At 37.9% G+C, this 72,089-nt stretch overlaps 1 protein-coding gene and 2 long non-coding RNA genes across 3 annotated transcripts; 2 read left to right on the top strand and 1 right to left on the bottom strand.

The window, feature by feature from the left end:
• Positions 1-17,740: 17,740 nt before the first annotated feature.
• P2RY1 (purinergic receptor P2Y1) lies at positions 17,741-23,461 on the top strand. Its single transcript, XM_045812301.2, has 2 exons — positions 17,741-19,095; positions 21,182-23,461. Exon 1 carries the CDS (start codon positions 17,933-17,935, stop codon positions 19,055-19,057), a length of 1,125 nt encoding a protein of 374 aa, XP_045668257.1. The 5' UTR covers positions 17,741-17,932; the 3' UTR covers positions 19,058-19,095; positions 21,182-23,461.
• LOC123801986 (uncharacterized) lies at positions 19,423-28,676 on the bottom strand. Its single transcript, XR_006782391.2, has 5 exons — positions 28,541-28,676; positions 25,965-26,097; positions 23,862-23,953; positions 20,907-20,989; positions 19,423-20,784 (listed from the first exon to the last, which is right to left on the bottom strand). It is a non-coding gene; the product is annotated as an uncharacterized LOC123801986 (long non-coding RNA).
• LOC123801984 (uncharacterized) lies at positions 26,074-59,777 on the top strand. The gene is made up of 3 exons (XR_006782387.2): positions 26,074-26,773; positions 40,548-40,753; positions 58,631-59,777. It is a non-coding gene; the product is annotated as an uncharacterized LOC123801984 (long non-coding RNA).
• The last annotated feature ends 12,312 nt before the right edge of the window (positions 59,778-72,089 follow it).

Raw genomic sequence — 72,089 nt, forward strand, 5'->3', positions numbered from 1 at the left:
TCCTGTGCAGGTTTTCAACCTATCCCCTGTTCTTACCTTCTTTTTCGGTACCTGGTATTTCCAAATCATGACCTTTTAAGTGATAAATTCACTCCTTTCCTGTGGAAGTTCCTCACTTCAATACAGCTTTCTTTTCTCTGCTAAATCAACACCACTGCCAAAAACTTATTTAAATCTTTCATCTTTTAATGTTTCATGCCTCATCCTTTTCACCTTTTCTGTGTTAATATTTTTTTTACCCCTTAAAACTATTTTAGCAACATATTGGAAAGGAAGGAAGTATCTACAATATTTAAAGAAAATCCTCAAAAATAATTTTAAGGTGAACAGTTGTATATTTTTTGTCATACTCTTCTGAATACATTGTCACTCTTATTATTTTTAATTCCAGTGTAGTTAACAGTGTTGAATTACTTTCAGGTGTACAATACAGTGATTCAGCAGTTTCATATATTACCCAGTGCTCATCAAGATAAATGTCCTAATTCCCTTCACCTATTTCACCCATCCCCCCTATCCCCCTCCCCTCTGGTAACCATCAGTTTGTTCCCTATAGTTCAGAGACTGTTTCTTGGTTTCTCTTTCTCCTTTGCTCGTTTCTTTTTTCCTTAAATACCACATGTGAGTGAAATCATATGGTATTTGTCTTTCTCTGACTTATTTCACTTAGCATTATACTCTAGTTTCGTCCATGCTATTGCGAATAGCAAGATTCCATTCTTTTTTGGCTGAATAATTTTCTATTGTCTATATATACCACTTCTTTGTTATCCATTCATCTATCAATGGATACTTAGCCTGCTTCCATAATTTGACTATTGTAAATAATGCTGCAATGAACATAGGGTTGCATATATCCCTTTGAATTAGTGTTTTTATCTTCTTTGGGTAAATACCCAGTAGTGGTATTACTGGATTATAGGATAGTTCTATTTTTAATTTTTTTGAGAAACTCCATACTGTTTTCCACAGTAGCTGTACCAGTTTGCATTCCCACCAGCAGTACACGAGGGCTCTTTTTCTCCACATCCTCGCCAATACTTGTTTCTTGTGTTTTTGGTTTTAGCCATTCTGACAGGTGTGAAGTGCTCTCTCTTTGTGGTTTTGATTTATGTCTCCCTGATAAGTGATATTGAGCATCTTTTCATGTGTCTTTTAGCCATCTGTATGTCTTCTTTGGAGAAATGTCTGTTCATATCTTTCCATTTTTTAAATGGATTATTGGGTTTTTGGTGTTGTACAAGTCTTTGTATATTTTAAATACTAACCCTGTATTGGATATGTCATTTGCAAATATCTTCTCCTATTCAGTACGTTGTCTTTTAGTTTTGTTGGTTGTTTCCTTTGCTGTGCAGAAGCTGTTTATTTTGATATAGTCCCAATAGTTTATTTTAGCTTTTGTTTCCCTTGCCTCAAGAGACCTATCTAGAAAGATGTTATGGCCAATATCAGAGAAATCACTACATGTGCTCTCTTCGAGGATTTTTATGGTTTTGGGTCTCACATTTAGGTCCTTAATCTATTTTGAGTTTATTTTTGTGTATGATATAAGAAATTGGTCCAGTTTCATTCTTTTGCATGTAGCTGTCCAGTTTTCCCAACACCATTTGTTGAAGAGACTTTTCCCCCATTGCATATTTTTTCTCTCTTGGCAAAGATTAATTGCCCATATAATTATGGGATTGTTTCTGGACTTTCTATTCTCTTCCATTGATCTATGTGTCCATTTTTGTGCCAATATCATACTATTTTGATTACTACAGCTTTGTAGTATAACTTGAAATATAGAAGAGTGATACTTCCAGCTTTGTTTTTCTTTTTCAAGATTGCTTTGGCTATTCAGGGTTTTAGGGGTTCCAGAAAAATTTAGGATTTATTCTAGTTCTGTGAAAAATGCTGTTGGTATTTTGATAGAGATTGCATTAAATCTGTAGATTCCTTTGGGTAGTATAGATATTTTAACAATATTCTCCCAATCCATGAGCATGGAATATCTTTCTACTTGTTTGTGTCATCTTCAGTTTCTTTCAACATTGTTTTATATTTTTCAGAGTTTAGGTCTTACCTCTTTGGTTAAGTTTATTCTGAGGTATTTTATTGTTTTTGGTGCAATTATAAATGGGACTGTTTTCTTAATTTCTCTTTCTGCTGCTTCATTATTAATGTATAGAAATGCAGTGGATTTCTGTACATTGATTTTTTTTTTTATGAGTCTGAATAATGGTATGTCAGTTTTATCTTTCTTTTCAAAGAACCAGCTTCTGGTTTCATTGATCTCTTCTATTGTGTCTTTGTTTTGTTTTCTCTATCACTTCTTTCTGCTCTAATCTTATTTCCTTCCTTCTGCTGGTACTGAGTTTTGTTTCTTTAGCTCCTTTAGGTTTAAGATTAAGTTATTTGAAATTTTTCTTCTTGAAGTAGACCTGTATTGCTATAAACTTCCCTCTTAGAACTGCTTAGGCTGCATCCCACGGATTTTGGACCGTTGTGTTTTCATTTGCCTTTATGTATTTTTTTTTTATTTCCTCTTTGTTTTCTTGGTTGACCGATTCATTGCTTAGTAGCATGTTATTTAACTTCCATGTATTTGTGCTCTTCCCAGATTTTTTTCTTGTGGTTGATTTCTGGTTTCATTGCATTGTGGTCAGAAATGATGGATGGTATGACTTCAGTCTTACTGAATTTGTTGAGTCTTGTTTCGTGGCCTAATATGTGATCTAATCTGGGGAATGTTCCATGTGCACTTGAAAAGCATGTGTATTCTGCTTTAGGATGGAATGTTGTCAGTGTATCTATTAAATTCATTTAGTCCAGTGTGTCCTTCAAAGCCATTGTTTCCTTGGTGATTTTATATTTAGATTATCTGTCCATTAACATAAGTGGGGTGTTAAAGTCTCCTACAATTGTATTACTATTGATTATTTCCTTTATTTTTATTATTAACTGTTTTATGTATTTGGATTCTCCCATGTTGGGGGCATATATATTTAAAATTGTTGTCTTCTTGTTGGATTGTCATCTTAATTATATGGTACTCTTCTTTGTCTTTTGTTACACTCTTTGTTTTAAAGTCTATTTTGTCTGCTATAAGTAATGCTGGCCCCTGTTTTCTTTGTACGTCCATTTGCATGATAAATGTTTCTCCATTCCCTCAATTTCAATCCACATGTGTCTTTAGGTCTGAAATGAATCTTTTTTAGGCAACATTTAGATGGATCTTGTTTTATCCATTCAGTCATCCTATGTCTTTTGATTGGAATGTTTAGTCCGTTTACTTTCAAAGTAATTATTGATAGGTATGTATTTACTACCTTTCCGTTATTTGAGGTTGTTTTTGTAGAATTTCTGTTTCTTCTTGTCCTCTTCTCTCACCATAAGTTGGCTTTCTTTAGTGATATACTAGGATTCCTTTCCCTTTACTTTTTGCATATATATTACTGGCTTTTGATTTGTGGTTTCCATTAGGTGTGCATGTAACATTTCTTAGTATATATATACTATATATATTACATATAACATATGTATTTACATATATATTACATATATATTTACATACATATATAAATTGATGGTGCTTAAGATCAAACCCAATCTTTGTCCTCTTCTCCCCACATTTTAGGTATATGGTTGTAATACTGTACATCCGTTTATTTTGTGAGTCCCTTGATTGATTTTACAGTAAATGTCATCAAAGAAGCTTGAGAGGCCAGAATTATCACAGAATGCACAGGGAATAGAATAATATTGCTTGACAGAAGGGTAGGGTTTGGAAGGGAAGACTTAGGCTGTTATAGTCTTTAAAAATCTTAACCTAATGAAATGGGGAATAAATCTAAGTCCTTTGAACACAGAAAACATGAGGAAAGTCCAATTTGGGGAAAAAGAATGAAGAATATTTTTGATGCATACAGATTCATATTATCTACTTCCTTGTTGTATTTCAAAAAAAAGTAGCTTGTAAAAGAATAGTCCAGAATAGTAAAATCAAATTTTTAGGGAACACTTTTATGGTAGTCAATTACATAGTCTTTTTTTTTTTTTTTTTTTTTTTTTTTTACAGAGAGAGACAGTGAGTGAGGGAACACAAGCAAGGGGAGTGGGAGAGGGAGAAGCAGGCTTCCGGTGAGCAGGGAGCCTGATGCGGGGCTTGATCCCAGGACCGACGCTTAACAACTGAGCCACCCAGGCACCCCTCAATTACATAGTCTTTCTATAGCATCTGAGTATAGCATCTCAAATACGTCAATGGTTTTGTGTCATAGAGCAAGGTTTTAAAACAACCTTTAAATTTACAAGCATTGGTTTTTCCAAACAGCTCAAAGTACAAGTCTGTTATCTAATTCTCAATATCCCAAGAGATGGGTGGACGTAGAAATTAATACTCCCAATTTACAGACAAAGAAACTGTGCACAGGGCGGCTAAGTGCCCTTAACAGACAGTGGGAGAGCTGAGGTCAGAATCCAGGATTGATTTTACTTCTTTTTTTTTTTTTTTTTTTTTTTAAAGATTTTATTTTTATTTATTCGACAGAGATAGAGACAGCCAGCGAGAGAGGGAACACAAGCAGGGGGAGTGGGAGAGGAAGAAGCAGGCTCACTGCAGAGGAGCCTGATGTGGGGCTCGATCCCATAACGCCGGGATCACGCCCTGAACCGAAGGCAGACGCTTAACCGCTGTGCCACCCAGGCGCCCCTGATTTTACTTCTTATAAGGTAGGTGATACTTGTGTACCAAGGGTTCTGAGTTCTAACTAATAGTCATTTTTATCATTGCTGCAAAGTCATCCAAATTTATATCAAAAATGCCTTGCTAGTTGTCCCTAAAAAATTTTACAGGAAAGAAAGGTAAAGAGTTATATTGGAAGTTCAAATTGCTGAGATTGGAGAAGCAAAATTTAAGGGTTACTGGGATAATGGAGAATTATTAGAGAATTATTGTCACACTCTCTGCATTGAGGATAAAAAGGATACTTCAGTCATTTTCACAGGGTTTACATTAACTATGAAACTTCAATGTTTTTAATGGCTGTGAAGCAGAGAAATACATAATATTGAGATTCTGTTCTTGAGAAAGAACAAACATCACATTGAGAGTGCTGAATTGTTTATGCTAACTGGAATCGAAGGTAGTCATTCAGTTTTAGGTGCTTTTATGCCCCATGAGGAATAAACCAGAGAGAACCAATTTGTGAGTCTCCTTTTAGCCTTCTTAATTATCATGATGGGGAAGCTATTGGAATTACCCTCATATCTTCAATATCTTGAGCCTATTGGATCCCATTTACTCATATTCCAGAACCTAGCATATGAAGCAGTATGTGTTTTGATGCTTATTTTCTATGGGTAATATTTTATCTTTATATATTCACTATGATAGATGACATTTACAAGTATTACTTACATAAATGCATTTATTACCCTTCCCCGACTAACAAATTGCATGGCTTTGAAAATCAGTTTTTTACATTTTCTTTTCCCTTCAACTTTCTCTCTCCTCTTTTCTATGATGTGGCTTACCCATCTTTTCTATAATGTGGTTTTTCCCACTTGGCACGTCTTCCTGTCTCCTTCACTCGTTTATAGCTTCTGCATTTCTGCTCTACCAGAAGGACTTTATCCCCATAATTAGGACTTTCGGATCCTTTCTTTTCCTTCTAATAATACCCGATGAATTTTTATTTAAACCTCCATCTCCTATGCTTCTCCCAGCTCTATGGCTGTGACTTCTCCAGTTAGTAATCTCAACCATCTGGTTCCCAAATCTTTTCCTATAATGCATTCCCTTATTAGGAGGGACTTGATCCTTACATGCTTCTTTTGGAGAACTGCCATGTTTTCCTATATTGGTTTTAATTAGGGGTTTGGGGATTTTTACAAAAAGGTTCTGCATGGTAGCTCTGCTTTGCTCTAGTTTTATTTCCTGTAGCTTTTTGATGATTTTTTTTTATACCCTCATCATCAAACTCGGCAGCTCCTATCTTGTGGGTATTGATGTACTTGGACACTTTCCTGATTTAACTTGCCTTATATTCCTTTTTAAATGTAGGGTTTTGCCTTTGTCTCAATGACTTTATCTCCCCTATCTCTTCTACTCTTTTATCTCTTCTCCATTTCTATAAAGGCCTGACCAGTTGGCAGAAAACTACCTTTGTATTATTTCCAAAGATCAAATTAGCAAAAATGTAAAATGCTGTGGACTTGCCACTGTAAGTGCTCACTAAATATCTGCTATTTTTATAATCATTTTGGTGATGGCTCTGAATAACCACTACACTGGGAGTCCCTTGGCTTAGCTCACTGTATTTTTAAAAACAACAATTTATAAATTCTCATTATGTTCACTTTCCAGTTTCCAATTTCCCATTTATCCTGGATCCTCCTTATATTTTCCATATAAATAATTTTTCTTTTTGGTTTAATGGTTATTACGATTTCTTCTATAAGTTATTAATGTTTTTTAAAAATTCTTCCTTGTGTTGTCTTTATCATTTCATCTTTGTCCTTTTAATAAATTTAGAATAAATATTCATTTCATTATTGTACCTAAAAATTTTTAATTTTTTTTTTAACATTTCATTCAGAACTATGCTAAATACCATATATCCGTGACATCTGCCATCTTGGCGTTTTTCTGTCTGAAAACTTCGAAGCAGGGAATGTTGGGAAGTAAAGTTTTTTCAATAACCTAAAAGACAAGAGTTTTATCTTTTCTGTTCTTGGAAAGAAAATTATGGTTTACCTGATTCAAAGTCTTTATCTAAACTTAATTGCTGCACCTTGATACCTCTTAAGGAAATTGGGCTCCTCATGTCCCCTTAGAGTGCATCTCTATATCTTACATGCTATCGTGTCAATCTTTCCTGCTTAGTAATGCCAGTGGCCCTAGTTTTTTCCTTTGCCCTTTCAATGGTACTAATGGTATCCTGCTACCATCAAGAAAATGGTAAGATACATGTGTATATATACTGGCAGGAAGGCAGGATACAACCATATAGCGCCCCAATTTTAAATGTACATATAGGAGCGCCTCTGTGGCTCAGTCACTTAAGCATCCAGCTCTTGATTTTTTTTTTTTTTAAAGATTTTATTTATTTATGTGACAGAGAGACAGCCAGCGAGAGAGGGAACACAGCAGGGGGAGTGGGAGAGGAAGAAGCAGGCTCATAGCGGAAGAGCCTGATGTGGGACTCGATCCCGGATCGCCAGGATCACGCCCTGAGCCGAAGGCAGACGCTTTAACGACTGCGCTACCCAGGCGCCCCTCAGCTCTTGATTTTTGACTCCAGTGATGATCTCGGGGTCATGAGATTGAGCCCCACTCCGAGCGCTCAGCCCAGAGTCTGCTTGAGATTCGCTTTCTGCCCCTCCCCCCCCCGTTCACACTCTCCAAATGAATAAATAAAATCTTTTTTAAAAAGTGCATATAGATATATATATTCAAACAAATGGAAGGCGAAAATCTCTGTATAAGTAGATGTTAACACTGGTTACCACAGAGTATGAAATCTTGCAACCTTTGTGTACGTGCTCGTGTGGGTGACTTATTTGCAGTATCTACTTTCTTCCCACGATAATGCTGTTCTTTGGGAATTAGTTGAGTCATTTTTATTAGAAATGAAACACATTTTATAAATTATTTGAGTTTCTTTATTTCATCATTCTCGTCATTCTGATAGTCTCCTATAAGCCAACAATATGAGACAAAGTCAGTTTAGGCAATCTACAGAAGGAATTCAGATGAAGCCATTGAACCAGGAAGTTTCCTCTCTAAAAATGCCATCACATCATGTAATTCTGGAATGTCAAGTCTGATAATAATTAAATTCTCTCATTCTTTAGTGCTGTCACTATGGCAGGAAGCCACATCTTTCCCAATCACATTTCCAATTATTTCCATGGTAATCAATAATCCTTCTACAACTTCCTTTTTTAGTCCTGCTTTCTTCCCCTTCCCCAAGTTTTTATCTAAATTCCAGCTAATTAAAATGCAGTATAATATTAGTTGCAGGTGTACAATTTAGTGATTCCACACTTACATACAATACCCAGTGCTTATCACAAGTGCCCTCCTTAATACCTATCACCCATTTAACCCATCTCACCACCCACCTCCCCTCCAATAACCATCAGTTCTCTTAAGAGTCTGTTTCTTGGTTTGCCTCCCCCCGCCCCATGTTCATTTGTTTTGTTTCTTATATTCCACATATGAGTAAAATCATATGGTATTTGTCTTTCTCTGATTTATTTCACTTAGCATAATACATTCTAGCTCAGCCCACGACGTTACAAATGGCAAGATTTCATTCTTTCTGATGGCTGAGTAGTAGTCTATTATATACCACATCTTCTTTATGCATTCATTCATTGATGGACATTTGGGCTCTTTCCATAGTTTGGCTATTGTAGGTAATGCTGCTATAAACATCGGTGTGCATGTATCTCTTCAAATCAGTATTTTGGTATCCGTTGGGTAAATACGTAGTAGTGCAATTGCTGGACCACAGAGTAGTTCTATTTCAACTTTTTGAGGACCCTCCATACTGTTTTCTAGAGGGGCTGCACCAGTTTGCATTCCTACCAACAGTGAAAGAGGGTTCTTCTCCACATCCTCACCGACATCTCTTGTTTCCTGTGTTAACTTTAGCCATTCAGACAGGTATGAGGTGTTATCTCCTTGTAGTTTTGACTTGTATGTCCCTGATGATGAGTGATGTTGAACATTTTTTTCATGTGTCTGTTAGCCATCTGTATGTTTTCTTTGGAAAAATGTTCATGGCTTCTGCCCATTTTTTAATTGGATTTTGACATATCTGATAAAGGGCTAGTATCCAAAATATATAAAGAACTCATAAAACTTTTTATAGTACATATGCACACACATACATACATGCTCTTCATTTCCGAGTGCTCCATAATCCATCTTCTGAGGCTTTGCGTTATTTTCATTACAAATTGTAACTTTAGGTTCTAATTTATCCAAACTTGTAGGACGTTTATCAATCCTTAAAAGTTTCTTTGGCAAACTTTTACCATTAACTCCTTTCTCCTCTGCAAAACCTCTTCCTTCTCCTCTCTTCTCCTCCTCCTCCTATCTCTCCTCATTGCCCAAAGGTTTTCAGATCATTTCCTGGTATCTCCTTATATCACCGTATACCATATTCCTCATAATCTAATTTTCTCTTATAATGTTTTTACAATATTAATACATTGAACATTGTACATTACCATCTTTGGGATGTTATATTCATTTTCTTCAGTTTTTCCCTCCATGAGGAAAAAAAAATAAATGGGTTCACTTCTCTTCCTCAGATCTTACCTCTAAGAACTTTTTTTTTTTTTTAAGATTTATTTATTTTAGAGCACGGAGGGACAAAGGGAGAGGGAGACAGAGACTCTTAAGCAGGCTCCATGCCCCAGCATGAAGCCCAATGCAGGGCTCAATCTCATGACCCTGAGATCATGACCTGAGCAGAAATCAGGAGTCCTAACTGAGCCACCAAGGCACCCCATGTTACCTCTAAGAACGTCTAACCAAAATGGTATTTTGTGAGGTAAGGAGAGTTTGTCTCTTCTCCTCATATACCAGCTGATTTATAGACCTCTCTCTTGTTTATCACACCTACTCTGTTTCACTTTGCCTTTTCTGTGGCCAGAGTGGCAACTGTGTTACTTCCTCCATCTGCCTATGCCCATCCCATGCCCTTTCCCTCTCTTAGAGCCCCACATCTTGTTCATGCGTTTATTCGGAGCAGATGTTCCCAGCTTAGTTCTTTCATCTCTCCTTTTGTCGATTATAAAATAGCATATAACATTATAACATATAGTACGCTCTTGGGTGAATCCTATAAAAATGATTTCCTTCCCCAGCATGACTATATACAATTTTTCTTCTGTTCATTCTTTTTTTTTTTAAATAAGGGCATTAAACTTATTCTACATCCCTAAGCCACTTTTCCTTAGTGACTGAACATTAATTTCATGACTTTCTATGTTTTCTAAGTCTGTGTTTGGCACATCCCTCAGTGTCCCCATGCTGGTAATAATCTTTGCTTAGAGATAATCTCTCAATGAAAAGTACTTGGTCACTAGTTAAGCTTCACTTTCCCTTTCCACAGCCATCTTTCACACATACATTTTCCAATCCAAACCCTTCCTCGTCTGCCACTTTCATTGGAGATGCTAATCTTTCATGGTATCTTGCTAAAGTAAATCATAACATATCCCACAGCCAAAATTTCATGCCTATGGAGAATGAACAGAGCTTTTAGCCATGACTGGTTAATGCAATCACCACAAAGTTTTTCCAGCCTTGCCTCCCGCTTTCTCCCGAGGCACTCATTCTCTAGACTAAATTCAATTTCTCTGTTGCTCATGTCAAACTTATTTCTGGGGACTCAAATTACTGCAAATATGTCCCTTGGGCTCCTCCCAACTGAATTAATAATTAGGGTCCCAGTAGTAATTACCATGCCTTGGGACTGATTTCCATGATGGAAGCAGAACCTTATAATTTATCTTTGATTGAAAGAAGACTTCCATTTTCCTAGCAGGAACACAAAGACTTTCTTCCTTTCTCTTGTACTTTTCACATGTTTGGCAAACACAAAAATAAATGGGACAGCCATGTTTTTCTGCCTTGTGCCACCTCACTTCATTCTACTCCATTCCTCCATTTGCTCTGTAGATCTCCACTTGGGTGCTCTCATTGGTAGTTAGCTCTCTTCATCTCTGGCAAAACAGGAGGCACCCAGGACCATCTTTCACCAGTCTTGGAGCATAGTTTTCTCCATCAGGCTCTTCAAGGCCATAGGCACAATCCTCCAGCCTTAAAACTGGAGTTCGCTGGTCACAACTGCACTTCCTGAAACCCTTCTTTTCTTCCTCTCCCTCGCTACCCACCAATCACATGCATGGTCCTATTGCCTTCTACACCGGAGATGATAATTTCATTAGTTGATCATATCCTCTTTGCCCCCATATTCCTTCCTTAAGAGAAGTGGCCCATCCTTCTCTTTTCCAGGGGTCTGTCACTTAGCCCTAGAGAGGGGCTCTGGTTCCTTGACCTATCCCTTCTTCAGGCCAAAGTGAACTGGACTATGATAGTCCAGATTCTTCCCCCAGGAATTTATCATTGGAAATAATCTAGGCTTTGAGTGGACATTTTGACTTATGTCTATGTAAAAAAAAAGAGGAAACTTAGCAGAGAAAGGAAAAAGAGGAAGAAGAAAGGGAAGTAAAGGAGGAGGGAAGGATAAGAAAAGCAAGTTGTTGGGGCGCCTGGGTGGCACAGCGGTTAAGCGTCTGCCTTCGGCTCAGGGCGTGATCCCGGCGTTATGGGATCGAGCCCCACATCAGGCTCCTCTGGTATGAGGCTGCTTCTTCCTCTCCCACTCCCCCTGCTTGTGTTCCCTCTCTCGCTGGCTGTCTCTATCTCTGTCTAATAAATAAATAAAATCTTAAAAAAAAAAAAAAAAAAGAAAAGCAAGTTGTTGAATAGAGAAAGGCAAAGAACGAAGACCCCATGGCTTTGTATAAGTAGAGAACAGGCAAAATCCCTGATTTTTACATTCCTGTGCCCACTTCCATGTGACGCTCATACTCCTATACCCTGGCCAGGGAGTCACTGTATTTGCTAAAGCAGGTTTTAGTGGATTTGGTTTCTTACATTCAAATGCTCTTATTAAGATATATCCATTAAGGTAAAATTAATAAGAATATTATAACTAATGATAATAGCCATAATAATAGTTACCATTTATTGTGCGTTCACTATGTCCTAGGCATAGTCCTCAACACTTTACGTACATGATCATATTCTCCTAGATAGCGGAGATCGCGAGTTATTTGATAAGTGCGTTGACATAAGATAGGTTTAGGCATGTGTCTGGTTGCTCAGCTGTTAAGTGGCCTTAACTGACCTTTGAACTTAGTTCTTATTCTCCAAAACCATGTGCTATGAGCTACTACATAAAAAGCATTCCCAACAGCGCATGGTACGTGTATGCCACAGTTCAAGATTGCTAACCCCTTAACGTGTTTTAGTCACTAGATAGGAGCAGCTACAGTGGGAAATCAGCATAGCAAAGAAATGTCAGGCAGGTTCATATAAAATATAGTCTGCTAGTCCCACAGCAGTTGGATCAAGAGCTTAGACATCAAAGGAAACTGGTCAGAAAGGCAGTCCTGGGCTCCACCCCATCTCTAAACTGTATTTTAGCAAGATCCCCCAAGTGATCTGTATGCACACTCAAGTTTGAGAAACTGTGCTCAGAGACTCAACAGTCAATGTTGCCCGTGAGCTAAGATAGTATTTTACTCATCTGGTTATTATAACTATGATGCAGTCTCTATAATAAATAGTAAGTGTAGTATCAGGTGTCTAGAACTAAAGCAGAAAGATGAAAATCAGAACTAATGTAAGATTCTGAGGTTCTGCTAAACCATGTCATTGAAAACAAGGATTTATCAAGGAACTACTGATTATTTCTCCACCTGAAGCATTCGATAGTCTATTTTGGTTCGTTGTCAGCTACAAATAACTGCTTCTCTATTGGTTTTTATTTTATTTCATTTTATTGTTTATAGACAAGGGATGGGTCTTTGTACCTCACTATGTTGACTCATTGGATGCTTTTTTGGCCACCCAGATATCTTTTCAGAAGAGTGTCCAGAGTTTGGCTTGTTACAAGAAAATTCTCTGGGCTTAGCTCTGCCTGTCAGCCTTTCCACAAGAATCTAAAAGATTATAAAAATGGGCACAGTGCACATCTACTTAACGTTGGTTCATGCTTTTGACTGCGACTGGTGAAAACTTAGACTTTTCAAAATTCCAAATTCCAAAATCTGGAATATGACTAACAATGCTATTAACTTTAATCTCGGGAAATCGTGTAACACCCAGGACATAACTGAGATCAACATCCCAAGAGTGAGCTGATGGAAGATGTGATTTCACATGAGGGAAAAAATGGGTATTTCTTGCTTTCTACACATGAGTTTCATTTACCTATTTGGAATTTAGCTTATCTACTCAAAGTATGGATGCACCAGAAGTCAAAAATTTAGGGTGGTTAAAATAATGACAATTAACTCTCAAATAATGTGATATTCTTGACCTTTGTGCTACCATGGAAACCCTCCATGGGTCCATTATTGTGGTGTAACATGTTAGATAGGAGTAACTGGCTTTAAAAGATATTTGTGCACCCACAGACTTTATGGACAAGCCCTAGTGAAAACAAAGAGATCAGAGACAAAAAGAACAAAGGGAATATTTGCCAGAGAAAGACGATTAGAGAAAGACTGAGGCTATAAGCCCAGACTGGCGTCTTTTATTCTGGATTTAATGAAAATCCTTTTAAAAACATTACATAGTGCCTGGGACTAGGGACTAGAGCTTCATATGGATGGAGATAAGGGAAGTAAACATTAAAGAAGTAAATACAGGAAAGTAGTTACCTAGAATACTCTTAACTTCAAGGAGTAAGAAATTTTCTGAAGGATGGAAGACTTAGGTGGCTTGTGATCTTACAGGTTCTTGCAAGGGGTAGGGCACAGGTGGAAAACCTGGCTCAATGTCATCCACCAAGGGGCAGACACTCAACAGAGTCAGTACTCTGACCACAAGACCAGACCCCTCCCCCCACACTTACCCAGATTTAAGCCTAAGTAATTGAAAAGCAATGCTCCATGAGATTTTTCAGAAGTCTCCACCCAGTTCAATGCAAGTGCCTTGCTTTCTGTTCTTTCCCCCTAATACCTCGTGTTTCCCCTCCTCTATACCCCCCTTCTGCCTCTCTCCCCCTTCTCTTTCCTCTGATGTCCCTGGTCTCTTGTTTTCTCCTCTTCTCATTCCAACCTTGGAGCAACCGGGCTGTCCTCTGTTCTGTGTCCTATATCCCTACTGTGATTTTTAATGAAATGTATTTCAGGAAGCCTATTGATTGACTCCATGACAAGCACATAATTTATAGGCGCAGCTGGGCCCTCCCCAGCACGGGACAATCCTTTCACTCTTAGTGTGCCCTTTTCCCACTCCACCATCGCCCTCTCTCCCTCTCCTCCCTTAGCTGTGAATTCCTTAGATTTTTGTCCTTCTATTTCTTTGTCCTGTCTTCTTGGGGAATAGAAGGGTCTTTCCTAAGGTGTTATCTTAGAAATGATCACATCTTAATTATTATACTTAAGGGAATCCTCTAAGAAATTCCTCTCTCTCCTACATCAGGCTCTCATTGTCTCTTACCTGCAAAATCTGAACATTGTCCTGCCCCCCAAGTTAGGTTTAGCATTTGTAGTATTGTTTAATCAAATCTTATGTTTCTTGGTCTCAACTTTAAAGTTGGGGGATTTTATATTTTGTGCTTATAAGTTTCTTGTAGCCTTCAATTCAAACCTTTTCAATGATATTTCCATCCTCAAAGATTGTTACATTTTCTATGACTTTAAGAAAGAGATTCCCTAACAATGTCTATGAGAATAGTTGTAAACACAGGAAAGGCAGCCTTTTTATTTGAGTCTGAGGCTCAACTGATCTGACTTCTCCATAAACGTGTCCTCAGATCATCTTTATATTGTTGGCTATTTTTTAAAAGCCTAGTGAAATAGAACACTTGGGAAGCTTCTGAAGTACTCTTTGACTATTATTAGTACCTTCAAGACCCGGCTCCAAATTTTCTCTTAGTAGAAGGCTTCTGGGACTCACCCTTTCTATGCTCCAACTGCAATGGCCACGAAAAGTTAATTTTCCTATCACTGTCCTGTACTTGTGTGTATTTCATCACAGAATAGTGGTAAAATATATGGGCTGTGGGGAAAGATGGCTGAAATTTAAACCTCAGTTTCTACTGTGTGACAATGGATGAGTTACTTAACCTCTCTGACTTTGTTTCACCCTTTAAAAAATAGGGATATAATTATCAGAAAATTTTTAAGGATTAAAGCTCAAGATCTTATAAAGTGTGCATAGTGCTGACTAGATAGATACAGATATAAAGAAAGGCTTATTGTACTTTCTTTGCATTTCCGACTAAATTATGAATCCCTTGATTTATAATTAAATACAAAGCAAATTTATATAAAATTTTGAGGCAAGTCACTTAAACATATGGAGCCTATTCTGCATATTCTTTTCATATCTTTAAGGCATTTATAATTGGTATTAAAAATTAATGAATATGAACATGTTCTTGGGTGTTAGTATTTTGTTTTTTCCTTCATTAAACCTAGTTCAGTGCATTACAAATAGTCAACAAACAATAATTTGAATACATGCAAATTATTCCCAAAAGACACAAGTTTTGATTTAAAATATAAACAAACATATTGTAAATATGAAGTTCGATAAGCTGAATGTAAAAGCAGTATTTACAATATATACGTCACTGTGGTGCACTTAGGACCGCTATCTACTCCAAATTCCTAGTCCAGTGTCAAGTGTTCTGAAAGTACTTAATGGTATTTGGACTAACTTTTAAAACACACTGAGTTAACGCATTTGGAACAGACTTTAAGTGAGGTTACATATTGCTTATGTTGCAAATGAAAAATGCAAAGGAGTGCCTTAGGACCTATTGAGTACCAAGGAATTCTTAATGGTTTTCGTTGCTCCTCTCTTAATGGAATATCCTCCCAGTTATGACCATCCTAATCCAACCAGATGAAAATGTTTCATGTTAAGCCTCAGAATTATAGAATCATATACTTTGGAGATTGGAGTAAAAAAATAAAATAATAAAATCCACCTCCCTCATTTTATGGATGAGAAAAACATTCCTTTCAATTGAGACTGTTTTCAAAACAACATTCCTGCCCTTTTATTTACTCTAGTTTTATCATTTGTTTTCATGCTGTTCAGTTGACCACAACTCAAAATACCAGTGTGCTCATGGTGTAATGCATTTGAGTAGGGTCCTTTCTGTATGTGTTCCTCTAAAGGACTCTCGGAGTCTTGTGGGGAATTTTCCCTGTGGTATCAAAGTCAGGAGCTAGTGGTTTTCTTTGGGTATCTTTTAAGAGAACACTATCGTGTAACATCTGGGACCAGAAAGAAATCTTTATGGTATATATTTTACAGATCTTTTCTTTTTGGATTTTCTTTTTCCTCTAAGAGAAAAGCCTTTAACATTTCACATAAAATATGTTGTTAATTAGTAAACTGTCAAGAAATCTAGGTTCTACTCCTGTGTGAGTCCATTTAAACATGTGCCTGAAAAGTTAATAATTCATTTATTTTCCAATTATAATTTTGAAGTGCACTGTTTAAAATTCTGATACATTCAAGCCATGAGAATGAGTTTTTTCATTAAGTGTGGTGTTTAAGGAATTCCCAACCTACATGGCTAAGGAACTTACTAGAGCTAACTGTGACTAATCCCTTTAACCTAAAGAAATAGAATTGGTAATAAAACCCCCAAATCATAGCTTAATCACTTTGGAGTTGCAATCACCCTTTATATCTATCTATATAAAGCTGTATTTACTATTTATTTCTAAAACCATATAATGCAGCCTCTGATCTTGAAATGTACTGGACAGGAGGATTTGGGGACCTTGTGTTTCCCATAGGTATCAAGATAAATTGTCCTAAGCCATGTGAAATACTAATATGCTTACAAGGCCCTTTTAGAAAATAAGTTACCAATAACCTCAGTTGACTAAAATTTGGTTAAGAAAAAATAGTGAAATAAAACGTAAAAAGCAGACTAGAAGGGCAGGAAGACATTCTTCCCACCCTCCCTCCTTCAAAAGCTCTTGCTCTCTGGAAGTAGCAGGTTCCAGCAAGTGCTTGGAATCCGGTCTGCGTGAAGCTAGGAGCACTGCAATAGCAGGGCGTTCCCAGCTGGGGACTCTGGCTGCTTGGAACCTGCAGCCACCTGGCGTGGTTCTTAAGGGCCCTAGAGACTTCTGTCTTGGACCTGAGGGCTCTAGGGTTGTAGGCAAAGGCTGTGAACAGTCAGAAGGGTTTCCTGTGTGTCAGCAACTTCACTTTGCCGGATAGCTGGCGGAAGAGCGAAGGAGCGCTCACGGGCCAATCGCTCCCCAGCAGCCAGGCGGACCGAGCGCCCCCTCACCCTCTCTGCTCTTGGAGCAGCGGAGGGGCAGAGGCTGAGCGCTCTCGGTCACCGTGAAGAGCTGCTCCATACAAGACTCGTCTGGCTCGAGGCGGACGCTCCGAAAAGCTCTGGCGGACGGCGGGCTGGCTCCGCCGAGGCACGCCCCTAGCCTCCCGGGAGCGCGGACTCACCCGGGAGCCCAAACCCCGCCCATCCTCGCGGGGAGCCGCCTGCCCCCAGCACTCACCCGAGCAGGGCCTTGAGGAGGGGCCCTGAGCTGCGCTGAGGGTGAGCACTGCGCGATCCAGAGGCGCGCGGGTCTGCGGCGACGCGCGCTCCGATGGCCCCCAGAGGCTGAGCGAGCGCAGGGACCGAGAAGGAAACGGCGCGGGCCCCCTGAAATGAGCTGCCTGCTTGTAAGGTAGGGAGAAAGAAGATGCCCAAACGAAGTTGATCTTTGGGGAAAGAACGCTGGGGAGTGCCTTCCCCACGCCGGAACGCAGTACTGCGAGTTTGGCTCGACCTCCTCGCTGAGCCCCCAGCACAGTCTCTGCTCTCCCGAACCCTCGGGAAGGCACAATCGGAAAGTTGTCTGTGGCGGTGCCCTGTGCGCCCCGTTGTGTAACCTCGGCACTGACCAGCCGGACCGGGAAGTTGCTGGCCCGGCCGCCAGCCGCGGCCGCGGGCGGATTTCATGGCCCGGGGCGAACGCGGGGCCGGAGCCGGTGTGGGTGAGCCCGTGTGTGCCCCCTCCCGTGGGGATCCCGGGCGCCGGCTCCCTTCCGATCCCTCGCTTTTCCGATGCTCGGTGCGCCCTTCGCCGCTGCCCTCTCGCCGCGACTTGCCCCTAGGAGCCGCCGCGTAAGTCGGGGAAGGAGAGAATGACCGAGGTGCTGTGGCCGGCTGTCCCCAATGGGACGGACGCTACCTTCCTGGCCGGCCAGGGTTTGCCCTGGGGGAACAGCACCGCAGCCTCCACCGCTGCTGTCGCAGCAGCTTCGTTCGCATGCTCGCTGACCAAGACGGGCTTCCAATTCTACTACCTGCCGGCTGTCTACATCTTGGTGTTCATTATCGGCTTCCTCGGCAACAGCGTGGCGATCTGGATGTTCGTCTTCCACATGAAGCCGTGGAGCGGCATCTCCGTGTACATGTTCAACTTGGCCCTGGCCGACTTCTTGTACGTGCTGACTCTGCCCGCGCTCATCTTCTACTACTTCAATAAGACGGACTGGATCTTTGGGGATGCCATGTGCAAGCTGCAGAGGTTCATCTTCCACGTGAACCTCTACGGCAGCATCTTGTTCCTCACCTGCATCAGCGCGCACCGGTACAGCGGCGTGGTGTACCCGCTCAAGTCTCTGGGCAGGCTGAAGAAGAAGAACGCCGTCTATATCAGCGTGCTGGTGTGGCTGATCGTGGTGGTGGCCATCTCCCCCATCCTCTTCTACTCGGGCACCCAGGTCCGGAAAAACAAAACCATCACCTGCTACGACACCACCTCCGACGAGTACCTGCGAAGTTATTTCATCTACAGCATGTGCACAACTGTGGCCATGTTCTGTGTCCCCTTGGTACTGATTCTGGGCTGTTACGGATTAATTGTGAGGGCTCTGATCTACAACGACCTGGACAACTCGCCTCTGAGGAGGAAGTCCATTTACCTGGTGATTATTGTACTGACTGTCTTTGCTGTCTCTTACATCCCTTTCCATGTGATGAAAACGATGAATTTGAGGGCCCGGCTGGATTTTCAGACCCCAGAAATGTGTGCTTTCAATGACAGGGTTTATGCCACTTATCAGGTGACAAGAGGTCTAGCAAGTCTTAACAGTTGTGTGGACCCCATTCTTTATTTCTTGGCAGGAGATACTTTCAGGAGGAGACTCTCCCGAGCCACCAGGAAAGCTTCCAGAAGAAGTGAGGCAAATTTGCAATCCAAGAGCGAAGACATGACCCTCAATATTTTATCTGAGTTCAAGCAGAATGGAGATACAAGCTTGTGAAGAAGCAAGAATCACTGAACACCCACTTTTGTAACATGGTAGGATGCTTAATAGAGCCAAGTGCTTTTTTTCCCCCTTAAGTTTCTAGTAAGCTTAGAAAAAACTTGAGTCCAAGAAAGTAGTGAGTTAAAAAAAAAAAAAAAAAAGTGGAAACACCCAACCCCACACTTAGCTTTTTGGGTTCACTTTCAGGGCCTTTCTAACTAGAAGTATGTAAAATGAAATTATACTATCCTAGTTAAACATTTACTTTTTTATCGGCCTTTAAAATTTACAAGCTTTTCTGTTTAAAGTGCACTTGAGTACTAGAGCTATTTGATATTAATAATTTCTCCAAGAGAACTGATCACTTGAAACTTTGATCCATGGTAGGAACAAACAGACTCCACATTCTCTAAGTTAACACAGAATAGCAAAAATACTTAAATCCTTTAATTCAATATAAGATGAAGCGATCTCAGCTGGGTGTCTCTTTTGGTCCTAGAAGCATAGGTGGTAGCTGGCTGAGTTTCTTTGGAGAATTGAATAGAAAAGTTAAGTCAACAAATTTAAAAACCTAAAAAGTGATTATTTACCAGTTACTTCTAGAAAACTGCTGTTAGGTGCTAGATGTTTGGTGGTAGAAGTCTGCATATATTATCTTAACAGGCAAATGGAATTGGAACAATCAAAGTTCATGTACTTTCCCTGTAAACACTGAACTCTTAGACTTCCGGTGATAAAGGACATTTACTTGCACCACGGCTGTGCACTGCCTTAGCAGAATGTGTGCCGCAGTACAAATGCTCCCTGAGAGCTGTAAAAACAATGTAAAAAGTCAGATATATTACAGACCAGGGTTGAAGAATGGTGGCCAAGAGGATGATAATATCAGAGGGAGAATGTGTGACAGTCCCTCACAAGGCATAGGCTGCAAACATGTTTTCCAAATGTATAAGGCAACTAGGATTAGGGAAAAGATGTTTGTTTTGTTGTTGTTTGGTTGGTTTTGTTTTGTTTTAGAGAAGACAATTTTAGAATAAGGACTTTAAATTAAAATGGTGTAAAGGCTTTCTATTGCCTCTTCAAATGTTGAAAAACATTAACTGCAATACGAAAAAAAAGGCAGCAGACTTTGTACAGGCTGTGTTGATAGAATGAAAAGCTGCAATCCTATAATGCATCTTCTATACTCACACTTAAAGAGAAAAAGCTGCAAATATATGGGAACGGGAAATAGAGAGAAGTAAATGTATGGGGTATGTAAGGGGCCACAGCACTGAACAGTTGTGGCGGTTACAAATCTGCTAATAGTTTCAGAGAAGACTGCTGGTCAGTTGTTTTTTTTCCCCCTCTGCCAGGCAGTAATGAAAACTGAGCAAAATACTAAAGTAATTTAAAAAGTTTTCAATGAATATTGAATGTTGCATTTCTAGCCATTGAAATGGTCAAGTTTGATAGGGTGTAGAATAAGGGAACACAATTCTTAACTCCTGATAAATCCAGGATCAAAGAATTTTTGTCAAAGCTAGCCTCAAAAAAGCCAGCATTAAAGTTTGCAAGTGATGGTGGAGTGACTGGTTGGAAAGCACTTTGTAAGTAAAGTAATTTGGCGTCTGTCTGAAGCCAAGAACATATGGGACACAGCGCCAGGACTTGATCAGTTCCTGTGGTACCTGGTGGCCTGTGGATTTGTGAGACCTTCAGTTTCTTCTTAGACTTGCTTCGGTTTATCCAGTCTTTGGCCACTAAGATCAATGAAGAAAAGCAGTGGTAAGCCTTACTAAAACAGTGATTTTTTTCTATATATTCGGGTTATTGCACAGAATGACAGGAGCCCAATCAAAAAGAAACCAGTTAGATGTCTTACCTGCACCACCTCGTTTTGAGGAAAGAGATTCGTTAAGGTCCTTACTTGGTTAGGGTCCTCTATAGCGTTCATGGTGCGGAATCCTAAAAGAAAAAGTATAAAATAGGTCATTACCGTATGATCCCTGTCAAACATCGTGCTCAGTGACACAAGATTAACATCGCTATATGAACCAAAATGGAAATTCAAAGCCTGTGCCATCCTTGAAGTCATAAGCTAATGGTATTCCTTTCTGTAATATTTCCTCACCATTCACTTAATTTTCTTCCTTTTAGGTCTCAGGATGTCAGCCTGGTTTACAATACTTGTTACATACATTGTGTCTCAGCTCCCAGAGAACTTTCTTTTGGACTGTGGATCCAGTGAGGTGGACAGTGCCTAGAAATGCCCTTTTACTTCTTGGCATGTTTTTTTCCCCAGTGTGTTTCTTCATACATCCTGTAGTGGACGATGACAACGTGTGAATACATGCCAAATAGTAACAAGCAGGATCTTGCCTAACCCCTTCTAGGCACAAAGAGGTCTCTGGGAAGAGTCTGTGCTAATGGTAAAAACATATAGAGGGTCAAGATGAAGCAGTGATCTATTGGCTGGAAATCGGATGACATGTGACGATGTAAGCAGGTATTTTAATAGTAAAGGCAGAAATCTGTTGGCATGTTGATGAAAGAACTGCTAAAATTATAGAACTTATCAGTTAACCTAAGTTTCACACTACAAAACTATTTTCATGCCAAGTTCAAGGTATTTTTGGCTCACCAATTGGTGTCTTTGACTTTTTAAACATCACTGTGCATTGCACTGAAATGCTAAAAACACAAACCAAGAAAAGATACAGCAGAGAGGAGTCAGTGTTAAAAACATGACATTGCCACTTGGCCAACTGTGGAACTCTTGACCCTTTCAACACCACTCTCCATGGATTAAAAAGGTTAGATGGCCTCCATCTGTTGGGACCTCAGGGGATGTGGTACAACATTAAAACTACAGCCAGCCAGAGGTGCACGAAATCTGCCACTGTACTTTCCAGGACTCTTCCATTCTAGTCCTTGGCTAGAAAGTCTCACAAAGTTCACCAATTATGATGTGGACCTATGACCTATAAGTTTTCTCAATCTACTCGGACAGTACAGTAAACTGCTTTTGGATACAAGAGACGTCTGTGCTTAGAGCAGCTGGTATTGGACTAGGGAAGATAAAGACAGGGATGTCCTGAAGCTTTAACTTAGCTGGTCAATTTATAACTAACATAATATATTTATTGATGAAGCTCACAATTCTGCAGTTGTACAGATTAAAAAGCTTTCTTGAAAGAGCAAATATGCGGATGTAAATTATATTTATTACAATGTATAATATGTCACAATAGTGTATTTTATGTAATGTGATGCATCGATAAAATGAGTTATTGTATATTATACTTCTCAAATACCAGTATCTTGAAATGTTTAAGATTTTTTTTTTGATCTAAAATATGAATGTTTTGTGACACAAGTGGTTAATTTTTTCTAGAAGTGCTTCTGCATGTTTACCTTTTTACTTAGGGTTCTCCATACAGACACACTGTGGTGTCAAACTATAAGCTCAATAGTAAATACAAAATATCTTTGCCAGACTAGGTCTGTATTGTCTATATTTTATATGACATAGAAAAATTTATATTGTCTTTTCAAGACCTTTAGAATCGTGCCCCCCAAAATGGTTGATATTTCCAATTCCAATGTGAAAAGTTGTCCTAAATTCAAAGTAGATCTCTTACATTTTAGAAGTGTGGAGGAATGGGCATTATAGATAGATTAGAATTTAAGGAAAAACTAGGGGGAGTGGAGAGAGAGAGAAAGAGGCAGCTGGTGCAATCCCTTACTTGTCCTCGGTTCTGCCTACATTTTTGTGTTGTGTTTCTTAAGGTGAGAGTATAATCTTGGGTTTTACGAGAGGGAATTTCTAAGTAACACGCTACCAGCAAGTTCAACACTGCTATTTTAATGTTTTTGTTGTTGAGTTGGTAACTTTAAGTGTTAGAGTGATAACTGTAAATGATTTGGCTGCTGAACTCTTTTACAATTTTTTTGTGTTGTACATTGTATCATACACATCATTACAAATTAATATGAAGGGGAATATATGTTACATATCAAAATTTGTGACTTTGAATTCTAGTATGTTTAGTGTTTTTGCAAAAACGTTTATTTTTATATTATCTGTGATTTTTAATATAGTTGAACTACATTTCTTTGTGATTAACAGTTTCATTGAATAAGCAGTATGCAAACAGTGTTACTTGACATTTTGAGCCTTCTCAGGTTTATCTAAATCAATGGTAGCTTAACAAATTCCAGACTTATTGTACGTAATGGTGTTTTTAATAAAAGGAATGTATATTTCCTCTAAGTTTGCATGCAGGAGTGTACAATATTGTGTGTGTCTAAGGCATGTGGCCAACTTACTATCTGCTATTTATAACAGGAGAGCTTTGATAAGATCTTGATCATCAGAATTGTACCTACCATAGACAATTAAAACTGAAAAAGTCTCAATAAAATTATGAAATGTGATCTGATGGTTTCTATGTTGTTATAGTGTTAAGACTCATAAGTTTCTCCAAGTTTTGACACCTACTGTTCTGGCTGTCATAGTATGTATTTCTTAAGGTGTGTCCTAGACTGTAAAAAGGGAAGTGTTATAAATTATCTTGCACCAGAATTCTTTAAGATTATCATTGAGGAGAAAAATACAGAATCATTATGTATTTTCATACCATTAAATGTTAGCTGTAATCTTTTCTCCTCTAATTTTTATCCATAGAGGTAATCATACTAATAATAATCTTTTGTGGTTTCTGTTTATCCATTAGCCTACATTGCCTGCTTCTTTCAAGTTTATTAAAAAGTAAATATCTGATTCCGTGTAGTGAAAAAGCATATAATGGAATGGAAGCGTACTTAGAAGCATTACCTTTCTTTTCTTTAGTGGAGAAGGTAGGTGCATAATGGTCCTGTGTTGGGTTTTCTGGTTGTCTGCTGAGACAGGTGCCCTGTCACAGAAACCTGTGGGTAGAAAAGTCTAAATCACTTGCAGCCCTTATGATGCTTTCACTCAGTTTTAAACTCCTTAATTAGCTAAACTATCCAAACTTCATAGGAATCTTCCTCTATTTAATAACAGCATGGTAGAGTTTTGTGGGTGTATATGTGTGTATGCTTATTTAGTGCATACACAGAAATAATACAGATAGTCATTGTTCTGATTTAAGAATTTACTGTAAAACTTGGAGAATGTTTTGATTTTCAAAATCACTTTGGGATTAGAATCAGAGAACTTTCTCTGCAAGTAAATATACTGCTTTTAAATTCTCTTATTTTAATGAACTGGAAAGTTTATACTCTTTTCAGAATGTTTAGAATTTTGCCCCCAGATATGGTCAGAGTCCAGTTCCATATGTAAAAAGCTTGCCCTGAATTCAAAGTAGATCTGTTATGGCTTAGAAGTCTGATGGAATGGGGCATTAAAGACACAACAGATGTCACTAGAAATCCATGTTAATACTGTGCTTACTTGCTTGAACCCTGCAAGGTTATACTGCTTTGGGGTGGACCCTGGGGACTGACGTCTCCAACCAGCATTGTTGCTGGGACCGATCTGTGGATGGAGCCGGGCCCCTGGGCTGAGCAGCTGACAGTACTGCAGCCCCTTAAAAACAGACCCAGATAAGGAGGTAGGGTGATAGGAGACATGCGGGGGCACTCAGTCCTGCCCATGGGGGAGAAATGCACTGCTTTTCCTGATTACCTGATGAAGAAAAATAACCAGCATCAAGGTGGGAAATCCTTGATAGATTGAAACCGAGGCCCTGGAATGATCTGATTTAATCCTCTCACCTCGGTTTGCTGGTGTGCGCAAAGTTTTCCATTCAAAAATGGAGCTAGCAAAGAACTCAGGGTTCTCTCTCCTACTAAAACATTCCTTCCACATTGCGGGACTCTTCAAACTGTAGATCTTGACCCATTAGTGGGTCATGATGAGCAAACAAAATAGATCAGACTCCTTAACTCAGTAAGGCTTTATGATTTTCATTTCAGAGATACACAGGCACACGCTTATACTCATGCACATAACACATTACTCACATGTCTACTGTGACCCAGGACACAAGTCCATTTGATTTCTTTGGAATCATTTGATTTCTCTGAGGACCTGGCCAAAAAACGATAAACTACACTACTCAGTACAAGGTGGGGTGGGATTACAGCAATAGGGAATGAGAAATGTTTTTCAAAACAACTTTTAAATAAAGAGGTACTCATTTTTAATCTTGTTATATGCATCCTCTTTTTAAATGTTTCTTGAGATTACATTTGGAATTCCCAAAGAAACGGTATTTAGCGTACATCTAAGGAGAGCTATTTGCAGTTATAGAGACTATAATTGAAACTTAGATTTATGTAAATTCTGAAGCTTAGCTCTTCATACTATCCCTGCTGCTGTGAATAGTTACTAGAAAAACAGCAAATGTCCACTGTGTTTAGAGCATCAGCTTTGCAGTCAAGTGCCCTAGGTCCGAACCAACTTCTACCACTTACCAGTTGTGTACTCTGGGCAGTTGCTTGCCCCCTCTGGACTGTGCGTTCCTCAACTATAAATTGAGCGTAATTGCAGTCCAGAGACATTGGGATAATTAAATGAAATAGAAAATGCAAAGCACTTCCCACATAATATATACTCAAAAAAAATGGCAGGCTTTCTTTTTGAGGCTGCTAAGGACTTCACCGCTCCCTGTGGTGTTTTGTTGCTGTTTGTTTCTATTGTTATTTCTTTTGTCTTCTCTCATGCTAGAAGGCTTTGTGGATCTCCTAGAAATTCTAGTTTTGAAATGGAGTGCATACACTATTTTCTTTTGGACTCTCCATTGAATAGCTGAGGTCAGATAATAAGTATTCAACTTTTTGATGCTTTGCACTGTGATACGCACTGTGTGGACAAAGAGATGTAAAGCAAAATGTGTGCAGCTAAAAATATATCAAGAAGAAGAGTCTGCTGACCTCCTTGGCTGGGCCTCACCTCTCAGGTTCACGGTCTATTTTCAGTTGCCACAGTCCAAAGTCTGGTCTTCAGTTTTGCAGATAGAGAAACTTGATCTCAACAGTTCACCTGGAGTTCACCATCTCTGGGACACTGACTCACACCAAGCAAACTGTGACAAGAGAATCATTTACCAACGAGATGCCAGTTTATGAATATACAACGGCTGTATCCAGTCACAATAACAGACATCTGCCTTTGTTTTCAATCTAATTATGGATCAGAAAGTTGCCTACGGAGCTTAGAATAAGAACAAAGAGAGGTAATATTCTTTAACGGCATTTCCAGTAAGATAGAGGAGCTGAAAGAATCTGCCTATCCCTGAAGATACTGGGTGGAATGATCAGTATCCATCCTGTATGTGGAAAAATGCTGCCTCCTTGAAATAGCACATAGATTGAAAATTTCACATTTGCTTATTTTCTTTTAAAATCAGTCATCATCATTATTACTTTTCTTGCAAAACGTGTTTTAGTAATGTCTCCCTGTGGTGGTGGTGGTATTTAAGGCTGCAGTGCTTGCTAAGTTGGAGATACTCAAAAGATACCCAGTTGGAAGGCTAGAGTAAGTCATTACAAATGCCATTCCAGAGTTCGGGACAAAGTTGTAGCAAGAGATAGAAGCTTGGGAATTGTCTGTTTACAAATGACAGCTGGAGGAAGAGTGAACCATAGGTAATGCCAGCACTGGGATAGACAGAGAACACTGAGCAGGAAGAACTGGAGTCAGAGAAGATCCAGGACAGCCTCCTGAAGAAATCGGTCTCAGAAGAGCATTTCAGTGAAGAGGTAAGTCTGGCACTTGTTACAGAAACAACCATCAAGAGTCTGTTACAGTTAGAGATTAGAAATGATTGGTGTTTGAGAGAACTTTAAATTCATAAAAATAGTAATTATTACTGATCGCTAAAGTGTTTTGGTGAAGAGATTAAGGAAAATAAGTTAGTAGTTTGAGGAGAAGACAAATTAGAGACAGAAAATGTATAAAAAGGGGGGCGCCTGGGTGGCAGAGCGGTTAAGCATCTGCCTTCAGCTCAGGGCGTGATCCCGGCGTTATGGGATCGAGCCCCACATCAGGCTCTTCTGCTATGAGCCTGCTTCTTCCTCTCTCACTCCCCCTGCTTGTGTTCCCTCTCTCGCTGGCTGTCTCTGTCTCTGTCAAATAAATAAATAAAATCTTTAAAAATAAATGTATAAAGAGGGGCGCCTGGGTGGCACAGTCGTTAAGCGTCTGCCTTCGGCTCAGGGCGTGATCCCAGCGTTCTGGGATTGAGCCCCGCATCAGGCTCCTCCCCTGGGAGCCTGCTTCTTCCTCTCCCACTCCCCCTGCTTGTGTTCCCTCTCTCGCTGGCTGTCTCTCTCTCTCTGTCAAATAAATAAAATCTTTAAAAAAATGTATAAAGAGACTGCATGATAATTCCAAAGGAAACAAAGTCCACGGGGAAATTGGAGTAGATGGATGACCTCAAAAGGACAATGGGGAAGGGGTGGTCTAGGGGAGGAGTGGCTGTGGGTTTTGAATTGGAACAGCAGTAAAGGCCATCATAGTAGAGGAGAGCCTTAACTGTGAGGCTAAGGCATTGGATGGGTCACTGATAGAAAGATTATAGGACAAAAAATTACAGGGACAAATATGAAGGTTGGTGGATAACAGCAAAGAGGAAGAGGACAGCTAGCAAGACCTAGTTACTATTACTCTCAAAAAGAGTTGACAAGGCAGTGGAAGGATAATGTCAAAAGCAGTGGGGACCAGGAGAATACCTATCCCTTCTCTGGTATGTAAGAGTAGTAATATGAAAGAGTCCTCTATGGGAAAAAGAATGAAGGAAATATTTTACTGGGTAGTTGTTAGCAGCTTTTTACAGAGAAGACTGAGTGTGCAGAAGCTTCCTTTAGAAGGAATTGTGTCTCCAGAACACACAGCAAAAAAGGGGTGAGATGTATGGTCAACAGAGGGTAGAAGTGGGAGGAGAGGGAAATGAACTGGAGGAGAATAGTTTTGGGACAAACTTGTACCAAAGAGGTCATACTAGATCGTGAAGGCAGCAAGCTGTAGAAAGATGCCAGAGTGGAAATAACCACTATTTCATTAGGAAATTTGGCAATATGTTTTTCCACATTTTAGACAGATTGTTCAGATTAATGGAATTGGGAAACAGGAAATAGATTAGCCTTAAACAGTGATTGAGAGCTTGTGGAGTGTTTTAAAACATGGCTGCAAATTCACTGCCATTTTCTCTAAGAATTGGGATCTATGGTTCTTCTCCTTGATCTGAAATGGTTTGTGACTGTTTTGACCAATAGAATATGGCAGAAGTGGTATGCTATGAATTCTAAGATTAAGTTATAAAAAGCTACATAGTTTCCACCGTGTTTGGAACATTCTCTCTTGGAGCTCAAAGTTACTAGGTAAGAAGCTAACTACCTTTAGGCCACAAGGCCTTGAAAAGAGGTGTAGGGGTGTGTGTGAGAGAGGGAGAGTGGCAGATGGTGGGGAGAGTGCACACATGCAAGCCAAAGAGCCTCTATCCATTCAAATCCTACCAGCCCACATACCAGACAAGTACATGGAGAAGACTTTGATCCAAATACCCATTCTAGTCACTCCCAGCTGCTTGAGTCTTCTCAGCTGAGGCCTCAGATATCATAGAGCAAAGATAAGCCATCTTTGCTGACATTTGTGTGAAAATCTATAAGGAAAATAAAATCATGGTTATTTATGTGTTCTGGGGTAGTTTGTTACACAGCAATAGAGAATGGCCTAAGACAGACTGTAATTCGGGTTGCCAAGGTGGTGTCATCTCTCACAGTTACTGCTTTCTTTTGTCCTCAGGTGGGTGTGGCCAGAGTAGGGGTGGAGTTTGGGGGTGGACTGATTTAGGACTATATGGTATATTCTCAAACAGGGATAGTATTAAATTATATGCACAGGAACAGAGTAACGGATGGTTGCTTAAAGTTAGTACCTAATCATGAAAAAATATTATTCTATCCGTTGCCTCCAAAAGCAATGACATGAATATAGAAGGCACTTAAATTGGCACAAAAATTGGTGGTGGTGGCAGTAACATAAGGAGGCAGAAGCATGAAATAATTTGTAGGAAGAAATAACCAGATGTGGTGTGTGAGCATGATGGAGAAAAGGAAAAGTCAATGATGACTGAGGTTTCATCTGGAGAATCAGGGATAATGGCATGAATTCTGATGGAAATGGAGGATTGGAAAGGAAAGCAAGTACATGTACAAAACATGAAAATAGTGCGTAAAACTTGAAGACCTGTCTGCAAGAAGTATTCACTTAATATTTTCAGCCTCTCTTCTGCTAATGTGGCATAAATTTAATTTCATGTTGTTCAGTTCTCCTGCCCTTTTCCTTGAACTTGTGACTTACATCTATAAAGGACATCTGGTCTACATTGTCACCTCTTAATGCTAGCAACTCATGAAGTGGCCTGTTTATGTGTACACGGCCATTCACAAGAGCCCTTCACTTCTAGTTCGGTGAGCAGGCACCACGCCTTTCTTGGGATAAGAGCATCTTACTGTTGGGATCTGGGGCAGGCATGGGGCACCTTGTTGAGCCCTCCCAGTCCATTTCTTTAGTTACACTACAAAGCTACTTCTATTCAGGGGTTTTATGCCTTCAGAAAAATGTAAAAGGAAAATCTCAAAACATTTTTAAAAAAGTAGTAAGGACAAAAAAGTATGGATGAAGAATAAATTTTCCTTTTGAGTTTTCTAAATTAAGTTTGGGGCTTGAAGCAAAAATTATAATACTGTTTGATTTGGTTCTAAATGTATGTAGGGAAAATATTTAAGATGATTACTTTTTAAATGGGGGAAGGTAATGAGACATAAAGGGAGGTAAAGTTTCTACACTTGAAACTGGCAAAATGACAGCAGTAAATGGGGAAAGTTATGTTCATATAAGTTAATAGCTACAGCTACAACTAAAAGTAGGTATACAAAGTGATATACTAAAAAAAAATGTAGACAAAACAAATTCTAAAGAATATTCAAGTAACCCACAGAAAGGAAAAAGAAAACAGAAATGAAAACAAATGATAGAACTAAATCCTAAAATATCAATAATTACATTAAATGTAAATGGGTCTAAATACACTAAGCAAAACACACAGACTGACAGACTGGATTAAAAAACACAACCTAACTCTAATCTTTCTACTGTTATATTTGAAGTAGGTTTCTTATATAGGCGAACTGAAAGTAAAAGAATGAAGAAAGACATAAAAACACTAATTAAAGAAACATAGGAGTAGCCATATTAATAACAGATTAGAAGAAAGAGCAAAGAAAGTTGACAGCAAGGGATGTTGTACGATGACAAAAGGATAAATCCACCAAGTTATGCACCAAAAACAACACTGAGAAATATTGAGGCAAAAACTGATAGAACTGAAAAGAGATAAATCCAAAAATATAATTGGAGACTCAACATCCTTCCAAAAATTAATAAAACTATTAAATGGAATATCAGCAAAGACACAGAACTCAACAACATGACCAACCAACAGACTCCAATTGACGTTCATAAAACCAATAATAGCGCAATAATAGCAAAACACATACTTTTTTCAAGTGTGCACATCCGGGTCATACAACAAACCTCAAAAAATTTACATTGATATTATATAGTATGTGTTCTCTGACCTCAGTGGAGTCAAACTAGAAATCAATTAGAGAAAGGAAAATAGGAAAATACCTAAGCACTTGGAAATGAATGACAGTTTTAAATGAACATATGTAATCTATGGATCAGAGAGGAAATCTCAAGGGGAATTTAAAAGAAATAGATTGAACTGAATTAAAATAAAAATGCAACATAACAAATTTGTGGAACACAAGTAAAAAACATCTATTAAAAAACTATAGCTAACGTTATACTGAATGCTGAAAGACTGAATGTTTTCTCCCCTAAGATGGGGAACAAGGCAAACTCAGTGTGAAAGCAGTGCTGAGAGGGGACTTTGTAACATTAAATTCTTAATTAGAAAATGGAAAAAAAGAAAATTCTGAGCTCCCATCTCAGGACTCTAGAAGAAGAGCCAAAAAGAAAATAAAACCCAAAGCAATCAGAAGGAAGGAAACAACAAAGAACAGAAATTAATGACATGTAAAACACAAAATCAATGAAATAAGAGGTTTTTTAAAAAGATCAATATAAGTGACAAATCTCGAGCAAAACTGGCCAAAAAAATAACAATTATCAATATGATGAATGAAATGAGACATAACTAAAGACAGTGCAGACATTAAAAAAATAATATGGGAATACCACATACAACTTGACATCTTTGGTAAACTTCCTCTAAAAATACAAATTTATCACAATGTACCCCATACAAAATGGATCGTTTAAATAGCCCAGTGACAGTGAATTTGTAAATTAAACCCCCCCCAATCTCTAGGCCTAGTAGTTTTCACCAGAAAATTCAACTAAATATTTAAAGAAAAATTCACACAAATTCTACACTGTTTCTCCCAGAAAACAGAAGAGGAAATATTTACCAGTTTATTAGATGAAATGAGTGTTACCATGATACCAAAACTAGAGTACAAAAATAAATTATGGACCAATATCCTTGATGAATATAGTCACAAAAATTCTTAACAAAATATTAGAAAATAGAATACAAAAGTAAAAAAAAAAAGTATAAAAATAGAAGAATTATCATGACTAAGTGTGACCTGGGATACAAGTCAGATTTTATATTTAAACATATTAAATAGTGACTATTATATTAAGATTGAAGAAAAATCACACAATCAAATCATTGGTGAAGAAAAAGCATTTGACAAAATACAACATATATTCCTGATAGAAATTCTCAGAGAAATAGAAACAGAGGGGAATTTACTCAACTTGATAAAGAGCATCTATTAAAAAACAAAAGACAAACAAACAAAAACTGCAGCTAACATTATACTTAGTGGTGAAAGACTGAATGCTTTTCCCCCAAGAGTGGGAATAAGGCAAAGATTTCTGCTCTTACCACTCATATTGAACATAGCACTAGAAGTACAGTTTGGAAAGGAAGTAAAAAAACTGTCTCCCTATTTGTAGACATTATAACTGCCCACATAGAAAAGTCCAAGGAATCTCCAAAATAAAGAGTTCTGGAACTATTAAATGAGTTTAGCAAGGTCACATAATGGAAGATAAACATTGATACAAGTATCAACTGTATTTCTCTATACTAAAAATGAGCAAGTGGATGCTGAAATTAAAAGCCAATACCATTTACAATTGCTCAAAAAATTAAGTGAAGTAAAATCTATCAAAAACATCAATGGGACTTTTATGCCTGAAACTACACAATGTTGATGAAAAATCAAAGAGCTAAATAAATGAAGAGATATACCAAGTTAATGGATTAGAAGTCTCAATATAGTAAAGATGTCAATATTTCCTAAACTGATATATAGGTTTAATGATATTTCTATCAGAATTCCAGCAAGAATTTTTATAGGTATGGACAAGATTGTTCTAAATTGTATTTTAAAAGACAAAGGTAGAAGAGCTAAGGCAATTATGAGAAAGAAGAATAAAGTAGGAGGAATCTATACCATGCGATTTCAAGACTTATACAGCTATAGTAATCAAGACTGGGTGCTGTTGGCAGAGGGATAAACATACAGATTAATGGAACTGATTAGAGAATTCTGAAATAGAGCCATAGAAAAACAACCAATGGATTTTGGACAAAGGTACAAAGACAATTAAATGGAGGAAAGAGTATTTCCAACAAATAGTGCTAAAGCAATTGGACATCCATGGCCAAGAAATAAAGAAAAGAAAGAAATTTCCCTAAACCTCATAACTTAGAGAAAAGTTAACTCAAACTGGAGCATGAGCTTAAATGTAAAATATGCAACTGTGAAACTTTAGAAAAATCACAGATGAAAACCTTCAAGATCTAGGACGAGGAAATGTGTTCTAGATGACACCAAAAATGATAATCCATAAAGGAAAAATGAATAAATTGGATTTCATCAAACTTCAAACCCAGATATTATTCAATGAGTAATTGGTTAAACAAAATGTGGTACAACTATTTCATGGAATACTATACAGCAATAAAAAGGAACAATAACCTGGATGAACTTCCAGAGAATTAGGCTCAGTATAAAATAAATCTCAAAAGGATATATGCTGTATTAGTTCATTTGTATAATTCTTGAGAAATAGAGAATAGATCAGTGGTTGCCAAGGATTAAGGAAGAAGCAGGAGAGGGAGGGAAGTAGCTGTAACTATACAATGGTATTAATACGACGGATTTTGTGGTAATGGAAATGTTATGCATCTTGACTAGTTGGGAAACCCTACTATAGTTTTTCACAATTTACCATTAGGAGAAACTGGGTAAAAGGTATATGGGATCTCTTTGTATTATTTCTCAACAACTGCATGTGAATCTGTATCTCAAAATAAAAAATTTAAATTAAAAAAGAGAATGAGACTAGGCATACCTAGAAATAAACATCCATCAGCAGATGAATGACAAAACAAACATATAGGTCCTTCCAATGGAATGCTATTTAGCAGCAAAAAAAGAACAATTTACTAATACATACAACATGGATTAATCTCAGAAACACTACACTGAGAAAAAGAAGCCAGACATAAGAGTACATTCTAGATTATGTATATGAAATTCTGGAACAGGCATAACTAACCTAGAGTAATAAAGAACAGATTGGTCATTGCCCAGAGCCAGAACTGTGTACAGATGAGGAAATGACTGCAAAGTTGCAGAAGGGGATTCTTAGGGGGATGTGTTTGATGTCAGGACTGCAGGGTGTGTTGCACGTATCTATGTTTGTCAGTACTCACCAAACCGTACACTTAAAAAGGAATACATTTTTGGGGGGCACCTGGGTGGCTCAGTGGGTTAAGCGGCTGACTCTTCATTTCGATTCAGGTCATGATCTCAGGGTTGTGAGATCAAGTCCTGTGTGGGACTCCGTGATGAGTCTGCTTGTCCCTCTCCCGTACCCTCTGCCCCTCCCCCCCGCTCATGCACTTGCACGCACTTTCTAAAATAAATAAATAAAATCTATTTTAAAAAGTACATTTTGGGGGTGTCTGGGTGGCTCAGTCAGTTAAGCTTCTGCCTTCGGCTCAAGTCATGATCCCAGGGTCCTGGAATTGAGCCCCACATTGGGCTCCCTGCTCAGCAGGGAAGTCTGCCTCTCCCTCTCCCTCTCCCTCTCCCTCTCCCTCTCCCTCTCCCTCTCCCCCCACTCATGCTCTCTCTTGCTCTCTCTCAAATAAATAAAATCTTTTTTTAAAAAAGTACATTTTGTCATATGTATATTATTCAATAAATCTCTATTTAAAGAAAGAGATAGAATGAATAAAATTGAGAAATTCGAGTAGATACTGTAGTTTTTTGTTGTTGTTGTTGTTTAAGTTGGAGGCTATAGCAAAAGAGAAATACTTTCAGGGATGTCATTCTAAGACAGGACTCTGCTCATCAAATGCCTGGTAGGTACCAAAAAAAGACTAGAATTTGCATACCTTTCTCTTTCCCAACTTTCCCTAATCTCCCTTGGCCAGGCTGAGAACTAGAGGAGTAAGTTACCATGTAGCTCAGACATAGAGGAATCTAGTCACCAGATGGGCCATACAAGATGGAAACTCATCTTATGAATGAGGTGAAGATGAGAAAAATCACAGCATATGGCCAGGGCTGTGATATGAATGCTTAACAAATTGGGGCCCAATATTCTGTAGTGTTTCAGAGTGAGACTCAAATGGAATCAAATCCTAGCACAATTATTAAGCATGGAAATTGGGCAAGGTACTTAATGTTTCTGAGCCTCATTTTTCTCAAAAATTTTCCAAAAAATAGGGTTGGTAATGCCAATCTCCTTGTGTTACTGTGGGGTATAAATGAGGTCATTTGTGTGAAACTCTTTGTACAACTGCCTGGTGCTTATTAAGTAAGTGCTCAATGAATGGAGAATGCTGGAGTGTAGGGCTGGGGATCTGGGAAAGAAGCTGGACAGAGGCTATCTGAGGAGCTCAACAGAAGCAGCTGCAGGGGATGAGGCTGCAGCTTGAGCGGCTTGGAGTCCGACTTAAAGGACTCAGCGGAGGAGGCCAAGACACACTAACTAGGGAAGCAAAGAAGAAAAGAGAACATAGATGTCTAAGAAATCCAGAAGGAAGTAGTGATCAGCAGGGGCAAATGGGGAAAAAGAATGAGCATGGAGGCAGGCAAGGGTGGTAGGTTTAGCAGTAAGGAGAGGATTAGGGTGGAGGGGAAGGAAGCAGAGGGCAGAGGGTCAAGAAGGAAATGTGAAGGAATATTGTGTTCTCAGGAACAAATCAAAAGAACCAGTTGCTCTGAAAGATCAAGTAGCAAAATGCAGTGATCTTAAAGTGTGAGGTCGTTGAGTATGTGTCTCTGTTTATATTGTTGTTGTTGCTCAAATCCCAACTCTGAAAGAACAAGCAGACCCTGGTTGCCAGGATGTATTACTCCTGCTGCTTCCAAATGCAATTCTGGCGAGCGCAGTCATTCCCCATGGTATTCCTGTTAGCATTCATACAGTGCTCATTAGGACCTGAAATCTTTTCAGCCTTGTCAAATTCCATTATATGGCACAACAAATCTTAACTTGTAGATTCTAGTGTTTCTTTTCACATCAATCCAGTTTTAAAAACCAATTGCCGAGACCAAGAAAAACAAATACCGTATGATTTCACGTAAATGTGAGGTCTAAAAAACAACCAATGAACAAACAAAACAGAAACAGACTCAAATACAGAGGACAAACTGGTGGCTGCAAAGGGTAGGAGGCAGGCGAAATAGGCCAAAGGGACTAAATGTAAAACTGTCACTTAGAAAATAAGTCATGGAAATGTTAAGTACAGCATAGGAAATATAGCCAATAATATTCTAATAACTATGTATGGTGATAGATGGTAACTAGACTTATCCTGGTGATCATTTCATAATGTATATAGATGTTGAATAATTATGTTGCACATCTGAAACTAATATAGTGCTGTAGGTCCGTAGTTCAATCAAAAAGCAAAACAAACCATACCACAATTTTAAAATCCAAAAAAATAAAATCAACTCCCAAAAGTAATAATCTTTTTGTGCTCTTATATTGAGTTTTTTTCATAATAAGAAAATTATCACTTTATTAGGTATTTAGCAATTAAAGAAGTATACCCTCCTTGTACATTTCAAAAACAAATAAACAAAACAAAACCAAAAACTCAAATGAAACAATACTGGGTTTTTTAATTCATTTGCATGTAAATTTATAAATTGTTTCAACTAGTCCATTGTTTTCTATATATTTACTTCACATCAAAAACATCCAAATGGGCTCCTGGGTGGCTCAGTCGGGTGTCTGCCTTCAGCTCAGGTCATGATCTCAGGGTCCTGAGATGGAGTCCCATGTCCCCCTGCTCATGCTCTCTCTCTCTCAAATAAATAAATTAAAAAAAAATCCAAACATTCCTTTCAATCTACTAGCAGAGCAAGTAAATAAAATAATAATATTTAATACTACAAATATCTAGACATTCAAAATTACTTTCTTTGATAAAAACAAATATTCGGGCGCAAAACTGGAGTTGAGTATAATCATATGCAAGTAATAGTTCTACAAAACAGCTAATTATACCACCTGATCAATGTGAAATTCCCACAATGCATTTAGCTCCATATTGTTACAATTATGTCTTCCAATATTACTTAAAATATAGTCTGCCTTTGTCATGAGAAGTACCTTCAAGTAATTTTTGCTTTCAACTTTTTTCCTTATTCTTAAAACACTACATTACCACCCAACAACAGCAGACTATTTTCTTTAGTACAGATTGTAATATGAAACTAAAACAACTTTATGGTTTCCAAATCTATAGCAAATATGAAGAGCTTACATTATATTTTAGTTTTGTTGACTATTATATTTGATGTCATTTAGAAAAATCTATCAAATTCTCTGAACATTAATGTATCTCAGGTAACTCTTTGACCTTTTGGGGAAATATATTTTCTTAAAAATGAATAATTATACTTGACATCTATTTGCTTAATGGTCTGTACATTTTTACCAGTGACATCTGTAATTTTCCCTGATTTTCAGCATGATTCTTTTTTGAAAAACATTGCAAAAAGATGAGGATATTAAACTATATTTTAAAGAAAAAAAATATGTGTTCACCTGAAACTAATCTATGTCAACCATACTTCAATTAAACAGGTTTTTATTTCAAAAATTTTTTAAAAAGAAAAATTGTTTTAGAAATAGGGAATATCCCCAATTTAACAAAGTATATTGAGTGTATGCTGAGACATGAGGAGATCAGAACTTGAGTGGGCACCATTATGAATGCCCAGAAAGATATTTAGAAGTCATGATCAATAGGATTCATTGAATGTGGGGGGAATGAGGAAGAGGGAACAGTGTAGACCTCATATAACATCCAAATTTCTAGCTTGAGTAATGAATGGGATGGGTGGAGGGGCCATCCCAGGCTGGGAAAAGGGAGGGGGAAATTCCCCTTTTGGTTAACTGGAATTAAGTACAGTTCTAATAAATATGATTTTGTATTTTCCAGCTCACTCGTTTGCTATTGTTTAAAAGTATCTTGTTATGAATAGAGCAAGATTTAAATATTCTGAAGAAATACTGGTTAGAGGGCAATTGAAATTGTCAGAGGATTGCTAAATACAATTGTTAGAGTCATCTGGTTCAGAATTGGGCCAGGTATCCAATCTTGTCAAGCAAATAAATCATCTCTTATGCTTTAACCAGATAGATTTCGAGTGTTTACTGTGTATCAGGCATCATTGGAAGAGCTGGGGCATAGTAGGGACAGAACAGACACAATTCCCACTCTCATTGTGTTTATAATTGACTGCAGAAGTATAAATGATGAGTAGAAGGTAATGAAGATAAATTCATCTCAAATCATTACAAGTGCTATGAAGAAAACAAAACATGGTAAGGAATATAGTAGGGAAAGAGTGACTTGAGTGGGGAAGAAGAATAAGACATTGTACCTCTGAAGGGTTGGGTGTGACCGGAGCCTTGCATGATGAGAAATAGGGAAAGACCTTTTAGGGAGGACTCAGACTTCCTATACAGGGGCGGCAATCTGGTTGGAAAAAATCTAAAGGGACTTTTTTTAGACATTTCCATAGAAAACACTCTATTTGCTTACAATGCATCTTAATTTGAGATGGTAGGAGCTGATACCAAGCCCGCCCCCACATAACAAGTGACTGACTGCATCCTCTTTATACCCACCAAACCACACTTTGGACTACCAACAGTCCAAGCAGAGAGAGAGCACAAAGGCAGAAACTATCTTGGCTCTCTCAGCGGCTGGAACCTGTAAAGAAACATAGAGGGGTAATAAGAGATGAGCTAGGAAGAATGGTGGGGGGAGCATGTCATGCTAGACAACAAAGAGGATTAGAGGGTCTAAGCAGGGAGATGATGGGGGTGTGATTTCTGTTTTATAATATTAAATCCTCAACTCATCATCTGGTACAATTACTATTAGAAGTCACTGATTGAAAAACAGTACATTTAGAAAGAAAACTGTACGATTTTGTTATACTTTCAATCTTTTTACGTAAAATACTCATTGTCTCAAAATGGACTCGAGATAGCATTTGCTGATGCTGAATGGTGTACTTTAACTCATGTTCTGGACAGATGTTCTGTTTGTCACCCACGTAATAATAATACTCAAGATCTGTTGAACTTCTAATTAAAGATAACTGGTTTAGTTAAGGCAAGTTGGAAAAACAGACAAATTTTATGGTGGGTGAAGCTGTGTATTTACCTTAAGACACTAATTTTTTTCCATTAATGGTACCAAATATCTGATGATGTTGAAGCATTTCCTTTGAGGCAGGGTAGAAATATTAGATTTTACAATTGTTTCTTGACTTTTTTACAAATATGGGGAAATCTCTCATTTGCCCTATCAATTTCTACTCATACGTGCAGAGAGAGGGATGAATTTCCTAAGAATGTCATGATGGCTGTCTTACATAAAATTGGAAAAATGTGTGAGATAATTATTTTTAAGGTACAGAATCTATAACAAGTGAAAATATCATTAAAAGAGCTTTTTTTTTCTTTCATTCTTTCTTGAAAAACCCAAGCTCAAGGGCTTTTAAGGTGGAAAAATGTTTAATACCAGGTACGTGAGCTAACTGATTAATTAGACCACTGATTGAGTCATTCATTCTGTAATTACATACCTACTGTTTCTTTGGATGGTAGGCAGGAAAAAAGAATAGTTATTAAACGTATCATCTGTGTAATCAAATTGTTTACAGCCTACTTGATGAAACAAAGCAAGAACATAAAATGTTGACAAGCAGGAGAACTGATACGATGCGGCAGAAGAGATATCACAAGGCAGCATAGGTTTTGAATGCCAGAGAGCACTACAGGTCATTCAGGGTGGTGGGAGCCTTAGAAAGTTGAGTTCACTTGGTTGGCCGTCTGGACATTTTCTCAAAGTGTGCAGACAGGTTTCTTCAACACTGTACACCCAACTGAGGTCAGATCGGGGTTGAAGTTTACATTTGAACAGCAGAAAATGTACAGGTCTTAAATTGGTTGCACCATGGCAGTTCTATAGCCTTAAAAGGGAATGTTTTTACCCCATAATCAAAAAAGATCTTTCATTTATTCCATGCTCTATTATTTTCTTTAGTGAACAGACACTTTAAATTGCATACTTGCAAGGCTTCTGAAAGAAGCCTTTCAGAAATCCATCATAGTCTTCTTTCCTTCGAATGACTAGATCCTCCCTCAGTGTTCTTTCCTGCCGACTCAGGAGGTACCCATAGACAAGCACTAAGATGATTTAGTTAAAAGAAATTTTAAAACAATTCCTGACCAGTATGTTCAAATAGAGGTATGAATTGTCTAAGAGTAACTTGATGTTTTTTTTTAAATAAAATTGAGAAAATAGTGGGTTTTTTTTAAGTTGCAGAAATTTAAAGCCACACAATTTATTGTAAAATTATAATTTGGGCTCTTTTTTCTTTTCTATCCTCCCCCAACAACTTAGTCCTAAAGCTATTAGGTAGAGAGGAGTAAGGTGGGCATGTGTGCCAGTGCCCCAGATCAGCGTACCAGAGCCTCAGCAAGCTGAGAACACTCGCTCTGTAGGAAGGCAGCAGGGAGTGGGGTGTAAAAGCCTAGGGAGGGTGAGGAGGGTATAAATAGGAGAGGCTCTCCCTGCGTGGCCCAATCGGGATCAATATAGATATCAAAATAAACAATAATGGTAGGGACCAACTACAACCCACTGAATAATAAAGGAAACCATGAGTCCATTCAGGTACAAATAAAAGAATAAATTGAAAGTTTGGTGAGGAATGGGGTAGTAAGACAGTTTCAAAGTAGCAGCTCACCACACACTGATTACTACAAGGAGAATTAACTCTATCTGAGGTTTTGCAGTTTCTATCTTATTATAGTGATCAAAGTGAGCTCCTTTAATAATGGAACTAACCAAAATTGTATGCCATCTGATAGAGTACAAGAACACAGCACTGCTTCTGTGAGATTCCTGCCAAAGATGCGCAACCTAAATTTAATCATGAGGAAACATCAGACAAACCCAAATTAAGGACATTCTACAAAAGAGCTGGCCTTTAAATTTCAAGCGTCAAGATCTTGATAGTCAAAGAAAGACTGAGAAGATTGTTCCAGGGGAAAGAGACTAAAAAGACCTGACAACTGTATGTATCTTGTGATTCTAAGCTGGAGCCTTTACTACAAAATCATTATTGGGACAGTTGGTAAAGCCTAAATGGGGTCTGATGATTGAGTGTTAGTGATACATTTGTGGTAATTCCTTGAATCCAATGGCTGCATTTTAGTTGTGTAGGAAAACATCCTTGTTTGTAAGAAATACACATCACCGTGCTCTGGGATGATGGAAATCAGGTTGGCAGCTTGTCCTAAATGGCTCAGGAAAAAAAAGTTTCCTGTATTGTTCAACTGTAAGTTTGACATTATTTTAAGAATTGTAATTTAAATTTGCTTTTATGATCAACAATCCTTTAGTATTAATCATATACACTGTTGCTGTAAATATCATATTATATTAGATAATCCATCTGGCATTGTAAAGCATTTTACCTGTTGACCTGAAAAATGATGATAATAGACTCACTGGGGTTTTGTTAGTATTCAGATGGGCATGTAACATATTCTTTTTCCATATAAAAAAGGAGGGAAATGTCTTAGTGATTCAGTCTATTTTAATAGAAAATAGGATGATTTATTTTAGTATTGTAAGTTTATTTTCAGTATTGAAGTCCAAAGCATTGATTTTCCCCCCAAATAACAGAACAATGGATGCGGTCTTATGATTCAAAAGAAGTCATTTTTACTCATTAAAGAAATCAGAGCCAGATAAGACATATCTTTTGCAACCTTGGCTAATTTACCTGACTAATCCAATTTTATAATTTTATAATTTCTTCTATAGCTTTATACTTATTATTGCTTTTTCTTTAAAACTACATAGAAATTTAACTAAATTGGACCTGTGATAAAAGTATCTACCCAAAGAGTTTGAAATAGAAATTTTAACCCCAAATCAGAAGTAATAAGAACTAACAGCATTAAGTGGTCATAAGTGAACGGATCTTTCCCTGTACATAGATACATATGTAGACATCTACATATTTATAATGTAATGCTCACAGCACTATGTATTAGGTATTATTAGACTAATATAATAAATAAGTAAACTGAAGTCTAAGAGGTTACATAGTCATACAAGTTGCTAAGCGAAAGGCATAAGTTGTCTTGTGAAAGTGTATCCCAACTATCAAGGCTTATAAATCTCTTTACTAACCAGCCTTCTGAGGTATGGCTGACCCTAGAATTGCCCAGGACCCAAAGCAATTATGCTTCTAAAACCACTGTACCCCGGTACTCCCAAATATTCGTATTTCTAAGAAATCTAGTTAAAAGCTAAAGCTAAAGAAACTCAAAGTAGAAAGAAGTAATGCAAGGTTGACACCAAACCTCCTATAGGTGGAGATTTGAAATAACTCATTTGAGGGGTGGCAGGACTAATGGGTTGATTGTATCCATCTGAACCTTAAGTCTTTTTGACACAAATGCACTTAATTACACCATGTTCCCCAATTAACAGCCTACCTGATTCACTGCCCTAAACCAACTGAAGTCCCACAGGAAGGGACCCAGGCTAATCCTCACTTCCTCCCACCCAGTCTAATTACCATAGTCATCTGTATTTACATCGACTGGGGGAGAAGGCAACAACTAAGAGAAACATTGATTATTTTTGCAGTTTCAAGTCCAATCTGATTTAGAAACTACAGATCAGTTTATCTTGAAGTAAGCTAAGAATGAAATAGAATTCTATGTTATGGCACGTATCTAGAAAGTCAAGTATCAGTAATCGATGGTTTATATTTTAAAATAAACTTTCTCAGGTTATTATTCCTATTTTAAATGTAAATTTGCTGTGATAAGTGTTTTTGATAAAGTTCAGAATTTCATTTTACTAATCTAATGAGGAAAAATAAGCACTTTATAGACTGAATGTATCCCCCACAAAATTCATATGTTGAAGATGAATACCCAATGTGACTATATTTGGAGCTAAGCCTTTTAGGAAGAAATTAAGATTGAACGAATTCATAAGGATGGGATCCTAATTCAATAGAACTGTAGACCTGATAAGAAGAGGAAGAGATCCCTCCCTCTCTCTCTTCACAGGCACACACAAAGGAAAGGCCATGTTAACACACAGTGATAAGGTGGCCATCTGCAAGACAGGGAAAGAATTCTCTTCAGAATTCAACCACGCCCCCTGACTTCAGACTTCCAGCCTCCAGAACCATGAGAAAATAAATTTCTGTAAAGACACTTAGTCTATGGCATTTTACTATGGCACCCCAAGTTAAGTAAGACATTTCCCAAATTGACTTCAACTTACAACGATAAATTCTATGTAATTGTATTTAATTCCTAGTTTCACTCTCAAAAGCTACTGAGATCATTACTTCTCTTACAGAATTTCCATATTCTTTATTCTGTTTCATAAGAAACTTAATTACATTTACTTCCCTTTGAAAGAATTGACACAAATGGCTATTAGAATCATATCTGAGGCAAAATACCTTCATAGTGCCATAGTTAAGGAGCTGTGCAGTATTTCAGAAGGATGGTTTTAAAGCTTAGAAAACAGGAGCTACATCTGATCTAGTAAGTGAATTAGCAAGATGCTAATAAGATTAGAGAGAGGATATGACTGGTCCAGTCACAACTGAAGAGAGGGCTGGCGAAGTTCCCTTCCAACACAGAACATCTTGGATTCTGATTCTCAGATGTGCAGAGTTTGGGAAGTGGGTCATTTCTTCAGACTAAGTTAGTATGCCAACTAAGTAATTATTACTCAAGTATAATAAAAATGACAAAAAAAAAAAAAAAACCCACAAAAAACTCATGAGACTTTAAGATTAAGCAAATGACAAGGTCTGTGTGCTAACAGTATAGACTTAATGTGGGGATGGTTGTTAGGGTGAAATGCTCTGTACCAGATGCCCAAATTAGAATCCCAGCTTAGTTAGAATCCCACTTCTTGCTATTAACCTGAGGGCAACCTTTCTGAGCTTCAGTTTCCTCACCTGCAAAATGGGATGATAGTACCCACAACTAAGGAGGAAATGAGTAAATCCATGTAAAGCCCTTGGAAAAGTCCCTTGCATATAGCACTCAATAAGCATTAGCTATAGGAACAGCAGGACCAACTCTGCATGTGAGTGCCTACATACGCAAAACCTGAGTGAAACAATTTTGCTTTGCAAATTACATATAATTGGCTTTATAAATTTATGTAATTGCAGAAAATTATGTTCCTACTTCTATAGCTAAGGAGTTCATTCCTATTCTCTAAGTGATTTTTGAAAATGGAATATTAGAGTAAGATGTGCTGGCTGGTTTCCATTTGCCCTTCTAGAACCATTCTCCACTCTTCCCTGTCTTATTATACCCCAGGGGATTGACCTCTACTCTCCTCACACCTGGTCTCCTGCCCTCTGCTCCCTGTGAGTTTGGCCAGTGGCGGCCCTGATAGGAAATTGGAGGTTGGTAGGAGAGAAGGATCGGAGTGTATTCCTCCCCCTTCCTCACTAACTCCCTCACTCCCTCCCCTTCTACTCCCCCCCCCAATTTCCTCCCTCCCCAGCCAAAATTTTAGTTGTGTCTGTGGTCTTCCATGTAAGGGGTAGGTTCCTCACATGTACAACACCTGGTCTGTAAACCTTCCTTCTCCTTGCCTCTTCTGATTTAGGGGTGGTAACACCATCCCACTGTTCGTAGTTCCTAAGTAAGGTGACTTCACCATCCCTTGCTCTGTCATTTTTATTAAACATTATTCAATGATTGTTTTCCATCTGCCGTGGGTTCTGACTGATATGGATGCTTATATACTTATCTAATTTGATAGTGCTCTTGGAGGTCACCTTTAATTGTCCTTTTTCTAAGTTGCATATTTTAAATCACAATATGTCTATTTAGAATCATCAAATAAATTAACTGAAAACTTTAATAAAGCTCAGATATTTTAACATTCGCTCCAATACAGGAATTCTGTGTATTACAAAGATTTTTTTAAAAAATTATAGTTATATAATGTGCTAGTATTCCTTAAGAATAGGTCTGGATACTGACTGACTAAAGGTCAATTCTTTTTTTTTTTTTTTTTTAAGCTCCATGCCCAGCATAGAGCCCAGCGCAGGGCTTGAACTCAAGACCCTGAGATCAAGACCTGAGCTGAGGGGTGCCTAGGTGGGACTCAGTTGATTTAGTGTCCAACTCTTGATTAAGACTCAGGTCATGATCTCATGGAAACGATATCAAGGCCCAGGATGGGCTCTGTGCTGGGCGTGGAACCTGCTAGTCGCTCTCCCTCTGTTCCTCCCCCTGCTCTCTCTCTCAAATAAATAAAATCTAAAAACAAAAACAGAAACAAAAAAACCTGAGCTGAGCTATCAAGAGTCAGATGTTTAACCATCTGAGCCACCCAGGCGCCCCTGACTGAAAGTCAATTCTAAAACAGAATGTCAGAAACACAACCAAGGCCTTAAAATGGGAGTACAGCATACTCTTTTGTTCTGTCATGAAGGTTAAAAAACAAACGGCTCACCCAATTATTGGCACTATCATGGAGGGCATGTAACCCATATATCTGTAATCTCATTATAAGTAAATTATCCCAGTCAATTGTTGGGTATTCATCTGAAGATGTAGCTTGTACAATATTAGTAGCTAAGCATTTGGATTTAAGAGACAGTAAAGTGGCAGACTAATTAACTTTTTCCTTCTATTCTGAAGCCAAGAAGCTGAATTACTATTATCCTGGAAAACTGAAGCAAACACAGGGATTGGAGGAAATGGTATAAAACCCAAGTATAGCCTCTGTAAGAATGTGACTCATCAACCTAGATGGTTTGAATTCTTCTATAGGATATTTAACAAAATCTCATAAGAGACGAGAGCTCTGGTATTTAAAGTGTGCATACCACTTTGGCTGGGTTCCTACCCAACCCTTGCCATGCTATCCATCTACTAAAAATGGACAGAAAACCAAACCTCTCTCAAACAGTAGCTAGAAGGACAAAAGAAACTTGGTTCAGCTATACCAGGAAGAATTATGAGTATACTCACATTACAGCAGAAAAAAAGGCAAAATAGAACTGCTTAATTACGAGCAATATGAAATGCCACGGCGAATATGCAAATGTGTTGAAGCAAAACAAAACAAAATGTGCAGAGAAGAGGAAGAAAGCAAGAAAGGAATGTAACTGTCAAAGGAAAGATAAAGACCCTAAATGTAAAATTAAAAAAAAAAAAGAAGAAAAAAACCTCAAGGCACAGGAAAATTCATCACAATGATCTCACCTTAGAGAATAATAATTCAAGAGCTCAAAGATAAGAGGATGAACAATAAAAATTGAGAAAAAAAGGGGGAGGTTGTAGATTTAGGAAAACAAGAGAAAACTATAAATATAATCACAGAAATAAGTAAATTAAAATAAGCAATCTGAACAAAGAAATGCACGTGTATCCAAAGATAAGGAATTTTTCCTAAAATGAATTCACTGAATCTCTCTCCATCTGTACACACAATGGGAACAGTGTCCACCAAAATGTAATGATGAGTACTGCTAAATGGCCAAATTTGGAGTGATTTTAAAATATTTATGTCATTTTCACTTTTCTAACATTTAAGATAAACATGTTTCACCTTATCACAAAAAGAATGGGATTGATTTGTCTATGAAATTAGGTGATATATTGAAGTGGACAGTTTCATTGCCCACACATTTCCCTTCAACCCTCCCGTGTGCCCCAGCTGTCTCCTTACTGCCATTATCCACATTTCTGTGCCTAAGTGTCATCTCCCTCAACGGGGGATGCCCACTGCGTGCCTGTTCACATTGAGTGTGACCCAGAAGTGCTGAGAGATTGACCTCCACCCCCAGCAGCCCTAAATCCAGCCCCCTTGGACTTCAGGTGGGATCACTGAGACCTATACTTTGTACCATTTCCCAGGATTTCTCTAAGACATCAACTCCAGTTACCCACCATAGAAGCAGACTAAACAGTGTGCTCTTTTCTGACTGCTTTCGCTTCCCTCATTGTCCCACTGCCCTGTTGATATCCTGGACTCACCTCAAATAAAAGATTTGCATTCAAATTGTTTTAGCATCTTTTGGAAGAACCCAAATTTTTATGGACATCATGTGCAAGTAAAATAAAAAACACCAGAATTTCAAAAGTGCCAAAAAAGATTCTGGATGGTACGGTTGTTTTTTCTTCATTGAATGTTTAAAATTTCTCAATTATAAAGAAAAAAATTTATAAATAAAAAGTGAAACAAAAGATACAGACTAAAGGAAAACACTGAAGCAGACATTATCACTGCATATTAGTAACCAATGTCCATAACTAAGCAACACCGTAAATTATCAGCACATTATGCCACATAAAACCATTTCCGTTGTGCAAAATGAATTTTACATGACAAATCTGGAAAGCAGGTACCATTGTACCTAGGTCTCTATCTGCTTTCCTAGTTTCCTATCTTCCCCTATCAATTTGATTCTGTTACTCTTTCGGCATTGTATTTTCACATTTTTGCACTGTCATGTCTACTTCTGTGCTTATTAGTAAATTGTTTATTATCAACGGTCTATTTTTTATTTTTTTAAATTTTATTTATTTATTTATTTTAATGTTTTTTTATTACATTATGTTAGTCACCATACAGTACATCCCTGGTTTCTGATGCAAGGTTCGATGATTCATTAGTTGGCGTATAACACCCAGTGCACCATGCAATAAGTGCCCTCCTTAAAGTCTATTTTTTAAAAGCAACCTCTATGGAACCATAAAGTACGAGACTGGTAAAAAAATCACGAATCCTGTTAATTCCAAATCAATAATTTTACAAATTCTAGTCCAATTATTTCCAAAACACTTTTTCATTCAAAATGTCCTTCTGAGCCTATTTCCTTCACCAGGTGCTGGTAAACAATGCTGGGAGGCTGATAGCGAACAGGCAGAGAGCAAGAAAAAGGTGATCGGAGGCAAAAGCAGTAGGTAGACCTTAAAAAGGTAAAGATCACAAGGTCCTACTTAGGATTTGATGTGATTCACTGATTGCTGCGAGACGGAAATGGGTATGTCTGGTGGACAGAAGGGGAAGGATGATGCAATGAGTAGCAAGTCTGAGCAGGGCTAAAACAAGCACATCCATCCGCGTCTGACCAGTTTCTCTTCTAGGTTTAGGTTTAGTTGCAGTCCTTGCCACAACTCCCCTTCCTCTTTTGTCCCAGAAGTTCAGGGCTCTGCACTTTAAAAAAAAAAACACCCTTTAAGCTTTCAGATATTTTGAAATAAGTTTCGAAGGACAAATACTTCTTCCATAATCCTAATGTCATTCTGAAATTTAGAATTTAGAATGGGAAAATCACAGCTCTGTTTCTGAAGGATAGAGAAAGGCTAAAATTAAGATAGCCCCCATTAATGATTTTTTGTGTATTTTGGATGCTGGACTTTTATCTATTTTTTTTAGAGGAAGAAAAATAGACATAAGCAAAAATAATAATTTATTATATGACATTTAAGGTCAAACTAAGTCACAAAAGTTCACATATAATAGTGGCATATTTGTAGTTTGCTACCTGTCACAAACTTCTAAAGCTAAACTTTGAAATCAAAGTTCTCATGTCATGTATTCATGAGTTATGCTCATAAATTGAATTACGTATTACATACATGACCCAGTGCTAGTCAACATGGGCGGTTTAGAGATTAAGGAGTTTATACTGTATTTGGTGAAGAATATAGTCAGCATAAAAAAATCAAAATAAATGCTATTTGGAAGATGAGCTTTATTAACTCAAACCTTTGTGCTGGAGGAAGCCATATTCTCTGATCACATGCAATGCACTTTGTATCCTTCCTGTTTCTCTTGACTTTTTCTAAATGCCTTGTTTTAAAGTTCCAGTCTTCATTTGACCATGTTGATAGAGTTAAGGGAAGAAGAGGACAATTCATCTTCAGACAAAAACATTAATGGAAGAGAATACCTTTTGAGGTCCCCATACTGTTGGCTGTAATCCATACGAGATTTTTCTGATAAAGTAAATGACTTTAGATCAGACCTCAGAACTTCAAGTCCATATTCACACCTTTCAGGCAAAGTTTTTCTTCCTTTCCTCACCTTGAGAGATCTGGGTTTCCTTTTAATGAACTATAGATATTTCTATTTTAAAAAATGCCTAGTGTGAGTACGGAGGAAGAAGGGATTACTTCTAATTGGAGAGTCAAATGAGGAAGGTTTATCAAAGGGTTCAACATTTGAGCTCAGGCTTAAAGAAGAATTCTTACGATGACAATGTGGGAGGGACTGTCTGGTCTGAGGCAGCTTTACTTCCCGATTTGGGCCATTTCTACGCTCGCTGATAAAGGATAAAGAAAGCAGCAAAGTACAAAACAGAGAAGTAGCTACATCTTTTAGTTTGCAGTTCTACCCAAAAATCAATTAAAAACTCAGAAACAGAAGAGACTTAAAACAAGCTTTTAGAGTTTTCTGTGAACATGAATTGCCCAGGGTACATTTTCCCCATTATCACGACTAATTTAAAGTTTAGATATTATCCACTGCTCTATCTATAGCATTCCTTTATATTCTTCATCTGACTGGCTTTATCATATCATAGAAGCTCCTGAGTAAGTCACCTTCACTTAATCTTCATATATTTTAAGTGTGGAAATCTTAAAAACATGAAGAAAAACTTTTTAGTGAATAAGTAGGTAAGGGAAGGAGATGTTAATATGTTATTTGAATGATTAGATACAGTGTCCCTTTTTGACAGAGGCAAGCTTTCTTGAAATCTTAATGTTTTAAAAGTCTATTTATCGTGTAGGGTTTTTACTTTATTACTACCAAAGTTTAACTTTTTGCAATTTTTTCTCCTGTATTTGTTGCCCATGCATTGGCCTCCAGTTATGTGTAAGATAGGCCTATCATAATATAGAGTCAGACTTACAGCTCTTATTATCTGATAAACACTAAGGGCTAAGGGCTTTACATATATTAACGAATTTGCTACAATATCCCTGTGAATTAAGTACTTTTATTATGCTCATTGTATAGTTGAAAAAACAGAGGCATAATTAACTTGACCGAGATTTTACTGTTAGTAATTAGAGGAGCAGAAATTCAAACCCAGACAGTTTTCTTTCAGATAATGCTCTCTTAACCATTGCTTAAAAGAGCCTTTCATAAAATCAAGACATTATAATGGCTGGCATGTAAATAGTTAAATCTGATTTTACAATATATAAATTAGCCCATTCCTAATGAATTTTAATTTGTAAACATAGCTGAAATTATAAATCAAAGGAGCTTAAGGTGATTTATCTGATTACCTTTGAAAGGTAATCAGAAGCATAAGCATTTCAAGATGTATCAGTTGATGCATAATTCATGTACTTATTTAAAGCTGGTAAAATATGTAATAAAAGTCCAAAATTTGTTTCTGAAATTTTTCTAGAAAATGCTTGGAATATATGCCCTATAATATGCAACATAAGTATTATTACACATGAACTCTCAACCCTGAACTAAATCCTCCTTGTTATTGTAATTATTTACCTTTGCTTATTTAAGATATATTCACTATTATCTGTGATTAATGTAATGTTGAGTTTATAGTCAAGAAAAGAACCTTTCAATTACATACATGCCAATGGAAAAAATACAGATCACTTACAGCAATTCTCTAAGTTGTAGTTTCCAGTCTCCACTTAACTGTGTTGCTAGAATTAAGGAGTAAAAATAAATCATCTTCAGATCAGAATATTAAAGACAGAAGAATTCTAGTTTCTCCATCACTTAAATGAAAAATAATCCTTTCAGGCACCTGTGTGTTTGACACTGTGTAGACAGCATACTGGGATGAGAGTAAAAGTGTTCACTTTTCCTTTGGGTATTTGGGGTCGGGTGGATGCTGTCAACATTTGTCTTGTGGTACAAGGTACATGTTTTGAAATACAACTGCTCAGACAATTACTCACAACTGATCTATGGCTTGCCTGTCACACTACCATAATCACTAGAGAGAATCATCTTTTATTGAGTAATAGCTGCTTGTGTAAAAGATCTCACCCTTCGTGAATATTGGCAATTGCAGTTAATTGCTACAGCTAATGACTAACTTCTCATCAAGGTATCTTCTTTGTGTTAATTCTCTTCCATTTGCTGTCAAGTCAACTTTGCTTTTTCTGAGTAATGTAAACAGCCACTGAGATTTGGGAGGCATGAATTTCAGTTCTGATTTTGCTATAGACTGTTCAACTGGTCTCTCTTGTGTTTTTTGCATCTGCTTCCTTCCCTTTGAATTCAAGGTATCTCACAGGAGGATCATGAATGGACTCATTAAAAATTCAATAGCTGGAGGAGTTCCGAGGGTTTTTTAGTAATTACAGTCTTGGGAAGTATATAAAATACAAGCATTTAACCTTTTAAAACAAAATCACTGAACAAATTAACATTTATAAGTTCAATATTACAGGTTGAGTTCTGGGAGAAAAACTGCCTTAGGTTTGGGAATCTGCCGGGTAAAATCTCAAAATTCTGAGTTAGTACCAGTCTTTTTATCTAACGTTATTTTGTTCCTTGAAATTCGGGTTGTCAAAAGTACCTTGTCTTCATTTGTGACAAAGACTGAAATATCTCCTGAAAGATAGAAAGATCTTTACCTCTTCCTGTATCTAGTCACAAAGTTGGACAAATACATAAAACTTTATCTTATCATCTGGGTTCCGTTTTCTTCTTTAAATTACATTGCTAGTTCTCTCCCTCCACTACCGATTACACTGAAAGAATCTAAAAGGTGAACAGAAAAATTCCTGTGAGAATCACTCCAGGGATCTTGGAATCTATTAATATAGAGGTAAAGAGAGACCTCATGATTCTCTGTGATATTAGTTTATAACCCTTACCTACAGTCTTTCGGCTTCAATAAAATATACCAATAGTTTGTATCATGTATGAAAGTCCATAGAACTTAAGAGAATCTACATGAATTTCTAATAACGTCATACTACCAAAGGTATTGCCCTATTGCAATAAACATTTAAAATGTTAGCAAACAATCTGAAATGGATACTGCTAGGGACTTTTCTAGTAGTTAGCCTATTGGGGAAATGATGTTAAACCAACTACAAAGGCTATTTTAAAAATTATACAATATTCCAAAGCTGTGAAAAATGAATTAGACTGCTTCAGTCTTGGCCCCAACGCTTAGCTTTTTACTTCAACTTTTACACCTGCCTCTGTAATTCTTGACTTAAATATCATTTTGGATTCCATTCCTGCCATTTTGGAAATTATTTCCCCTGCCTATGATGACTTCCTTGATCTTGATCTCAATCTCACTTATCTTCACAGGCCAGTCATTGACTTTCCTGTGAAAATAAGCAAAAGATTTAGAAAATTTTCCTGGTGCTTCCTGGACATTTCCAGATAAATGTCTCATAGGAACCTTAAATTCAAGATGTTCAAAACTGAACTTGCTTTCCTTCTAAGCAAACTCCATCCTCTTGCTGACTTCTATATTTCTGACCTTGCCACCACCCTTCTCCCAATTGCTCAGACTTCTCTTCCCCGTTCTCCTCATAGTGTCAAGTCATTAGGTTGTACTTCAAATTTCTCACATCCTTTACAGCTTTTCCATTCCAAGCTCAATAGCCTCATAACCAGTTTCGCAAACACAACTCTATTTCAGTCAGTTTTATGAACCACCTCCCAAATAATTATTCTAAAGAACTGATCTGATAATATCACTTCCTTGATGAGAAATCCTCAATGTTTCTCATTGCATACCAAATTCATGTAAATTCTCCTCTGGCATTCAAGACCATCCAAAATATATCTGGCACTTACTTATCTTGTCCTGCACACTGATGTGGACCTTCTATTCCCACCAAGCTCAACGCCCCCATCTTCTCTAAACAGACCTGAGCTTCACTTCCTAGCCATCTTTGCTGTTTTCCCACTGACAATGATCATAATCTCTTCCGTTCAGACAGTACTCTACAACAGAATGTTCTGTGAGAATGGAAATGTTCTGTGACTCTGTGCTGACCAACATGGCAGCCAGTGGTTAGCGAAACTGTGGCATGCAGCTAGTGCAACTGAGGAACTAAATTCTTAATTTTATTTGATGTTAGTGAATTTAAACTTAAATTTCCACTAATGGTTACTAATGGTGCTAATGGTTACTGGAGAGTAAAGGTCTAGATCCTGCTCCCATCCCTCTGAATTCTGTCCATCTACATGTCTCGTCAACTCTCTGTACTTTAATTTCTCTACTGATTTCCCTGATTGGAATAATTCCTTCTTTAACCCTTACAACAACTGAGCTACATCTTTTCACAGCTTTTATCATGTAGTAAGAGAATATGAATAAAAAGTGATTAAAAGTCTGGATTCTGGATGCACGGTACGATACACTGCCTGTGTCACTTTGGGCAATTTACCTAGCTTCTCCAACCCTCGGTTTCTTTATTTGATAGTTGCAACCTTGGAAAGTTGTTATGAGGATTAAGTAAGAAGAAAAGAGTGGAGTACTTAGCTTAGTTTCATTATAAGTATCTGTGGGTAAACCACAGACTGACTCCTTAGAATTATGAATACAGCATCTAGTGAGCATCCCCTCATCACTTGAGGCCAAGACAAATAAGACACAGTTCTGCCATTCTTGAACTCAGAGGCTGCTCTGGAAAGGTTTCTTATCTTATCTTTCTTTGCGGATTTCGAGCCCCAACATGCAGAAATTATGTTTCCTTATCTTTATGGTCTGCTAAGAGCCTTGTACAACATCTGCTACATAGGAAACTATCAATAAACACTTATTTATCTCTCTCTCCCCTTTTTAAAAAAAATATTTATTTATTTTGGGGGGGCAGGGAGAGGGGGAGAATCTCTAGCAGACTTCCAGGGGGAGCCCAACCCAGAGATCAATCTCATGACCCTGATATCATGACCTAACCCCAAATCAAGAGTCTGACACTCAACTGACTGAGCCACCCCAGGCGCTCCTCTCTCCTTTTTAACATAGGTAGAATTTTTTTATGCTCTGATGCATTTTACTCAGTCTTGTGTTATAGTTACTTGTGTGCATATTTTCTCCATCCTGCATCTATTCCTTAAACACCAAGTAATCAATATGCATTTGAGGATAGCGGCTGTCTTATTACTTCGCTCTCATGCTTGCTTTGGAATGTTTCTCTATGAAGTAGAATATCTTCTAGAGGGCTGACAATAAACAAAAATTTAGCCTTTTTAAAAAATAATGTTCTGGGGTGCCTGGGTGGCTCGGTTAAGCCTCTGACTCTTGATTTCGGTTCAGGTCATGATTCCAGGGTTATGGGATCAAGGCTTGCATCTGGGCTCCAAGCTGCAGGTGGGAGGGTCTGCTTGGGATTCTCTCTCTCCCTCTGCCCCTCTACCTGCCTCTATAAAATAAATCTTTCAAAAAACAAAATTAAAAATAACATCCTGAGCATTGCTAACACATGGTATATCATTTTAAATTTCTATAGACTGCAATGCATACACATTATAGTTACAACTACATGTTGCTAAGAATTGAGAATAGAGCATATTTCATATGCTTTTTACTTAGTTTTTCTATAGAATAGCTAACAACTGTTTAGTGTACACAGCAAGTAAGTGTAAGATTTTTGATGGAGTTCTTTGCCTAGTCATGAGTTTTTTTCTTTATAAATCTCATTTTTTCAACCATAATTTCTATTATTTGACTGCATAGATCTCTTTTATTGCCCATATTGAAGCCACCACTTTACTCTTTAAAATACTAAGTGATTCTGAATCAAGAAACTCTGTTAAAGGTTTTGTTCTAATTTATGATTAAAAGTTATTCCTGATTTTCCATCTCAGAATAGCAAATAAATTGTGAAATACAACCACCACCCAGTAGTTTCTACCTGATAAAATCTCTTTAAATATAAAGGGGAAATGAGATTAACTAAAATTTTTAAGAAGTGAAAGTTATGCTCATAAAAATAAAATATGAAAGTCATGTTTCTTATACTTAAAGTCAGCAAAAGAGACATATTGAAAGGCTCTGAACATAACGGCAGTTATGGATAGAGCATGACTGGATGAGTCCCATTTTCCTCATAATACTTTCTGTTAAATTAGAAGCATATGAAAAATACACTTAAACACCAAATAAGAATTTTAGCTTGAGGTTTGGGCAAATTCTTAAAATTATCTACCATTTCTAAGTAAGGTTTAAACCCAGTAGAACACAATGAGCTTTGATGTAAATCAGGGGTGCTTTTGTAAAATCCAATTAGTGATTCAGGGACCTGTCTGAAACTTTGCACTTTTCATATTCTTCACAGAAGATGACTGCACATAAAGAAAACCTTAACAATCCATCTGGTGGCCTCTTGAAAATAGCCATTAAAATGCAATGTATTTTTGTCATATTTGCTATAATACATAGGATTTATGTCATGTCATATATTTCTCAAGCTTATATTTATAGTACTATTCAACAGATTGGATGGTTTCAATATTATTAACTAGGTGACCTTCCAGAATCTGTTAGAATCCCTATTACCCATATTGTGTATGGCTATTACACAACTAATAGCACGAATTAACAAAAATTCGTCACAGAGTGATCAATTCTATTTCTAATCTGCTTTTATGATTATTTTAATGGAAAATGTTTTAAAGGGTATATTTTCACTTAAGGATTGTTGAAAAATACATTTTTATTTGACATGGGAAACTAGAAATATATAAAGGATATCTTAAAATATTGCATTGACATTTAGCAGGGAAGTGACTTAAAAGGAAATGGATGGAAATTTCACCAAATATATCTACCTCAAAAAACTCTTAATCTGTTCAAATCGATTTTCACGTTAAGCTAGAACCTTAGCTATTTATTTAATTTGATTTTCTGATGCATCTATCTCTACGTACTTTTCTAAGCTTATTTTCCTAAATAGATTTAAAATTATCTCAAAGACTTATCGAGCTTTAATGCTGCAAGAGGTTATCTACTGCTGTCCCCTCCTTTCACAGAAGATAAAACAGAGATCCCATACGAATAAAGCAGCCTAGTCAAAAATGGATCTTAGCTGTATTACCTCCTAATTCTTTCCCACTTTTGGAGGGTTCTGTTTACAAGTTTTTAGCCCCTCAACTGCTGATGGGTCTAGATTTTGAATAATTTCTTGTTTAATGTCTTCTACTTTTCTCCTCCCAAGAGTTTACCCTCTGAATACACTTGGCTATTACTCTTGAATTGTTTTTTTTTTCTTGAGCTACATTTCATTCTTACATTTCTTACATTCAACTCTGACAATGTTAATATTTTTCACAACATTTTTTTAAATTTATTGCATTGTCTCCAAGTTTATAGGCAACACTGTTATCTGTTAGCTACTACCACTATGTGCTGCATAAGAAACCATCCCAAAACTTAGTGGCCTTAGAGTAATGAGTATTTATTTTGGGTTCACACACCTGCAAGATGATGGAGTTGGGTTGGTCTGGACTGGGTTGGCCAGACTTAGTACCAAACTCTAGATGAGGTCCAGATCCACACTATGGGTCTCTTTTCCTCTAGGGCTGGCTACCTAAGCATGTTATTTTCATAGCAAAAGCCAAGACTACATCCAATCTCACAAACACATTTCAAACGTCTGCTAGTTTCATTTTGCCAACATTCTGTTGGCCAAAACAAGTCACATAGCCAAATCCATCATCAATAAGACAGGGAAGTTATTCCTTCCAAAGAGGCAGCGGCATTGGGCTGTGAGGGAATATTTGCTGAACAATAACTTATCACACTAGTTCTGGAACTACTCAAACTTAACTGATACAAAATTCTCTTCATATATATTCAAGTAATTTTCAATAAATACTTATTGGACACCAACTGGGTGCCAACACTATTCACTCCCTGATTTCTGCAACTCTCCCCTCTGTGAAGATTTTGTGATCTGAGAATTCAGTAACAATCTCTTTGGATTTCCTTCTAGGTGGACAGAATTGGGTGAAGACTAATGAATACTGGGACCAATTTAAATTCATTGTTAGGGAGAATTTTACAAGCAATGTTTAAATTAACTGTTAAGAATGATAGGAATGATTATTGCATATTCCTTCCTATAGTAGAGATTTTAAGAATGTGAAAGAGGAATGGACCTGCCCAGGGAAGCTGATCAATATAGGCTGGCTCAGCAGTTTTGCACGCCCAGAAATACTACGCTGTCAGTATTCTTTGTGACCGGATGCTTACATATCTCACACCATACTCTGCCTTACACTTTTTCTACAATTAATTCAAATGCATGTGTAATTGGATACCCATTCTACCACTGTTGAACTTTTGGCTCAATTTTCACTATGATAAGATTGTTTTTTAGACTAGATCAGGAAAAGGATTTTGGATAGCAGGATATAATTTCTTATCAGGCATTTGACACATTGCAGGGAGGCTCTTTCTGCATGTTTATTTGTTTTGTTTTGCACTATAGAAATGGAATGTAACCTATATAAATTCTCCTTTCCTATGTGGCCTACTATATATGTTGACCAACTTTTACATTTGACAGATAATGATGCTTATCACCAATATTTTATACCCTAGCTTTCCCATTCTTAAAGTTTTGAATTTTAGTCATCTTTCAATTGTCTACACAGTAATTTTGTTTTTTTCAACAGTGCAAGTGAAACATTTTGGGAATCTTTGCATATTTGAAAATCTCTTCTAGCACTCTGCATGTACAAGAGCACTGCTAAATTCAACCTTTTCCTCCATGACAATGTGGATGTTGCTCCATTCCCTGCTGGCATTAACTTTTAAAAAAGAAAACTAAAGCCAGGCTAGTTTCTTTTCTTTCACAAGTGACTTGCATTTTCTTTCTGGATGCCTTTAAGAATTTTCCCCTTGTTATTCAAAAATGGCCTCGGATTTCATTAATCATTCCAGATAGGAACAGTCCTCTTGCTCCATTCCAGAAAGTAGCATTTAATTACATCTTAGATGATTGCTACTGTTTCACTTTAAAACAACTTCTTAAGAATAGCTGAACCTGTTTAAAGCTCTTCCCAACTCACAATCATTCACAGTCAAGACCCAGTTGTCTAGTAAGGGCCTGTAGCTATGACACCAGGGGCACTCTCCTCTCCTCCACACTGAGACCTCTTACTCTTGTCAGTCTTCCCACACGCTCATCCCTGGGCTCTGCCTTGTGCCTAGGCCCTTGTGACCTATGCTTCAGTGAGGCAGGTTGCCCCATATTCTGCTGGACGTCCACCTTGTTTGTCATCTTACTCTTGATTCCAGTGCCTAAAAATAGCTGAAAGCAGGCCTACAGGAGGCAAGGCCAAGTCTCCTGCCTCCGATCTTTCTCATCCAGGACAAAAATTCAGATGCTCCTAGGAGCCAAACTTCCTGAAAATATATATATGGTAAATGGAGTCAGTAGTTTTTGGTTTACTTGTGTCCATTAACTTCCCACGAAAATTTCCAAACTATCTTGAAAACTTAATTCAGATAAGAAATTGGTTGTTTAAAAAAAAAAATCAGTTGAATTCCAACAACCAATTTCATCCAATTACTGAACAGTTGCTAAGCTTTTATTTCAAATGATTCATTTAAATATTTAATTTTCAAATTGCTTTCAATGTAGAGGCATTAGCAAAAGGACACTAGCAACTACCATAACTCAACAATACGTAATCTAATTATTCAAACAAACCATGTTAAAAAACTAGAGGACTAGTTTGATTCAGTTCTTCACAACTCAAATGTATAACCTTGGATTCTTGCTGTTAAGGGTGCCATTTTATTTAGTCAATGATGCTTTATATCAAAATACTGTTTTAGTTATGTTCAATTTTCTGTGGTTATATACACAGCCTCTGCATGCATGTGCATTCATGAGTACCTATGTGTGCATGTTTATTTTTTTTTAAGATTATCTATTTATTTATTTGACAGAGAAAAAGAGACAGCAAGAGAGGGAACACAAGCAGGAGGAGTAGGAGAAGAAGCAGGCTTCCCGCTGAGCAAGGAGCCCGATGTGGGGCACAAACCCAGGACCCTGGGATCATGACCTGAGCTGAAGGCAGACGCTTAATGACTAAGCCACACAGGCGCCCCATGTGTGTGTTTTAAAGGGGTTCCAACCACATTGATAATTTAAAATTCTAAACTTCTTGTCTAAATTTTGCAATCATAATACCATAGTTCAGTATTTTTAACAATCATATTTCTAAAAATAAAAATGAGTGTCACTTGATTTATCCTGTTTATCATGTAAATACTTAACACGTCTATCTGTAACTTTTAAAAGTTCAGGACTTAGAATTACAATTTTATAGTGATTACTTTCCATACATGCTGTATTAGTTATTAAATGTTTTATTATATAGAATGAATATGATTTCTTTCTTCAGTCAATATAAGTACCAACTATGTATTTTCCTAGATGCTGAGCAACCAGTAGTAAAATAGATGAAGTTGTTTCATTTTCACTGGGGTTTATGGAGAAAGATGTAAATACAGAAGCAACTGTAAAATTGTATCTATATAACATATAGTTATAAACACATATATAATTTCATTAGTGAAAAGACTGAGGAAAATAATATAGACACTTCTCACTAGGAAAATACACTTTTAATCTACCAAATACTCATGGCAGGGAAAAATGAAGGAGTTGGAGTTGTGTTTAATTTTCAATCTGCTTTGCTTGTAAATGATTTCCAGCTCAATTACTTTATGAGCACTTGGCTGTCCAGCTTTTTCATTTAAATGTAACTATTACATAGCTACTGCACTTAGTATTTTGATCCAAGCTTATCACTAAAAGCCACCAAACAAGGGAAGAATAAGAGTAGAAAGGAACAGAGAAGAACTACAAAAACCATAAAACAAGTAAAAAAAAAAAGTGATAATAAGTATATACCTATCAATAATTATTTTGAATGTAAATGGACTGACTGCTTCAATCAGAAGACATAGAGTGGAATGTTAACATTTGGGGAATCTGAGTGAAGGATACACAGGGATTCTTTGTACTATTATGAAACTTCAATGTATTGAAAATAATGACAAAATTAAACACTCCAAAAAAAAAAAAAAAGATACAGCGTGGAGACTTCAGAGGAAGATAGTAAGACAGTACAGGATGATCATTTCATCCTATGGGTACGCATAGATAACACATCAGTGTAAATAACCCAGAAAACAACCCAAAGCCTGGCAGAATTGACTCTCTGCAGGTAATGTAGAGGAGAGGCCACACTGAAAACTGTAGGGAGAATGGAGACCGGGCCCAGACCAAACTGACCTGTGAGACTGTCCACAGTTGTTGGGGTTAATGTAGAGCATGAAATCAGCCATAATACCTGCCTTGCTAAAATATAACAGAGGCCACTGAGGCCAGGGAAGGTTTGGAGAGTAGGCTTTTGGAATGCCGAGGCCTGCATGACCACTCTGCAGTTGGAATGCCTTGGGAAGTTGCCTTCACCAAAGCTGTCTTAGACCAAATAGCCACCCTTTGATTTAAGAGATGTATGCATTGTCCCTTGGGCTATGTTTAGCCGAACTTGTAGAACATGCAGATTAGCATATAGTATCTTTCCGGTAAACAGATCCTCCCAGTTTCAGTAAGACCCCTTGTCACACATCGCCTGCTTGGGAAACAGTGATAAGGATTTGTGATTATCCTTAAGGACCAATAAAAGTGGGAGCAAAGAAGAGCAAAGGGTCTTCCTCTCTGAGCGTTGAGCCCCTTGCCTTCTCCTCTCTTTCAAAGCAGCGTTTGGAGTAATCTTTCATCCCTCGGTACAGGGATTGCTGGCCGTTCCTGGCACACAGGAACGAGTGACACTAGAGGCACAGAGGTGGGAGAGGAGCAAATTCCACACTAGGCATGGGGACCCACAATGGGAAGACAAGTTCCCATAACACTTGGCTTTGAAAACCAAAGGGTTAGCTTTATGAGTTCTTACAAATGTGGGGCTTTGCTTTTCCTTTTCTTTTTTTCATTCAATTAGCCAAAATATAGTACATCATTAGTTTCAGATGTAGAGTTCATTAATTCATCAGTTGTGTGTAATACCCAGTGCTCATGACATCACACGCCCTCCTTAATGCCTATCACCCAATTACCCCATTCCCCCACCCACCGCCCTTCCAGCAACCTCAGTTTGTTTCCTAGAGGTAAGAGTCTCTCATGGTTTTTCTCCCTCCCTGATGACTTCCCATTCCGTTTTCCCTCCCTTTCCCTATGATCCTCTGTGCTATTTCTTATATTCCACATGAGTGAGATCATATGATAATTGTCTTTCTCTGATTGACTTATTTCACTTAGCATAATATCCTCCAGTTTCACCCATATTCATGTAAATGGTAAGTATTCATCCTTTTGATGGCTGATTAATATTCCACTGTATTTTTATACCACATCTTCTTTATCCATTCATCTGTCGATGGAATCTGGGCTCTTTCCAGTTTGGCTATTGTGGACATTGCTGCTATAAACATTGGGGTGCAGGTGCCCCTTTGGACCAATACATTTGGATCTTTGGGGTAAATACCTAGTGGTGCAATTGCTGGGTCATAGGGTAGCTCTATTTTGAATGTCTTGAGGAACCTCCATACTGTTTTCAGAGTGGCTGTACCAGCTTGCATTTCTACCAACAGTGTAAGAGGGTTCCCCTTTCTCTGCATCCTTGCCAATATTTGTTATTTCCTGACTTGTTAATTTTATTATTTTTACATATTATATAAATACATATATATATTTATATAATTTTATTATTTCCAGTCTGACTGGTATGAGGTAGTATCTCATTGTGGTTTTGATTTGTATTTCTCTGATGCCAAGTGATGGGGAGCATTTTTTCATGTGTCTGTTGGCCATTTGTATATCTTCTTTGGAGAAATGTCGTTCATGTCTTTTTTGCCCATTTCTTGACTGGATTATTTGTTTTTTGAGTATTGGGTTTGATAAGTTCTTTATAGATCTTGGATACTAGCCCTTTATCTGATATGCCATTTGCAAATATCTTATCTCATTCTGTAGGCTGCCTTTTAGTTTTGTTGACTATTTCCTTTGCCGTGCAGAAGCTTTTTCTCTTGATGAAGTCCCAATAGTTCATTTCTGCTTTTGTTTCTCTTGCTTTTGGAGACGTGTCTAGCAAGAAGCAGCTGTGGCCAAGACTGAAGTGCAGTTAGCTCTGGAAGAGCTGGAGGTTAATAGGAAACTAAGTACCTACTTTTAAAGAGACAGCACAATGAAGAGCCTGGCTGAGACGCAGCATACGAGCAGCAGGTTGAAAAACACCTGGGGTACCTGGGAAGCAGATTTATTTACAAATTACAGAACATGTGCTTGAGGGGTAGGAATCTTTAGGAGACTTCACCAAGAACAAAAGAGCTGGAAGATGCCATTTCCCTCATATGCCCCCAAGCAGAGATATGCAAACACTTATGGGAACCAGCATGGCATGAACGCTCTTGACACTCAGCTTGCTAACAGCAAGCCTCACCCCCACTCTTCTGCAGACTACGCCCTCCAAGTCACCCTTGACAGGTGTTCTTCAAAGCTCTATGGGTACCCTCCCACAGTAGACCGCTGCAAACCCGTGAACACCTTGCACCCCACCCCCAAGGCCTCCTGCAGAACCTCCCCATCCAACATGCCCTTGGCAGGAGTCCATCCAAAGTGTCACCACAGTGTGGCAGTGTACAAGTAGCCCTGATAGGAACCAGCACCACACTAAAATGATGCCTGCCCCAGGGAGAGGGGAAGATAACTACACACACAGGGGAAGATAACCCTAGCAGTGGGTTGGCAGACATCATGTCTGACTGCAGGCCCCAGCCACCAACTAAAGCTTCTCAGGGCACAACACAGGGAGAGTGCCCTTCAATTCAGTGTGAGCACAGCTCTGGCAAATGCCTAGTCTGACCTAACTCAAGCCCAAGGTGGCCCCAGACAACACAGGGACCAAACCCTGTCCACAACAGGAAAAGAGAGCCATGGCAGTTGAGTAGACTGAAGGCAAATGCAGCTCAGCCACAGCTGTAGGGTGCACACAACACACAGAGAAGATACCTCTGAAGTATAAAGTTCTGTTCAAGAGGGGACATTGCACTACAGGGCATGACAGTACCTCTTTTTCATAAAGCCACTACTTTCAAGGACAGATGATGTAGTTGATTTTCCTAACACATAGAAACAGACACAGGGAGTTAGACATAATGAGGAGACAGAGGAATATGTCCCAAATGAAAGAACAGGACAAAATCACAGCAAGAGATCTAAACAAAATAGAGGTAAGTAATATGTCTAATAGAGAATTTAAAGTAATGATCATAAAGATACTCACCGGACTTGAGAAAAGAGTGGAAGACCTCAGTGAGACCCTTAACAAACAGATAGGAAACATAAAAAAGAACCAATGAGAGATGGAAAAATTCCGTAACTGAAATTAAAAACATATCTGAATGAATGAACAGTAGCCTAGAGAAAGCAGATGAACAAATCAGTGACCTGGAGGACAAAGTAATGGAAAGCAATTAAGATGACCATGAGAAAGAAAAATATAATAAAAAATGAAAAGAGATTTAGAGAACTCAGTGACACTGTCAAGCATAATAACATTTATATTATAGGGATCTCTGGAGAAGAGAAAAAGGGGTAGAAAATTTATTTAAAGAAAGAATAGCTAAAACCCCAAATATGGGGAAGGAAAGAGAAATCCAGATCCAGGAGGCAAAAGGAACCCCCCAACAAAATCAGTGTGAGGAGTTCCACACCAAGACACATAGTAATTAAAATGGCAAAAAGAATTTTAAAAACAGCAAAAGGAAACAGTTATATACAAGGGAAACCCTGTAAGGCTATCAGCTAATTTTTCAGCAGAAACCTTGCAGGCCTGGGACACCGGGGTAGCTCAGTAGTTTAAGCATCTGCCTTCAGCTCAGGTCATGATCCCAAGGTCCTGGGATCAAGTCCTATATCAGGTACCTTGCTCAGCAGGGAGCCTGCTTCTCCCCCTGCCTGCTCTGCTTGCTGCTCCCCTGCTTGTGCTTGCTCACTCTCTCTCTGACAAATAAATAAATAAAAATCTTTAAAAAAAGAAAAGAAAAGAAAAGAAAACTTGCAGGCCAGAGGAGAGTGGCATGATATATTCAAACTTCTAAAAGAAAAGACCTGCAACCAAGAATACTCTATCTAGCAAGGCTATCATTCAGATAGAAGGAAAGATAAAGAGCTTCCCAGACAAACAAGACTGAAAGGTATTCATCACCACTAAACCAAGAAATGTTACAGGGAACTCTTTAAGTGGAAAGGAAAGACCATAAGGAGAAGTAAGAAAAGGAGGAAACACAAAAGAAGTAAAACTAAATATTTCTATAAAAAATCAGTCAAAGGATTCACAAAATAAAATGATGTAAAGATTAGAGCTTAATAAATGAAATAGGGACCAAAACAACCCCACAATAGAACAGATCAATGAAAACAAGAGCTGGTTCTTTGAAAAGAACAACAAAATTGATGAACCTCACCAGAGAGAGAGAAAGAGAGAGAGAACTCGAGTAAAATCAGAAATGCAAAGAAATACGAAGGATTATAAAAGAATATTAAGAAAAATTATATGCCTACAAATTGGACAACCTAGAAGAAATGGATAAATGCCTAGAAACATATAACCTCCCAAAACTGAATCAGAAGAAATAGAAATTTTGAACAGAGCAATTAGCAGTGAAATTGAATCAGTAATCAAAAAACTCCTAACAAACAAATGGTAGAATTCAGAATTCTACCAAACATTTAAAGAGTTAAAACCTAGTCTTCTCAAATTACTCCAAAAAATAGAAGAGGAAGGAGAGCTTCCAAATTCATTCTATGAAGCGTTACCCTGATATCAAAACCATATAAAGACACTACAAAGAGCACTACATCAGAGCACTAAAGGCCAACATCTCTGATAAAAATAGATGTAAAAATACTCAACAAAATATCAGCAAATCTAATCCAACAGTACATTAATAGAATCATTCACCACAGTCAAATGGGATTTATTCCTGTGATGTAAGGATGATTCAATATTCGCACATCAATCAACACCATACACCGTATCAACAAGGGAAAGGATAAAAACTCATGCAGAATAAAATTTATTTAGAAATGCAAAGGAAATGAAAGTTGGTTTTACTGCAAGAAAAATGCCAAGTGGAAAATAAGGGATAGTAAACAATGATTTACTGTGTCCTACTGCTATAGACTGAATTGTGTAACCTGCAAATTCATGTTGAAGTTCTAACCCCCAATGTAATGCTATTTGGATATGGGGACCTTGAGAGGTAATTAGGGTAAAAATCAAGGTTATGAGGGTAGGGCCCTCATGATAGGATTAGTGCCTTTATAAGATGAGGAAGAGAGAGAGAACACTCTCTCTGCCATATGAAGAAACAGCAAGAAAGCAGCCATCTGCAAGCCAGGAAGCAAGCTCTCAGTAGGAACCGAATTGCCTAGTACTTTGATCTTGGACTTTCCAGCCTCAAGCACTACAACCAATACACATCTGTTATTTAGGCCACCCTATCTTTGGCACTTTGTTACAATAGCCCAAGCAGACTAATATATCTACTAAGTGCCAATCACTGGGTTTGGTATAGCAGAAGGCACATAGCATGATAATATAGATTCGCTGCCCTCATATTCTTTAGTCTGGTGGGGAAATAGATAAGCAAACTTAACCAAATTGTTAAATATACAAGGATGCTAGGATAACTTATTGTGATGTTAATTTCTGTATTATTTCTCATTCCTGAAAGATTACAATCATTTTCTCCACCCCTACTTCAGGCATATAACCAAGCAAACCTTTATGTTCATTTCAACTTCACCAGCTTCTGTGTACGAGGGCCCCAAACTATAAGTTGATGGGCAGATAAAAAACATCACTACTTAGGGTTTTGTTTGTAAATTACAGAAACTCTAGTCATGGTGGGTTTTCAGAGAGGGCAAGGAGTCTGAGCACTGAATACCTTGGCCTTGGGGGCCATGAAGTGTGAGCAGAGCTAAGCAGTGTACCACTATCCAATGGTTTATCAGTTTTAGGCTAGGGCACTGGACCTCTCAGGGTCAAACAGGAAGGACTAAAGTCTTCAGGTTCTTCCTCAAATTCTTTCAATTTGGTATTGGCTCTCATACATTTATGCAACCCTGGAGTGGGGAGTAAGACCAGTCCCCTAATAATGACTGATATGTGTTTCTCACTCCTAGTTAAAAGCTCAAGTCAGATTTAGCATGATTTAAAAAAAAAACAATAAGAAGAAAACAAGGGAACTTTCAAGTACTCAGTAAGATAAAGCAAATTCATACCAGGTCATGCAAATGTGAAGAGGGTGTTTAGATGTTATCTAGGACAGGAGCTCCAAACTTGCCTCAGGAGTTTGGGAATCCTAAGGGGAAGCTTCTGTAAGGTGGTGTTTCTCAATTCTGCTGTAGCTACACAGAATTCTCTCTAGAGCTTTTATACTCCTAATGCCCAACCATAGCCCAGACTAATTAAATCAGAATCTTTGGGCAGGGGATCCAAACATCGGTTTTGTTTTGCTTCGCTTTGCTTTTAAAACTCTCCAGCCAACATGAAAACTTAGGAGAACCTATTGAGCCATGTGGCAGTCAATAGTGAGGCCATGGGGCCGGGAGCAGCAGTGAGAGTGTGCACACCGTGGCAGATGAAACTGTATGGGCAAAGGCATAAGGCATACAATTGAGGAAGATGCATTTGAGGGATTACAAATTCAGTTAGTGGATTGTGTTGTACATTTCTGGAGAGGTAAGGGAAGTGCTGAGGGATGTGGCTAGACAGGCTCAGTAGAATTTTGGTTTATCCTTGTTGTCATTCCAAGAAGCTTGGCTTTTATCCCAGAGTGTCCACTGAAAGAACACAATCTGCTGGCTAGGGAGTTATCAAATTGGATTTTCCTGTGAAAAGGAGCATTTCAGCGGCAGCTTGGAGAAGGAACTGGAGAGGAAGACAGACAAGACTGGCAGTAGAGAGAACAGTTGGCATTCCAGAAAAAAGATGATGGTGCTGTACCCAGAATGGATCAGAAAGAAGTGTGATAAATATTTAGGAGGTTAAATTGATAGGGTTTGGAAGGTGGCAGATATAAAAATGCATTTGTCAGATATTCTGCAGTGTGTGGAATATAACTGATCCGTGCCTCCAGCTCCCAGCCCACCACATCCACCACTTCATTCATGACAAGGCCATGATTCCCATTGCTGCTCCTAGCCAATGGGTGAGTCTGGCTAGGGGTACTGATCCAAGAGATAGAAGAGACTTGAATGATTCACAGGCAAGCAGCAAGAAGCCAGAACATACAGGGTGAGAGAGAGAGAGAAATGGTTTGGAATTGTCCTGGAGAATTAAGGGTGATTAGATTAAAACACAAGTGGTAGAACTAAGTTTGATCAAGATGAGGCCATGGTTCCCTTTCCTCTGAGCCAGGTAGCAGGGGAGACAGATACCTTTCAAGGTGCAATTGCAGTTAAGGCTTTTCTTAGGGCAGTTTCAATTTCCTCTGTGAAGGATAATGTTGAGAGAGGAGGTGGTACTAAAAAGAAAAAGGCTCAAGTGCTTTTTGCAAAAGGAGATTTTAAAAGGTGATTGTGGCTTGAGAGTGGCAGGTTGACATTTAGGATTTTAGAGTTTCATAATGATGAGATTGAAAAGGCACACTATAAAAGCTGGAGATGAAGAAAGCAGGAGGCTATAATGGATGGCTTGTTCACATGGACATGAAGCTGTTAGGATCCTGACGGGAATCAGGGTGGATGAGAATGCTAAGGCAGCTCCAAAGTCTGTGATAACGCTGACAAAAAAGTAGTAAAATGGTGTAAGCCAATGGTATGAGTCTTGAAACACCATGAGTTTCTGCAGGACTACATAAATTAATAATCTACCAACAGCAGTGGGCAGGTGGGAGAATTCAATCTCATTAGTGAGAACTGAAGCCTTAAAGAGGAATGGGAACATTTCCCCTGAGATAATTGCAAAGTATGTCCTCTGGGCAGAACCAGGTTTCAGTTACTAATGAGTATGATAATGATAAAAATGTTTATTGATACTTATTATATTCTAGGCACTGTTCCAAGTATTTTTGTATATATTAACTTATTTATAACAAGCAGGGGGTCGGGGTAATCTGTGGAAAAGCTAAGAATATAAAGGTATTAATTTCTTTTTTTTTTTTAAGATTTTTAAAATTTATTTATTTGCATGAGAGAGAATGAGAGAGAGAGAGAGCATGAGATGGGGAGGGTGAGAGGGAGAAGCAGACTCCCTGCTGAGCAGGGAGACCGACATGGGACTCAGTCCCAGGACTCCAAGATCATGACCTGAGCCGAAGGCAGTTGCTTAACCAACTGAGCCACCCAGGTGCCCCAAAAGGTATTGATTTCTGATGAAATTAGCACATTCTAGATGGTAAAAAGGAAAAAGTGACAAAGTCAGTAATGAAAGGGCAGAGGAACATACAGAACACGTGATAATTAGAACATCAGTTGTATTGGAGTTTGGCCATGAACAGAGTCTCAAAATCTGGTGGTTTTCCATGGAGGCTATAAAATGATAACAAGGACTAAGAAAATAACCAAGATGATAGTTTATAACTAACTTAGTTTTCAGCCCTAAAGCTTATGTGGAACCCTTCCTGTTGGTGAGATACAATGGATAAATGAGCCATAATGATTCATTTTGACTCTGGTATAAGACCCAGACTAAAAGCAAACCAACATCATCTATTTGACTCCTTTTCCCTAGGTCCACACTCTCATCTCAGAAAATGAACACAAACTGGGTGGCCCAGGGGCCAAATCTCATCTGTGTTTTGATCTACAGACTATTTTTTAATTTGGATTAATTCCCAATATTTAAAATATCAGAGTTTACATAATGAAGAAAGGAAGAATGGAAAGAAGGAACTTCCAATATAGTAACAATTAGCTATGTTCAGTAGAAGCTAAGGTGGCCTACTTATGCCATTTGACCAGGACTTTTCCAATTTTAGTACTGAGAATCCCACACCTTGGAAACCCTATCAATTATAGGCACACCAGGATTGCTGGACATCCTAGGAGCAAACACTCTTTTTAGATTGATGCAATGTGCTCTGGGGTCTATCAGAATTACTACCAGATCAGCATTAATTAACTGTCTGGTTCCTTTAGGTTTCTGACTTTCTAGATTTTGACCTGTCAAAGGCTGATGAGCAGGTGACTTAATTCTTTTGCTCCCAGGCAGTACCTTTCAATAGTGAAGTGACTGGCCTATTTTTAAAAACTTAAAAGAGCATAGAAATAGAAGCAATTTATGCAGGTGAATGCTTATAGAGGGTGAATGTCCACAGGCCATACCACAAAGTTTGTCAGCTTCTGGCCCATTCACTTATCATGCATTAAGGCCAATAATGGCTTACTTGGATTCCTTAGCTTCTTGTTGATGGACCTAGGCAAGGTATAAGCCTAGGTTCTCTATTGCGGTTGGAATCTATCTCTAAATAACTGGACTTTGAGTTTGGGGACAGCGAGAAAGAAAAGAATGAAAGATACAGATGTGGTTACTTTGTCCAAGTTTTCCTTTAGAACACTGAGCCTACAGAATCAGCTTGGAAGCAGAGGACACTGGCAACTAAGGGCCACCTTCAGCTGCTGGTGCTGCCACAAGTCAGAAATTCTGATCGTGTTGGTGTTGGTGAAGGTCTGATTGCAGAGTACTCCAAGACCTGCCAAAACAGTTGCCAGCTTTGGCTCAAGAGCCAAAAGAGAACAAATTGAACTGTTAGGGTTCTAGAAATATCCAGCCTCAGCTAGTCTGAGAGATTAGTGGCAGCTCTAAGATCTGTGCTTTTGCTGATCAGTGACTTCTTCCCCGTCCAATTGTACTTTCTGAAATATACTGTATAATGACCTATTATATAGCAAATATAGTATCCTTTGTATCATTTAGAAGTAAAAATCTGTACTGTTACTAAAAACATTAAATGTGACTTTATTTTAACCAAACTCCCTGATGTTAAGAAATGTGTGGTATTTTAAAGCTATCCTTAGAACTTTTTCTTAAGTACAAGTGTGGGTGCTACCTCTGAAAAAGAAAATCTTATCAACTGTATAAGTAATAATTCAGATTAAATAATAGTTGCTTCAGGTAAAGTTCAAGAAGTCAAGGGATGTGGTAATGAAATAATAGTGTACAAATGCTGTTGTGGCTACGTAAGTACTATGACATGCTCTTGCTTCCTTAATTCATGGATCTCAAGAGTGTATGTTTGGCTGCATTTATTACCCATAGCCCTTCCAGCTGTCAGGAAACCTCCCTGGCCACTTCCAGGATACCTGCCACTTTTGCCCCAATGCTGCGGCCCTAGATGGTGATTTTCTACTAGGAAAGAAACTGAGATATCATAATCTAGATGGGCTCTCCCCCAAGGCTAAATGAGCTGGTTACTCGATCAAGTAGAGTAACCATGATTACTGAGGTGATTTTGAGGGAATGATTCAGAAAAATAGAACAGATACTAAAATTCACTTCATAGAAAGTATTATTTTTCTTCAAGCATATTAGAAACTAGAAAGTGATAGGTAATCTATCAATATTTGTTTAATTAATATTTACTGAATAAATTATTTGGCCTTTTAAATTTCTGGAACCAATAATGGTTTTATCAATTAATATGAAGTGTGAATAAGCTAAAGTTGGCAAAGCTGTTTTATTGAAAAAATTTTCTTTTCTGTTTTTTGGCATAACAACAAATCTAGTTGCTTAAATCTATTATTCTTATAAGAAATTCAAAGCAAAGACCCTTCTCTTTAATATGTCAGGTTAATATCTAGCAACATTTGTGCTTTTTTTTTTTTTTAACCGTTGTTTCTTACAATGTCACTATTGCTAATGGGAGATTAAGACATTGTCAGACAGCATCAAAATAACACTAATTTTCTAATAGATCCAATACAAAACGGAGTTAACAGATATCATCCTTAACAGTTTTAGATACAATTTATATACAAAGAACTACACATATTAATACGTACTGTTTAATGAGTTTAGATGTATACAGAGACTCATGATACCGTCACCACAATTGAGGTAACAGACATATCCAACACCTCACAAAGTTGCATTGTGTTTCTCTGTGCATGTGTGTGTGTGCATGTGTGTGTTAAGAACACTGAACATGAGATATACCTTCTAACAGATTTTGAAATGCACAGTACTGTATTATTAACTGTAAGCACTATATTGTCTAGCATATCTCTAAAACTTATTCATCTAGCTTAACTTTTTTATTTATCTGGCACAATAAACTTTAAGCTGAAACTGTTTATGTTAATAGAAGAAAAATTACCTTAATAGAATGTCTCCTTAATAAATAGAAGGTCACACCAAGAAGAATAGTACTGAAAAAAAAAAAAAAAACAAATCTAGGACTTATCAACTAGGAAAGAGTAACTCAATCCAGGCATTATAGTATCTGTGCCTAGTCCATGTCCCATACCCACAACCAGAAATAAGCCCTTCCACTCATACTGGGGGTACCAGCAGGCCCAGTGTCATTAGGCCCTCTACCCAGAGGCAGAGGCAGCCCAGGGCCAACACCTCTGGATCCACTATCCAGAAAGCCACATAGGATCCAGCAATTCCTAGCCCTCCACCTAGAAACAGAAGATCCAGGCAGGCATCTCTTCCTCCACTTGCTGTCAGAAGGTAACCAAGTCTAGTGTCTCTTTGCCTTCTTTCCAGTACTAGAAAAAGATCTGGGGCAGACCCTCTACCCACCAGCAAAAGGTATTATTTTACTGAACCCATGACTACAGGCAACTCCTGGCTCTCGATTCAGCAACAGAAGGCATCTCATTCTCTTTCTCAGTAGCCCTGCAGAAATAGAGTAGATATATAGTAGCATGGTGTGGCTGGAAGACAGACTGGGAAAATGCTCTTGGTCTCTAAGGCCAATACTTAAAAGGAATCCTATATTGCAGCTATCTAAAAAAGTTTTAAAGCAGCCATCATAAAATTGTTTCAACAAGAAATTGTAAACTCCTGGGGGGGGGGGGACGAAAAATAGAATACTCCAGCAAGGGAATATAATTTTTTAAAAAGAACCAAATGACAATTATACAAATAAAAATTACAATAACCAAAACTAAAACAACAAAACAAAACAAAAAAATCTCACTTGATACGCTCAATAGAGTTAAGATGGCAACAGAAAAAAATCAGTGAACTTTAAGACAACAGAATTTATTCAATCTGAACAAAGAAAATACACACAGACACACACACAGCCATAGAGAGCTGTGGGACAGTAACAAATGATCTAACATTTGTATTATTGGAGTCCCAGAAGGAGAGGAGAAAGA

This window comes from Ursus americanus, chromosome 20 (genome assembly GCF_024610735.1).
Source record: "Ursus americanus isolate L20-20 chromosome 20, mUrsAme1.1.p, whole genome shotgun sequence".
Classification (NCBI taxonomy): Eukaryota; Metazoa; Chordata; class Mammalia; order Carnivora; family Ursidae; genus Ursus; species Ursus americanus.

Excerpts from the sequence above, each read along its gene's own strand:
- P2RY1 (XM_045812301.2), top strand. The coding sequence starts at position 17,933 with ATGACCGAGGTGCTGTGGCCGGCTGTCCCCAATGGGACGGACGCTACC.